Source organism: Alligator sinensis, unplaced genomic scaffold (genome assembly GCF_000455745.1).
Source record: "Alligator sinensis unplaced genomic scaffold, ASM45574v1 scaffold93_2, whole genome shotgun sequence".
Lineage (NCBI taxonomy): Eukaryota > Metazoa > Chordata > Crocodylia > Alligatoridae > Alligator > Alligator sinensis.
In genome coordinates, this window is record NW_005841854.1 from 1,983,261 (window position 1) to 2,055,349 (window position 72,089).

At 44.9% G+C, this 72,089-nt stretch overlaps 1 protein-coding gene and 1 pseudogene across 2 annotated transcripts; both read left to right on the top strand.

The window, feature by feature from the left end:
* The first annotated feature begins 14,694 nt into the window (after positions 1 to 14,694).
* GPR137B (G protein-coupled receptor 137B) lies at positions 14,695 to 50,177 on the top strand. Of its 2 annotated transcripts, XM_006016353.3 has the most exons (7): positions 14,695 to 15,188; positions 24,606 to 24,655; positions 33,396 to 33,618; positions 40,822 to 40,971; positions 42,776 to 42,904; positions 44,966 to 45,090; positions 48,987 to 50,177. In XM_006016353.3, the coding sequence occupies exons 1-7, from the start codon at positions 14,820 to 14,822 to the stop codon at positions 49,096 to 49,098; spliced, it is 1,158 nt and encodes a 385-aa protein (XP_006016415.1). In that variant the 5' UTR covers positions 14,695 to 14,819; the 3' UTR covers positions 49,099 to 50,177. The 2 variants fall into 2 exon arrangements, with proteins under 2 accessions (XP_006016415.1, XP_025069300.1); XM_025213515.1 differs by lacking the exon at positions 40,822 to 40,971.
* A 21,643-nt stretch (positions 50,178 to 71,820) lies between these two features.
* The window catches only part of LOC112551667, a 4,957-nt pseudogene continuing 4,688 nt past the window's right edge, over positions 71,821 to 72,089 (top strand).

The following is a 72,089-nucleotide window of genomic DNA, read 5'->3' on the forward strand; positions in this document are numbered from 1 at the left end:
TTAGCCAGCTTTTGGCCAAAGAGGGGGCATCACTAAGTGATTGGCCCAACTCCTGGTTCCAGGTGTGGGGTGGGGAGGAGAAGAGCCCAGCTGGGGGATTTCCCCACTTCCCCGACACCGTGGAGTCCCCAGCTGGGGGTCCAGTGCCAGGCAGAAGGGAGGGTTTCCCTCCTCCCCTTCCCCCTATGTGGGGGAGGGCCTGGTGTGGGTTGGAGGGGGAGGGGTTCCCTCACACCCCCTCCTCAGACAGCCCGGACTGAAGAGGGGGCACGACTGGGGGACTAGCTCTGGGCACAGGGAGAGGGGGAGAAACATCCCACTGGCTCGTCCCCCTTTCCCAGCAGACCCCGGCTGAGGGTCTGGTGGGTGTGGTTCCCTCCACGCCCCATCTTCAGCTGACTGGGGGCTAAACAGGAGCCGTGGCTGGGGAAATCACCCATCTCCCCACTCTCTGCACAGGCCGCTAACTAGGAGGTGATTTCTAGCCCCCCGCAGCACCTGGTATGGGCCACTGCAGAAATCTGGCTGCCTTTCACGTTTGAAAAGCGAGCATCAGTTCACTTTCTTATCGGTTCCATCTAAGCAAAGTTTACAGAAGCCTGCAAAGATTGAATCAATTCAGCCTCTGGCTTTTTGACTGTCTGTACTTAGCCTTTGGGATCACTCAAACCGATATTAGCAGGGCTTATCAACTTCAAATACTGCATGGAATTTAAATTTGGTTTACATTATTCCTACTGTTTACATGATTAAATCTGCCTATGCAGAAACCTTATAGCACTGTGGGTAAGTTACCTTTTTTGAAACTGCTACAAGTTTTAGCACAGGTATTCCATTAAACACACTTTTGAGCAGCACTTTGGAATCAACTGATATGTAGCACAAACAATTTTATTTATGCGCGCGCGCGCGCGCGCGCGCACACACACACACACACACATATATATACATATGCATATACATATACTCTTTAATGGAAAGGTTACTGAAATGGTGGTTCATGGTTTTCATTTACCAAAAACTGACTTGACTGTAAAAAAATATATCAAAAACTGAATTTTAGGCAAAGATTTTCAATACCAACCATGTTAATGTCTTTAATAATGCTTTTAATAAAAATCACTTTAAAACAATCTGCAAATATAAGACATGATAACCCAGTCAGTTTTGAATCCTTCTATTAAATGAAAATAGTTTGGAAATTTAAAATGTTGTTATTAAACTAGTTTGGGGGTTTTTTTCAATTATTTTGACCATCTAAATCCAGGAATACTGACTCCTATCAGACTGCCTTCATTTCTACAGTCTCATCTCATGTGAGTATCTGGATTCCTATATGGTCAGATTTACTGTTAGCCATAAAAATATGGTAAAACAAGCAAGCTCTGGGAACAGGCAGAAGGAACCTAAACATGAGAAAATTCAGTTATCTGCAGATATGGTTACAGCAGTTTACACCCCCTCTCTGTGGGAAGCTTTTGAAGAAGTAGCCTTGAAAATTATCTGCCCTGCTTCTGATCCATGAAAATTAGGTCTTTGGCAGAGTGCAACAAACTGACCTGCTATTATCAGGAGAGTAAGAATAATAGATTATAGCAATGGTTCTCAACCTTTTTCGGCTTGGGACTAAAAAAACCCCACTCACTATTCCTTTAGCATCATGCATTATACAACACCATTTGACTCCCAGAGGAATGTCCATACTGACTAGCCTCTGAATTGAATAATGCAGGGACGAATTGCTGTGTAAAGAGTGCAGCTTAATGCATATACACAAGGACACTGAATGGGTCTCCTCAATTCTAGTATTCGTTGATGTTTAACATCTTTACTTCCTTATTTAAAAAATATAGCTTTATGCAATGCAACACAATATTTAATTATTTTTGCTCGTCACGGACATGTATATACAAAGAGAAATGAGAAAGGCAAAGTTGTTACCATGTGCCTATAGATACTTTAACATTTTAACTTCTGGTTTGAAGGCATAAATTGGAAGTTTAAGAATTTCTATTTAAGAATTTTAAGGAATAACTTAGAAATGTTAAGATATACTTGCCACTGATTCCTTCCAAGCAAGGTTTTCATTTTCTTCCTTCCAGTTTCTGTAATTTTTTACATTTACAAATAAAATATCTGTATCTATATTTATAATTGTTGTTACTTGTCTCACCTTCAAGTTTTTTCCTCTTTCTCCTCTCCTTTTTCACTATTCCTTTCTTCTTACACTCCTTCAGTTCCCAGATCTCTTCCCTCTACTCTTGGATTACTAAAAATGTTGAATGGCTTGGAACAGGATGAAAGGAAATGGAATCCCAGTTAGGTAAAACCTCACAAATACTTCTCCCCAGTCATTCTATCATGGGAAGAGGATTCCTCAAGAAACACTCACACCCACCCACCCACAGAATACTGACAGGCCACGAATTTCAGAGATGCTTAGTGAACCTCCTGGATACTAGGCAACTTATGAGCCACCATATAAAGGTCATATATCTCTATAACAGGGGTTTTCAACCTTCTTTAACAAGTGTGCCCCTTCTGTCTCAAAGTTTCAGTTCATGTACCCCTTTATATTTTTTGTTGTTTGGGGGGGAAGATTGAGGTCCCGCAGTGAGGGAGGGAATGGGGCAGGGGCAGGCACTACTCAGCCGGAGCGGGGTGCGGGATGGAGCCACGAGTGGCTTGTCCAGGGGGCATGGGGAGCCGTGGGGGGGCCACTCCCACTGCTAGGTGCACCCCGGGAGGGCATGGGGTGTGTGCGCCCCTGGATCTATGCATGGGGGAGGGGGGCGCTGCCACCGGGGGTTGGAGTGCTGCAGTCTTCCTGATGTGAGGCTGGGCCAGGCTGTGGTTGAGGCATGTAGCAGTGGCTCTGAGAAGGGGGTGGAGAGGCTATGGAGAATTCTGGGGTGGGTGCAGCCCCCCCACATAGCCTCGCTCTTGTAGACCCCCATGGTGAGGGAGGGAGTGGGGCTGATGCTGGGGCTGGGGCTGGAGCAAGGGCAGGTGCTGTCCAGCTGGAACAGAGCATGGGATAGAGCTGGAAGTGGTTCGTCTAGAAGGCATGTGGGGTGGTGGCTTCCACTGCTGCATGCACCCTGGGAGGGCATGGTGGGTGTGTGCCCCCAGATCTGCATGCAAGACATGGGCAAGCTGGGACTGGGGCTGCGCTGGGCTGTTCCTGGTGGGGGCTGGGCTGGGCTGCATGGCTTAGTCCTGCATCCTGCCCTGGCTGGGCAGCCCCTACCCGAGCTCCACTCTCTCCCCGCACAATAAACTTACCAGCTGGACCTGACTCCTCTCCACATGGCTGCGCTGCACTCCTGGCCACCCGTGTGCTGCGCTGTGGCCATGCGCATGCATGTGGGGTTCTGCATACCCCCTACGACCCTTTTAAGTACCCCTAGGTGTATGCATACCCCCGGTTGGCAACCATTGCTCTCAGTGTCTCATTTATCAGCATTCTCATGCTTAAAAATGGCAACGAGGGCACTTGAAATAAAGCTTGTCAAATAAGTGTTACTTCAAGCACACTGCCACCATTTTTAAACCTAGGGATGTTAATACACAAGACACAGGGGGCTGCTGGAGCACAGTAATTACCAAGCTCCAGCAGACTCAATCAAGTCTGGTTCAATGCACGGTAATTACAGCACGTCAGAGAAGCCTCCCTGCTCATGTATAGGCATCCTCCATTGTCAAGTACTAGTAAAAGGTGCATTAGCTTATTTTAATGCTCATTAGCTAAAGAGCAGGCTAATGTACATTAAAGCACACATGTAGATGCACCCAGTAGTGTGCTTTATTCTGCCCAGAAATTTCCTGCCCTAACTCCTATGACTGCATGGCTTTGGCATAGGATAGTAATCAGAACAGCCCAAGTCTTTGAACTGGCTCCTTCAAAGGAAACGAGTGGCAGTAGCAGATATTACTTGTGTTTTACCTCCAGTTTCTTCAAATAATCTTGGAGCCTGATTCTCTCCTCATTTATCCCCAGGTAGTTCTATAGGCTTCATTAAAAGTGACATGTAGTCTATATAAAATTCTCTATTTAAAATACCCCTGGGCTAATCCTATCCCTGTACTGTTAACATGATGGAGCAGGAGCCCCAGGATGAAATCTTAGGTCCACAGGATTCCAGCTGGTTTAAAAATAAAACAAAGCTAAGTATGTTGTGTTTCTTGTTTGTGTGTTGTGTTTCGTGCTATGTATTATCCCCAGTTAGAACTGCTTGTAACTCTTAGCATTTATTACTAATGGCACTAAGGAAAGGAGTTGAAAACATACTCCTTTGGGTCTAAACATGCTATAGGAAGAGCACAACATAGAGATGTTTTTTAGAAAGAATAAAATGAAATCTGTCTATGAAATCTCTATGATGAGAGTGAAGAGAATCAGCATTAGTAGAGGTAGGGAATATTGCATAGACCTGTAGGTGTTATAGAGCAATGGTTGCCAACCGGGGGTACGCATACACCTAGGGGTACTTAAAAGGGTCATAGGAGGTATGCAGAACCCCACGTGCATGCGCACGGCCATAACGCAGCACACGGGTGGCCAGGTGTGCAGTGCAGCCATGCGGAGAGGAGTCGGGTCCAGCTGGTAAGTTTATTGTGTGGGGAGAGAGTGGAACTGAGGTAGGGGCTGCCCAGCCGGGGCAGGATGCAGGACTAAGCCATGCAGCCCAGCCCAGCCCCCACCAGGAACAGCCCAGCGCAGCCCCAGCCCCAGCTTGCGCATGCCTTGCATGCAGATCTGGGGACACACACCCACCATGCCCTCCCAGGGTGCATGCAGCAGTGGAAGCCACCACCCCACATGCCTTCTAGACGAACTGCTTCCAGCTCCATCCCGTGCTCTGCTCCAGCTGGGCAGCACCTGCCCTTGCTCCAGCCCCAGCCCCAGCATCAGCCCCACTCCCTCCCTCACCATGGGGGTCTACAAGAGCGAGGCTATGTGGGGGGGCTGCACCCACCCCAGAATTCTCCATAGCCTCCCCACCCCTTTCTCAGAGCCACTTCTACCTGCCCCAACCACAGCCTGGCCCAGCCTCACACCGGGAAGACTGCAACACTCCAGCCCCTGGTGGCAGCACCCACCCCCCCATGCACAGATCCAGGGGCGCACCCCCCCATGCCCTCCTGGGGTACACCTAGCAGCGGGAGTCGCCCCCCTCCCCATGCCCCCTGGACAAGCCACTCATGGCTCCATCCTGCATCCCGCTCTGGCTGAGTAGCACCTGCCCCTGCCCCATTCCCTCCCTCACTGCAGGACCTCAATCTTCCCCCCCCAAACAACAAAAAATATAAAGGGGTACATGAGCTAAAACTTTGAGATAGAAGCTCCCCGACTCCCAGAGCATGTGTAAAAGTGCCTGGAGGTACCAAATTTAATGTACATTGCCTAAAACACATTGAAGCGTATTAATGAACGTATAGATGCACCCACTGAGAAACATAACTGAAACTATGGGACCTTTTCCTGCTTCTTCTCAAGCACTGCATTGCTCTGCGTGCTGGGAAAAAGTCAGACACTTCCAAAGTGTAGCTACCCCAGAAAAAGCCCAGATTTCCTCAGTGTACTCATGTCAGAGGGAAAAGAGAAGACTCAATCTCTTCTCAAGCAGATCCCCCCTTCACCCCAAGTTGCAAATGGAAAGTAATTGATTCCTGGCTTTCTTGTCTCATTTGTTGCTCTGATTGTTATATATGGAGAGGCAAAGCAGAAAATGCCTAGTTCCTCATCTGAGGAAATAATAATCTAATTCAGAGAAATGTAATGTAGTAAAATGGTACAGCACAGGAAGTGAATAGAAATGGAGAGGGAAGGAACTTCTTCCAGTGTTCAGAGCCAGATCTGGACAGTCAACTCCTGGGCTCTGCTCCCAACTCTGAGTGGAGAGTGTGGTCTATTGCTGGCTCTTTCACACAAGGGGGCTCAGACAGCCTATTGTGGTACCTGAAACTCTTCTGATACTATTTTTTTTTAATTTACAAATAAGGAAAGGCAAATTGCTGTCTCATATTTTAGTTTGGATTCCCAGGGGGTGGAAGTTTCAAATACAAGGCATGTCTAGGTAGCAGAAGGAAGGTATAATTATAACACATACTGGCAATCATGTTCTGGTTTACTCTACTTTACATTGGTAATAATAGCAATGAAGATATTGTAGCGTGGGTTTTAATATGCTCTGGGAACTATGGCATGGTCCCTGGCGAGTTTGCGCTCTGGATCTAGCACATACTGAAGCCCACTGCTATTGTGATGATGAAGCTAACAGAAGTCCACTAGCTTATGGTATTTGCTCTGCAATCCTACTCATCTAGCAGGGAAGCAGGAAATGAATGCAATAGCCTTTGCAGTGGCTTCCTCTAGAAGCTGTTATGGTGCTAGGGAGTAAAGAAGAGGAGTAAAAGATGACACTAGGCAGCTACTCTTGAACTCTGCTGGCTCTGCTGGGACAGAAATGCACAATAGGAAACAAGATGGGAGCACAGGATATCCAAGGATATCCTACGGAGCCATCATCCTGTTTTACAGCCCTGCTGAAACCTGTTCTCCCTTATGTCCCTGCCAAGGGAAAGGGATAATCATGTCTCTTGATAGAAGCCTGAGAACTGGTTTCCTTTCCCCCATGTTACTCCACGCCTCCCTCATTACCAGGGATCCTGGTTTTCTCTGATTAGAAATTCCCCAACTTTCGGATTTAAAAATGTAACCCGAAATCCACATTTTTCTATGATTTAAAATGAAACGGCACGAATGTATAGACAGATATATAGCAGTGTTTCCTTTTAATCACGGGAAAATGTGGATTTTGGGTTACTTTTTTTAACTTGAAAATTAATCTGCAAGCACCCAGCCTGAGTTGTCCTGGAGGACACCGCAGCTGTGGAGGGAAGCACCGGGGCTCCGCGCAGCTCAGGCAGGCAGGCAGGCTCCAGGGAGAGAAAAAAAAGAAAAAAGATCAGACTCACCATTTTTTTTTCCCTTCAGTGGAGGCTGCCTGCATGGGTTGCCTGCACAGCCCCTGAGATGCATGGAGCCTGGTGCTTCCCTCCATGGCAAACTAAACCACCCTGGAGATGTTTTATTTTGCTGCATCCCAGTCATTTAACATGCATTACGCTGCTGACACTTGCAAACATCCCACCATTAAAATGCATTACACCACCATGTGCAAACAGCTGCACCATTAGAGCAGTGCAAAAGGGTATTATGCTGCTTTAAAGGACAATTTTGTGGCATGTACAAATGGCCCTAGATTCAAAAACTTTGTCCTGCAAAGACCTTGGCAAAAGAGGACATTGATGCTTGCAAATATTAAATACTACTATCATACCAGCCAGCTGAGAAATGTTGTATATTAAAAAACACCAATTCACAGGAAGCACTGGGTAAAGATCGAGCAAACATACTGTCCAGCAGTCAAATTTCATATTTTAGCACAGCTTCCAGGCCAAATTAAATATATAGCCATCCCTTTATGAGAGTGACAAGTATAGCTTTGGATAACACATACAATAAATTAAGCTAACTGGTTTAAAAAAGTTCGGGAAATTTTAGTAATGGAAAAAATTGTCTTACCAAGTCTGTTCTACGGGGGCAAAGGAAAAAAGGTGCTTATTTCAAGATTTGGTGGAAATGTTTGGAATTTGCTAAAAAATAATCTTTTTCTGCTTCCAAGCAGAAAGTTTGAGACACTTCTTTGAAAGAAAGTGCAAATGCTATGAGCTAAAAGTTAAGAAAAAATTTGGAGTAATTTCAGAGTTAAGAATTAATTTGGAGTAATGAGTAGAAGATAGTGAGCTTTGTATTATGCAGAGTTCTGTGGAGAGAGTGTAATTATTAAGCCAGTTACATATAGAGATGAAGAAACACAACAATTTAACACTGACTGAAACATAAAGGAACTGTCAGAGACTGAAGAGAAGAAAAGAACCCAAGACTCTTCTGTGAGCTTGGACTCGGGTTAAAGAAACACTGTTGATGGAAGATAGACATTTATCTTTATGTATATTTTAGGGGACTAGGTGTATTTTTAAATGTTAAATTTGTTATTTGATAGGTTGGATTCATTAATAAATAAAGTTAAAAAACATTTGCATTACATCCTGCACCATTATACCATGAAGGTTTCCAGCAGCTCTGACACAAAATTCAGGGTTTTGAAGTCTTCTTCTAATTGATTTTTTTACAGATGCCTTCCTAAGGCTGGGCCCATTCCCATTAAAATGGTTAGGTGTTTCACATGTTGTGGTGCAGTGGGAGATTGGTCTGTGGAAAATTACTGGGAGCAGAACTGGGCCCCAGGACTGGAGACAGAGGTGCTGCAGAGCCTGGCACACACTTACAGCTACCAGACAAAAATCTTAAGTCACAAACATAACAACAAAGTGCTAAATAATGTTGCGGCTTCGTGAAGATCAGCCCCTTTTATTTACTCATTTAGTAGCCTGGCATTTGTTGGTTTCCAAGATGGATATTTTCCTTGTGCTAAATAGCAGCTAAAACTCTCCACCAGCAATTTCATGCTTTAAAGCTACTTCTACTTTGGTTTAATCCAAATAGCCTGTGAGGGCTGAATCCTGTCCTCTGTATACAGGCCATATTTACTTTGAAGTCAATGGGTGCCTTTGCCTCTTAAGGATCATTGGACAGGGCCCTACATTTGTGCTGCTGTAAGCCACACAGTATGACATAAATGCAGTTAGAATAATAAATCTGGTTTATTGTGAGGGCTTTATATAGGCATGTTTTGACTGTAAAAGGCTTGTGCCAGGGCCAGCTAATGGAATCTAGTTTATAGGCACAAGAAAGCCTAGTGACCAGGGGACATTTTTTCCCTTGAGAAAGCTCTTTAGTTCCCACCAGAACTCCTGAGGATTTAATAACACAGAGGAACTAGATCCAAAAAACCACTCACAGGCCCATGATTCAGACGGGCCCAAATTTAAATCAGCAATATCTTACCAGAAGCATGTTTCAAGGCAAAGCTCACATGCTCAGAACGTTTGGAAAAGCTGATCCAAGAAAGTACAGACTACTTGGTCTAACATCTGTTCCCAGTAACTTGGTAGAATCTCTCATAAAAACTAGAATTAGTAATCAAATGGAAAATAGGATGTGTTGGAGAAGAAATGGGTGTCTTGAGGGGGGTTGGGGGAATTGGGGAGCTAGTGGGATCTGCAGGGGGTACTGGTGGGTTTAGGGGAGGTAGTGGGGTCCAAGGGTGGATTGGTGGGGTTTGGCAGGGTCAGGGGGAGAAGCAGGGCCTGTAGGGGGGCTTGGGGGGTTAGTGGAATCCACAGAGGGGGGTTGGGGGGTCAGGGTGAGGAGTTGGGGGGATTGGAGAGGCTCTCCAATCCTGCCAAACCCCCCCAGTCCCCTGATGCCACTGAACTGCTCCAGTGCCGCAGATTGCTCCCAGGGCTGGTTTTAGGGGTGTCCCAGGAGCCTAACTGAAGTAAGTCAGGGTGGGGGAGGGGTGAGTGGGCTCCACAGGGGATTGGGCAGGACTGTGGGGGGTCTTTCCCTCTCAGGACCAGGGGCCATTTTAAAACTCCCAACACTCCCTGCCCCCAGACAAACCACCTCCCCAGTGAACCAACACCTCCCCTAGTCCTGCCTACCCCTCCCCACAACCTGACTTGCTTCCATTGGGTCCTAGTACTGGTGACTGCTGGTAAAACTGGCACCAGGAGTGGATTGCAGGGTTTCAGGCTCGGGACGCGGGGGGACTGGCTGTGGGGAGGGTTGTCTGTCTGGGGTTGTGGGGAGGAGCTGGGACGGCTAAAAATAGCCTGATGCCAAGGTGTGGGGAGGGGGTAGGAAAAGTGCAGCCCAGGGGCTGGGGCCAGTGGCAGGGCTTTTGCAGCCCTGGGGCTGTGTTGGGGACTGTACAGTAGTTCAGTTAGATTGATCTTGCTGGATCTGAACTAAGATTATTTCAGAGGTACAGTTAATTTAGATTGGGTCGGCCATTTTTTGACCAATCTAACCTTCCTAGAACTTCTGTACAGTTCACACTTAGATTGACCTAACTAGGGATTTAAGTGAAAGGTCTGCATGTGAGTGAATTAAGTTAGTTGGGTGGCCATTTTTAAGGCAATCTAACCTACCTCCCAACCTTCCCAAATGTCCATGTGTACCCGGAGGGCATGACAGGGAACGGATCCTTCTCACAGGCCCTGTTTCTTATGCTCTTGTTTGAAATCATCCATTACTTGTCACTGTTGTGATAAGATACTGAGCTAGATGGACCTTTAGATGGACTTTGGTGATTCTTATGTTCATTCTGGCCCTCAGAGCAAGCTGGGAGTTAAATAGAAAACTCTATGAGTTATATAACATCTGATGGGAATTTTCTTTTAAACCAGCATTTATGATCCACTTTCTACAAATGCTCACTATATTCAGAAGGATTACATCTGGCTAGTTGATGGCTAATGTAGACAAATTAGTTTTTCTTATTCAGGTTATAGAGAGGTATGAGCTGTCACATTCATCTCCTGAAATGTTAACTCTGAAACCATAAATGCAAGATAGCAGATATATCTGTCTGAAGTGTCACTTTGTCCCATTCCTTTTCCTTATTGATGTTCACAACCTTCATATTTTTCTAGGTAGTTATCATGTTCTCCAGAATTATTGCTTAGTCAAGCCATCCATAAATTGCTGTTTCCATCTGTAGAGGTTTTAAAGACCTGGCTAAACTTGACTGGGATGATCTACTTGGACCTGGTCCTGCTTTGAGTAAGGGGTTGGACTAGATGAGCTCCTGAGGTCCCTTCCAACTCTAATGCTCTATGATTCTGTTGTTCTAACTCTCTTCCTATCTTCATCTCTCAGCTTCCTGATCACTTTGTCACTCTTCTCTGAATTTCCTCTGGTCTCTCATTATCTGCATAGAATAGAGGTGCTTATAGCTGAACAAACTGTTCCTGGGGTTGTCATCTTAGAATTGTTATTTGCTGAGAGTACTCCCCTTTGGCTCCTTGATGTAAGGTCTCACCTTTGGCTGCCCCAAATATTCCCATCCTCTATCAGCCCTTTCAGTAAACTAACATTCTCTTTCTCCGGCAAATTTTGGGCCCAGAGCTCATTGAATAAAAATGACAAAGTTAAGGAGGCTGATTGCAGTGAGCAGGATTTATGCAGACATAAAGTCAGCACATCATGTATATAATTTCACAAGAAATCATGCTGTTAGCTTTTTCCACTCTGTTTTCATAGGCCGGGGCAAAAGGCCAATATGTTTGACCATCTGTACTTTGAGGGCTAACTGAGGCAGCATTCTCAGATGACTTATTATATCACAGAACCAGTCAAAAGTAGAAATTGTGGAAGTCCTATACACTTGCTGCAGAAACAGCCTCTAGAGGGGGATAAGTTACTGAAACCTGATTTGGTTTGATGCTCAGTGTTTATTCCAGATAGCTCTAAGGAACATATAGGCAATCCAAGTAAACATAAGCTTCCAGATGGGGGTCACAAGCACAGCCATATATTTCAAGACAAATTCTGACTACCTGTGAAGTTGGTTCAGGACCTAGCAAAACTTGAAACCAAAATTACTTTACGCCCTCCTTGCAAAGCCCAATTTAAGGACTTCATGAAAGACATTTGAAAAGCATTTTCAATACTTTGGTAGCAAAAGTCATAAGCTGAAGAGCGTACTGTCAACACATGCTGAATCATTGACACTTCAGTCAGCAGACTCTTCAGTTTCCAATGACTTGAAAAAAGGAGGGCACCAGGATTGTCTGTGTCAAAGAGCTGCATTTCAGGTTGCAGAATCCAGATCTGCTATCAGATCTTTCAAGTCACAGAATATAGTGACGCCTGCACCAAACATCAGCTTGACCCTTAAGTGTACCCTAATGCTTATTTCTTTGGACACTGACCCGGGAAGCGAAAGAAAGGGAAAGGAAGGGTACAACCAAAAACCTCGAAGTACACATTCTCCGGAGAGTGGGATCCAATGAATGACAAAATGTGTGGTTGAACTGCCCATACTTAGACAATTTGCACAAGTTGTGGGTACTAAACAGCTTCCTTGATGATGCTCCAGGGACACTGAGTGAAACCCTAATTATTGTTGTATGGAAATAGCTTTCTGTTTCTACATTTTTACAGTAAATTCTGTGCCCATCGTAGATCACACATGACAGTTTGAAAGGACTCATGTTTTACTATTGTCAATTCAGGGATGTATTTACACTTATCTAGTTGGTTAAACTTTGACAGTGTCAGCTGTGAACATTTGCTATAGGTCACTGATAAAATGTGATAAAGGAATCATGTGCCACCTTTTGTTAATGGTAGCCATAAGCAGCAGTCATGAACACGTTTTCTGAGAACAGTGTAGCCTGTTGAACCCCACTGACACTGTATCCTTATTTGTAGATAGTATGTATGTTTTGAAATAGTGGCGACTTCTAGGGTGTGTATCATGTCATCTCTACTTGCAATATGCTCTTTTGTGGAGCAAGGGTAGTATCAAGGAGGAGGCTGTTGTCAGTGCCCAGCATCTATGTATGGAAAATGTTCTTAGACTAGGAGAAAAAGTCCACTGCAATAGATACTGAAATGTTTTTTTCATTATATTTTTACAACTTCTGTATACATCATAATCCTCTACCCCAGGCTCTTCACCCTTTCCCCACTAGTCTACTAAGAGTGAAACCTTGTGAAACGCTACTAGGAATTTTGAAACAACAATATTCCTTATTTCCACGAGATTTTGGATGGGGAGGGGGGTGGAATCAGGTGCTAGTTTAAAGTTAAATCCAGGGATTATTTACTCTGGGGCCATCATTTTGATTTTTCTACAGCGTTTTAAGCATGATGAGCATTGCAACAGACATCTCAAAGTTTACAAGATTCCTTTTATTTTTATTCTTCCCCATTTTCCCTGTCCTCTTCTATGCTTGGCTAGTAAAGGGGCTTATCCAGGTTGGGAACTGAGCCTCCTAAGAGGTGAGACTTTAAACTACTCAGTATATCTTCAGAAGGGCTCACATCATAAGCATACACAGGCTCTTTACTCAGACTGTTCACATCTGGATGCCTAAAGTGAGGCTACATAGGTCAGCAATCAAACACGTTAACCAGAAAGACTGATTAATCAGCCTGCCGGTTAATCAGAAATACTGAGCACCCACAAATGTCTTGCAAGGCAAGGAGAGCTAGAATTGTTCAGCACATTGAATAATGAGAGCACTTCTATTTAGGTACCTAACAATGGATTTAGGGGCACAGGTTTTTCTGACACCCACATTTGACATTTCCAGGGCAGGGCTAAGATCCCTTTCAAAATCTCTTTGAAATGCCATCCAAAGCTATATGTGAGATAGATATGTTTATTGTTAATGGTCCTGATAATTGTTCTTCCAGCCAGGCAGTCATGAGCATGTCACTTTTCCAGATATTTGTTCTGTAGGTTTCATTCATAACATATATCCTGATCTTGTCCAGTATTGGAAGCTTGGAAGCCTTCCTAGCTATTCTACAGCACGATTCTTTTACTGAGGGCATCCGCTTTGCACTGCTTACAGGAAATATGGGAATTTAAACTGGGAATCACTCCAGTTTAGCAGGGACATTCTTTTAAATCAAAGTACCATTTATTATAAAAACAAGCCCAGACCACAGAAAATATTAACTATGCTCCAGCCACATCCAGAATGGCTTTTAACATGTAAGTTACTTGGCTGTATATGATGTTACACAAGGCCTTGAGATGTCCATTAGGAACATTAATATCACAGTTCAGAAGTCTAAATCACTCAGTTTCACTTCCCAGTTCTCACTCGCTTCAGACATATGCTCACAACAGCAAAGCTACCGACAATAGAAGTTATAAATTTGTAACACTAATCCCAGGGGCATTTCTGTATGCTTACCAGTATGTGTGTCAACTGACACCACATTGATGACCAAGGTAGAAAGCAACTGAGAAAGAAAACCCACAGAGGCTTGTATACTTGGTTGCATTTTGGTTTACAGGGTTACTGTTCCTGGTAACAGGCAGAAGCTTTGTGCCAGATGGTTTTTGTCCCCCTTCACTGCCCAACTACCACAAAAGGGTGTGTGTGTGTGTGTGTGTGCGTGCGTGCGTGCGCGCGCGCATGCGTGTAGGAAGGGGAGGGGAGAGAAGGGGACAGGTTCTGGAAGAGATGACCGAAGCTTTGCTGTATTCTGTATTCTTTGCTGTAATCCTGTATTTCCTCATAAATCCTGCAGCATTCTGCATTATAGACCCAGACCTATACAGCTTACTGCAGCATTTTGAATCATTACTGCACTGTTTTCAAAAGAGTTGTTATTCTTAGGTAAATACAGTCAAATAAGTTACTCGTTTAAACAAAACTAAACAAAGGGAGGATCTGGCTTGCAGTGGGGAAAAAAATCCTTTAGATAGCAGCTTCCTATATAATACAGCAGCATTACTGAACTCATTATAGATCAAGATCAGTTTATCACCAAATCCTTTTCCAAACAAAATACTCAAGCAAGAGGTGAGTTTCTTTGTTTCCAAAGGATGGGGTTGTCCACCCACAACAGCAACCAGCAGTCTGCACAGCCATTCCCTGCCAAATGCTGACAAAGGCAGTCCTAATGAATCATTCTGAATTGTGATCATGTGCTACCAGCCGTCAGTGAGCTGCCAAAGAGGAAGTGCAGCTTGTTTTCTTTCATTTTCTTGATTCCTATGCTGCAGGAAGATGAGAGGAGGAGAAGGAGGAGGAGGAGGTGGAAGCAACAGCAGCAGCCAAACTTAATAAGTAATCCTGACAATTGCTGATCTCAAATGGAGGCCCCTGAGTGGGACCCACTGAAAAATGATACCCTTCTACCAACCCTGACGCCAGCTGTCCCTCCATACGTGAAGCTGGGCCTGACTATTGTATATACTGTTTTTTATTCACTGCTCTTTGTGTTTGTCTACGTCCAGCTCTGGCTGGTCCTCCACTACAGGCACAAGAGATTCAGTTACCAAACCGTCTTCCTATTTCTGTGCCTCTTTTGGGCCTCTCTCAGGACTGTGCTCTTTTCATTTTACTTCAAAGACTTTGTCACAGCAAATTCTTTCAGTCCCTTCATCTTCTGGCTTCTCTATTGCTTCCCAGTCTGCCTCCAGTTTTTTACACTGACACTGATGAACCTTTACTTCACTCAGGTAAGGAATGGACCTTTCTGTGCCTTGGTCAATTTTAAATCCTGCAGAATTGTAAAGCGTTGTTGTTGTTGTTGTTATTTTCAAAATAAATGGGAGAGATGTAATTTCCTAATGTATACAGGGAGGCAAAAGCAGCACATTGAAAATACTTAATTTGTAGCTTTAATTTTTGGAGGGTGAACAAGTGACAATAATTACAACAAAACCTATAGCCTGGACTGGCCCTACAAGGTCCCAGCAAAATAAAAAAAAAAAATGTGTTGGTTAGTAAAAGGTGTCATTTAACTGATGGTTGAATAAAACTGCACTGGAGACACTGGGCATACTTTAACATAGCTATTTAAAATGCAGGTCTGTTCCTCAAAGAGACAATGCAAAGTTTCCTGGGTCTCAGACCTGCTCCCTGTGGAGATTTGGAATCATGTCTTATGGATATGTTGGAAAGAGAGGAAGAGAGATTTTAGCTCTTATTCACATTGGTTCCCATATGCTAATGTAAATCTAACCAAACTGGATTTTATTTCTCTTCAGGTATAATCTCTCAAATTGTTAATGCAATCCCTATTGCAGGCCTAGATTTTTCTTATTTGTATTACAATAGAACCTGTAGACTCCAAATGGGTCTAGGCCTCTGTACTACTAGGCTCTGTGCATGGGAAGAAATCACTGTTTCAAAGGGTTTATAATTTAAACAGATAGCTGTGGAATGGGGAAAAGGGAAGTATTAAACCCCATTTAAAGATGGAGAACTGAGGATGTATGTGCACTGCACTCTGCAGTGCAATGCAGAGATACCCAGGCTAGCTGTAAACAAGTGAGCTCAGGTACTGGAAGCAGTCAAACCATAGCAACTGGTTAAATTAGCCTGTGCGGTACTCTATGAGCTTTATGCCACTTTATGCCACAGTTTGCAAATAGACTTATCCTGAGACAGAGGGAGACTGTGACTTGCCCAAGGTCATACAGGAAGTTTATGACACAGTTGTGATTAAGACTCTAGATCTGGGGTGGGCAAAATATGATCTGCGGGCTGGATCCGGCCTGCCAAGGCATTCTGCCTGGCCCATGGCGGGTGCCTTGGCTCTGCCTGGCCCAGAAGCAGTGGGCATCCTGGGCTGTGGTGCATGTGGTTGGTCCCAGTGCCCCCAGGTGCACAGTGGGGGTCAGGGAGTGGGGGCAGACTCAGCTTCCTGACAGTCCCCCCAGTGATGGCTCACTCTGCCCGGCTGCCACTCCACACCCACCACTGGAGATGCCAGATGGAGCAGGCGGGCGGGCAGGGTCTCAATGGAGACCAGCCCAGGATACCTGCAGTGAGCGTGCGCTCATCTGGGTGGATGGGACGGGGCCATGCGCTGGTGGGGAGCAGCATCCAGGAGTGGGATGGGCAGGGAGCCGGAGGTGGGGGCAGGGGTTGGGATCATGGGTCTGTTACAGTGTGGGTCCAGGGCCTGAGGCAGAGCCCCACCCGGTCCCTGCACATCCCTGCCCACAGAACTGGTGACCATTTCGGGGACATGCGGGGAGTAGATTGCAGCTCTGGCCCGGGGCCCTGGCCCTATGCTGTCACTGTCCTATGATCCTGGCCTCGCCAGCCTGTCCCACTCCCAGACGCCACTCCCTGCCCACCTTCAGCCCCATCCCATGCACCCAGCTGAACGCATCCTACCAACGGGGATCCCAGGCCAGTCTCCATGGAGACCCCACCTGCCCTCCCACTCCATCCAGCACCCCAATGCTGGGCGTGGGGCAGACAGGGCTGGGGCTGGATAGGATCAATTACCTCCTCCTCCCCATTGTGCTGTGCCAGGTCAGGTGCCCCTCCCCTCCTCTCCCCCCAGCCCACAACAGCTCACCAAAACTAGTGGCCCTCCAGCCCAAATAATTACTCACCCCTGCTCTAGGTCTTCTAAGGCTCGGTCATAGGCAGAGGAAGGCCGGGGATAATGGGGCTGAACCCCCTCCAAACGTGGCTCCACTGATCCAGTGCCACCACAGCACTGCGCCCAGTGTCCCTGCCATGCACCAGCCCCAAAACGGCCCTGCAGGACAAAGGGGTGGTCCCACACCACCATATACCACCTCCTATATCTCCAGTCCCGCAATAATGTTTTCTCCCACCACCATGTCCTAAGCCCAACCTTCCTCTGAATTTTTCCCTCAAAACTTTATCAGGAATGGGGGTTTTTTTCAGTGTGGATGGTTCTTATGGATAAGAACACAGTTTAGGTTCTACAGGCAATATGTGAAACTCCTGTTAAAAACCCTGAAATACACACAAAACATATAGGGAACCTTTCCTCTTTAAGTCTCTCTATACAACTTAGGCTCACAGGCCAGGTACAGACATTACACTTTTACTGGTATAAGTGATCAGAAACCAGTCTATACTCATAACAGAACAGAAGTTTGGCACATATAGCCTGGTTTAAGAATGGCAGAACCTAGATTTGCCCCTCATCCCCGCCCCCCACCAGAGGTCAAATGTGTGCTCTGTTTGCTACTGATCTAAACTATGCCACTTACAGAAAACCACGCAACCTCAGCCGATTCCACCTTGGACTTTTTGAATGTCTGTACCTAGCCACAGCAATCCCAGCCTGTTCCATAGCCACTGTGTAATGAGTTTGGTGATGGTCCAACATCACACAGATGCTTTTGTCATCACAATAGTTGGCACTAAATGGTAGTTTTGGGCCAAATTCTCCTTTCATACATAAATGCACAACTCCCACTGAAGTCCTCTGAAGGCAGAGTTTTATATCTTGGTGCTCTGCCGAGAAGTTAAGGATTAAATGAGCATAGAGAATGTATTACAGTATGTACTCTGTACGCAGAGTGCCAGCACTCAGGGGCTTAGCATCATGGATAAAATTGACTTCTTTCATCTAAAGGAAGACCTGAAAGGCCGAGAATTTAAACTGAATGTACTCAAATGTTCATTTCACTTGTATTTTGGTGTTACTCTCTGCTAGTACAGCTAGGTAGGGAGCGTGATCTGGTAGGGAGAGAAGATCTACGTTATGATTTGTAGATTCTATTCTTGATACCAGTTCTGCAGCTTCACCTCTGTGTATCACAACCTCTCTAGAGCATCAGCTTTGCGGCTCTGTAGAAGTGGGACAAAACACTTAGAGCATGTAAACAAAGGACTTTAGACTCGTGACTGACTGTCGCTATAGATGAGCAAATTATTATTAGTGCTGTGTGCTCCGGTGCTGATTGCTCCCTGAAAAGTTCCATTTAAAATAGCTTTAAATATTCAATCCAGCTAAAACAGAGTTAGGAAACGCAAGTGCAGCCCTCGTGAGAATATAACATAATACATGAAACAAACATATGTACACTATTAGGTATTCTTTGCTTCCAACCAGTCAGGAGGTGACTTGCCTTGTAATTCAGCCTGCTATTGAGACTATCTTTTTATGCACACCTACCTAGCCACAGCAGGCAAGCAAGAGCTTGTGTGAAAGGGGTGGGGAGAGAGAATGTGTTTTCAGTCATAACTTACAACCTCACAGACCTGTTCTGAGGTAACTTTTACCTCTTTCCTCTCAAAAGGGCAAAAATAAGCAGTTTGCAGTCTCTCTCTCACTATAAAAAAGTCAGACTAGTTCACTGATACTTAGTGAGAAAAAAGACATTATCTACCACTGGCAAAGGGACATCCTGGGTCTCAAGTCCATCTGTACTTCCCATACAGAACAGTAGTGCAAGAGCTGGGAAGCTGATAAATACACAAGCTGATAAATATATACATATTTATTTCTTAAATAAATGTATGACTTATTAAACTGCTAAATAGACACATATTCATTTTAAGCAATAGAACAGAAACAAGGCATTAGCCCCTAAGCCTGTGCAAATGCTCTCAGCTGAATGACAAAACCGATTTAACTGGCAAATGCTTAGGGCAGTTTGTGCCTTTGAACTTGACAGGAAGTTAGCAACAACTATTGACCACATACCCCTGAGCAGCAAGGACCCAAGTGTGGACCATATGTTTTGTGCAGCAAGATCAAAAAGACATACTAAACCCAAGGCAGAAGTCGTTTTCCCCAACCCTGAGAGTTATCTTTAGGAGAAAGAATAAAAAGAACCCTTATGCCCTGGGGAGGATGTTAAATCCTCAGCATACTGAGCAAAGGGTTGGCACTTGGTGCTTGAAAGCATGTCTAACAGGTCTCCCAACTATACAGTTTGCCCAGTAAAAGATGCCACACAAAATCCATGCCTCCCAAATGTTACCTGCACCATTGTGGCTACAACACACCAAGTCTAATGGAACAGTGAGAGAAGCAGTTGCAAGGAGATGGGTTTCAGACTGAGATTGTTTCTTGAGGTCCTCTGGCTTGAGCTATGCCTGCAGGTTGCGAATGTACAGACCAAACGATCTGTGCTATGCTTTTTGATTACCAAGAGATGGTACATTATAAAAGATGCTAGAGAAAACTTATGCATTCACAATTAACTCCTCTCATCAGAAAGCTTAATTGCAGGAGAGGTACATTTTTTCAATCAGGAAGGAGACAGAGATCATTTTGTTACTCAGTGTCCATGTCTATATGTTTAACTCGTAAAGATAGAAAATAATCTAACTCATTCCTTCAGGCTAAAGTTTCCTTTGCATGTAAAGTCATGAAAATAGGCCTCAAGTTAGTGTAAAAACAGACAGTAGGATTGTTATTGTAAAACAATAGCTGAACACCTGCAAATAATTATGCACTATAAGCAAAAGCCACCCCCTTCACTCATCAGATGTGATGTGCTTGTCTGCCTACAAAGGATAGCTTCAAAAGCCTGGAATTCTCTCAGTCTTACACTTGCAACTTCCCCCACTTCTCCATAAGTTTCTCTGGGCTATCAAAAATGGCAAATCAGCAAATTACATACTTCTGCTTTACTTGAACGCAGATAGTGGTTGGTTTGGAATTCAAATGCTCTGTTACACATTTCCTGCCTGGACTTTTCTCTTCTCCCACTGACTGGTGTTCAGTGGAACTATCAAGGTTGAACTGAGAAAAGTCCTGAGGTTTTTAGAGGCAGGTGTGAAGGCTTAAAAACCTCCAAAGTCTGGATTTAGAAAGGAAGGCCAGGTGCTTAAGAGGGAGTAGAGGGGCAAAGGGGAAGCCAAGAGGAGCTGGCGTGTTTCATCTTGCTTTCTTACTTTTCAGACTTTAAAGTGACTTGGGGTATGTATGGAGATTGTGTGAGGGACAGCTTAGGGCAGAGGAGGTTGGGTTAGAGGACTAGAAGGTCTTTAAGTTCTGGGAGAAGTTTGAAGGGGCAAGGCTCCCAGCCAGGGGAGGGCTGCCCAATGGACCCAGTCCCAGGTCCTAACTATGACACCCTGACAAGGAAGCTAGCTGTTCTTCACATTGCTTCTAAGGAGTTATAGCAGCCAACAAGAAGCAGGAGCAGACAACCAAAGGGCAGAGAGAAACCTAATGCAATGTTTTCTGTGCTATAACTTGGATGGAAAATGGATGGAAATATTTATTACTGTAAATGGAATTTTCTGATATAATAGTTATTGAGGCCCAGAAAGCAGGTTTGACTAAAGTATCAATATGCAGTGCTAAAACAGTTTTATCCTGTGCTTATTATTAAATTGAAGGGTGCTTTCAGTGTACTCAGTGCTCCACAGGAGTAAAAATAGAGGTGGAGAAGCATAAGGCAATCTCTGCCCATTACACCTGATGTGATGTCTACACTAGAAAAAGTAGTACTGCCCATGCACTAAATTGCTGGTATAGCAGGGCTTGGGTGCTTTTCCTGACCCCATTTCTATGATTTGATTGTAAAATTGCCCTAGCCTCGCTTGCACTACACTCAACAAATTGATAAGGTCCATAGTCTAAGCTCTTTACTAACACTGACAAGTTGCTCAATCTGTGATTAGCTGCGTCAATGAGTGTGGTGGAGCTGCTTATGGGATGTGGTGCTTCCAGTGTGAGTAAGAGTGGCAGGATCTGGCTGTCTGATTTTTGCCTGGTGATATGACACTAAGAAAGTCTACACAACACATCTCTTTATTCATTTGCAAGTGAAGACATTTTTTTGCAAAAATCTTGTTGATCTAATAAAAGATATCATCTCTGCTATGTATCCTGATTGCCCTTTATTCATAGCATTCTTGGAGATGCACCAGTGCAGTAAAGCAGTTACATGTCTGCTTATTGTAAATAGAGCCACAGTTTTGAAATTTGGGAAACAAAGCTTACTTCCCCATTCAATGGGTGCATCTGCACAAGAGGTTTACTGCACTGTTGAGTAATTAGCTGCACAGTAAACATCTTGGCATCTACACATGCACCCCTATTAGGCTTGAATAAACCAATTTACTCCACAAATACAAGTACTATCCTGCTGCAGAGTAAAGAACTCCACAGCAGCGCACATATAAATGCTGGAGGGGCTGGCTGGGGCATGAAGGTGCTTCAGTGCAGGGGCTGCCTGCCAGTTAGCTCCATGCTGGATCACCCTAGTGCCCCAGCCAACCAGCCCCTCTGCAGCATGTTGAGCCAGGGGGAGCAGCTGCGGGCTGGCAGGGGCATCCTGCCATCTGGGATTGCTCCGATCTGGCTCCATGTGCTATGCATGAATAAACTCTGGTGCTTATTGCTCCCGGGTTTATTGCTCCTGGGCACACATTTAAACGGTATGCCCAGGGGAATAAACTCTAGCGCAATAAGCTCTGGAGTTTATTCACGTACAGTAATAGCATATGTAGATGCTCCCATTGGTTTCATTTGCTCTAAAAATTCAGAAGCATAATTTTCATTGGTGCAGCTCCACCCTTTTAGTACTCTCTCATCTAAACCTGAGGCCCTGTACTTTCTCTTATAAATTCCACATCTATTTTTCCCTAAGGTAAAAAAGGCTGATCAGGGCAGTCCTGCATCCCTCTTTTTATACCAGCGCCTCATCACTCTCTCTTTCTCTCTTTCTTTCAAGAAGAAGGGTGACAGATGGCTCTCAAGCAGAGGTACAACTGGGAAGTTTTGTGCCCTGGGTGGTGGCAGTGCATGGAGCACTGCCACTGTTGGGTTGCTGGCAGTGGTGTGGCAGCTGGCAGAGCAGGGGTGACAGCTGCTATTTTTGTGTTGCCGCAAGTTGGCCCTTGGAGCTAGAGCCCTGCTTGCCGCCCCCCCACCCTCCCCCCAGTTACCTTACTGTACTCCAGCTTTTACTGCAACGCTCCTGGATTTTGTAGCAATTTAACTTGTGTTGAACTTTAAATGGTATGGTGCTTTTATGCTTTTATGCTAAGCAGTATTTTGCTCCTGGAAACAGTCATATTGAAACTAACAGCACTATTTGTGTAAGTGAACGCTACTCTGTAAGGCTTGCAAAATCTTCAGCCCACCATCAAGAATCACTTCTTTGGTATTGGCAAGGTTGTGATCCTATCTGTTCTCTAGTTGTAAACAGCATCTTCCACAATAAACAGTACAGACAGAACCTGAATTTTTAGTGCAGAAAGTATGCCCTGATATTTACTGCCCCCATGCCTGCAGTGTCCAAACTGTGAGGCTTTCTTCATACATCCCAGAGAAGCAAAAACAGCCATAATTATTTAATGTATTTCCTTTGAGCAGCAAGAAAAATGAAATCATATCAGAAATCCTGTGAAAGATGTGGCAGCAGGCTGTTTAAGATGTCTTGCTACAGCTCCAGACTTGTGCCAAAGGTTGTCCCCAGTTGACCCAGCTGAAAATGGGTACCTGGCTATAGGCATTTCAATGCGATGCTGGCTATATTACTCCCTTGGGTGGCATTGACTATAGAAGCCACTCTGCCTTAGCCACACCAGACCAAAGGACTCAGACAGACAATTTTGATTTCACTTGAAGTCCTTTGAGGACTTGTTATAGTAGGTGCCTAGAGAACAGAATATAGAGTGTTTTACTCTTTTATTAGGGATCCTGCCAGACTTTATAGTGCCCCACTTTGATCTACCTTAAAAACATTCAAAGCTGCTGCAGAGATTTTTCTAGCTTTCTCAGGTTTTAAACTGCTTTTGTTTCTGAAGCAAAGCTGCTTTTTCTGGTTCTACCTAACAAGCACCCTTCTCTACAGCTGAGGAGCTTAGTGCGTGAGTCAAGATATTTTCCATGATAAGGCAGCTGTAGCTCATGAATAGCTGAAAATAGCAAATATTATTTCAGCTACATTTAAAAAGCGTGAAAGAACAAACTTAGTGAAAAGGAACAGAAAAGATCAGTAGACAGGAAAATGGTTCTAAAAGGCACCAACCACAACGGAACATGAAGTATCACTAAAGGTTATTTTAAAAGTACAAAAATAATGTCAATTTGATTCCTATTTTTTTGAAATCTTATTGATTTTGTATTTGAAGTCTATTTCTTTTAAGTCCTTGGCAAAAAAGTTGAGTTGAAACGGATGCTTACAAACTGCACATATTTAGAAATTATTTTAACCCCTGAATTATTAATGGTGCTTCCCTACCATTTTGGATCATCATGATTTCTTTTCATTTTTATTTTTTACAGTCAGAAAACTGCTGTGTTAGCTATTCCACTCTAAAATGCCAGCGGTGACAAAATCAAGGTAGTTTTAACTCGGATACAGTTAGACAAGGTCAACACTATAACCTCATATCTAGTTACATTGTGGTTAATATCTACAGTGCCTTGTGTCCACTCAGATTGTACAACACGATAGCTACCGTGCCTTAGCCAGAGAAGACAGGATGCACTTCAGTGTAACATCATCAACCTCTTTCTCACTGAGGCTGCTCTGGCAAAGTAAAGGGGCCCTAACATGGAATGTAAACATTTATACCCCAAAATTACAGATTCCCATCCCATTACCAGGATTAGCTTTTAACACTCCTATGTCCCTCAGTGGGTTAACTGCTTTGTTTTTTCCCTCCTACCTACCTTGCCTCTCCCAGCAGTGCCCCTCTTTTTTTCTACTGTTTATAGTCTAATCATTGCTTTATTTAGAAGCTCTGCTTTCTACAGGTCCTTCATAATGACTGATGAAATAAGTGGCTACTTATGAAAGCTTATGCATCTCTGATTCAGTTAGTGCATAAAGTGTAAATCAACCAAGCCTTCTACATACATTTGAGCTATTTTACTCTAAGCCAGAGTAGTGTAAAAGGGCCTTTGGATGAATGAGAATCAGGCTCAGTGTGTCAACTAAAGCTAGGCTACGCTACGAAGTTGTGCCAGGATAACTATTTTAATTTGGAGTGTAAATATTTACTGGGCAAATATATCAATACCACTGTGTTTTGGTAGTAAAAGTGGCAACACTACTGGGTGTGACCAAACGTGCAAAAAATATTTTATGAAACCCAGTCTGTGTGAGGTATCATATTACTGGTATAGTTCTTTATTTGCATTTGCTGTACAAATAATGCCATTTTTTCTTCCATTTTTGCAGGTTATTTTTAAAGCTAAATCAAAATACTCTCCAGAACTACTTAAATACCGGTAAGAATCATGCAAACCTTTTTTTGTAGCAAATAAAATGCCCATGTATTATACGAATCATTGTATGATTAGTAAACATGTCCTTATAGTCTCCTGTCTACAAATGCTTTATTATTATTAAGGATGGTTTGGATGCCCATTGTGAAATTTAAAAATGGATATCGCTTCCCCAAATTTAACAGCTGCATTTTTACATATCTGAATATGTTAAAGTGGGGTTACAAAACATGCAGCCTAGTGGCCAGTTCTGGTCCACAGGGCCACTGTATGTGGCCTGCTGGATTACTGGTGTACCCTGGAGGAGTGGCCTGCCACAGAATGCAGGGCCTGAGGGCCCCAGTAGACATAGCAATTGGCAGCAGAAGGCTGAGCAAGGGCTAACAGGTCCACTTGCCTTCCAGCTACTTTCCCTGTCTGTGCTGCTGGGGCCCTACCTCTCCAGCTCCCAGCCCTTAGCACCATGCCTTGATGCAAAGCCAGAGCTTCTGCCACTATGTAGTGTGGGTTGGAGCTGGAGCCACCACCACCACATGCTCCAGGGTCAGAGCCAGAGCTGGAGCTGCCACCACTGTTGCTTCCTCATGCCCTGGGCTTGATCTGGCCCACAAGGAGCCCCATATCTGGCCTGGGACACAAGACGAATTTGACACGTGTGTTAAAGTATCAAGTGCAAGATGAGTTGAACAGTCTCTTGCATGTGTGTCTATTTGATGGGTTCAAGTCTTTGCTTGGAGGTTGTTGGGGACCTGTTGTGTCCAGTTGGAAAGGAGAAAGATTGTCTGTGTCTTAGGGCAGATCTGGAAACTGGCTGGAGAGCTGAGTTGATTTCTAGAGGTGGAGCTGTGCTGGTTTTGTGGTCAACCCAAGAAGTTTGGTTACTGTCTTGTCTGAAAAGGAAGGATTGCAAAGAATCATCTGAGGTTTATAAAAAGGCAATGTTAGCTGTCCAAGAAGACAGGAGAGGAATTAATTAGTTAATTAGTCTTGAAAGAGCACCCACAGGCCTCCTCAGGGAGAAGAGGCCAGTAGTCTGAGACCTGTGGTAACAGAATGCGAGAGCCACAAACATAACCTCAATGTTATGACTCAAACCAGGAAAGTGGCATAATTTGGAATATGGTTACTTAGTCTGTCCACATCCTTACCATTCAGTAGAGCATGATGTTGTACCAACAACTGAAGTGTTGCTGTTGTGGAGAGCTTGTGTCAATTTAGCTCAACAATTAGTATTCAAGAACAGGAATTTAAGAGCTGTGGGTGCCTATACACAAGCAGCAAGGCTGCTCCAAGGCACTGTAATTACAGTGTGTCAGAGCAGACTCAGTTAATCGAGTCTGCTGGGACACGATAATTACCATGCTCCAGTGGACTCCAGCGTCTCATGTATCAGCATCCCTGTGCTTAAAAATGGCAGCAGGGGCACTTTAACTAAAGCTTGTTTGATGAGCTTTAGTTAAAGCACCCCCACCACCATTTTTAAATGCAGGGCATGCTAATACACAAGATGCTCCGTGTGCTTTAATTAGAGCAGCTTTTGTAGCCACTGTAATTAAAGCACCCCCCATGCCCAGAGCAGGTGTACAAATGCCCTGTCGGGTTTCCTAGAACTGCAGTAAAATGATTGGCTGGAAGGCAAACAGAGAGACCCATACTGGGATTCTTGTCTAAATAGCGTGTGAAACAGGTGAATGTGAGAAGATGGTTGAATGATAAAAGAGAGCATCTATGGGAGACAGCAGCTGGTGTAAAAATGTAAACAGAGGTTTAAGAAATGTGTGACAGACAGAGAGATTTGCATAAAGCCTGGGGAACAGGAGAAAGCAAGTGAGAAGATGGAGCTAGGGAAGCGAAGAAACAGCTGTAGAGAGCTTAGCAATGAGAGAGCTTTGAATTTGGATCATTCACCACTACTGATAGAAACTGCAATGTTTTCTATTACAGAGTGCTTGAAGAGAAATTAATTTAAACAAAGAGCACTTGTGGTATATGAACAGTGTAAATGGAACCAGTGCATCTGCACCCAGCATGTGGTTCTTTGAGAGCTTCCATTCTGCATGGCATGGTAGCTGTCTGAAAGTTTCTCACGCACATACTGTCACTTCATGTATGTGGTACATCTTTTCTTCTTATATTCAAAGCACATAGAACTCATAGGCCTGCTGTACCCAGAGATCTTGTACTTGCAAAACTGTGTTGGCTATAGATGTGACTTTTTTTTCTGATAAACTGGCACAACTCTTAGTGTGGATGCAGATATATTGGTATAAATCCTTGTACCCATGTAACTTATTCCCCTTCCCATAAACTGATCATTCTACTGGTATAACTACATTATAGTAGTATAACTATGTCTACACGGGAGGGGCTATAGTAGTTAGCTGAATTATATTTTTCCTTATTTTTGAATATGTAGGGCGCATCCACACATGCAGGCATGCGTGATTGCAGCAACTCAAATAGCAGTGGCACAAATTTGTGCCAGAGATTTGTGCCCCAGGACACATACCTGAACATGCAATTTGGTGAGGAGCAAATTGTACCACTTGGAGCAAATTGACCATGCATACCTTGCTGGGCTTATTTGACTCCAGCAATCTTTCCTGCCCAGAGCAGGGGGGCTGGACCCGATGAGTTTCCAGTCCTAAACTTCTGTGAATCTGTGGGTGAATGTGTGACACTGCCCATCTCCTCCCAGACCTTCCGCCAGGGGGAGCTAGAGGCTGGGGTCAGGACCTGTGCTGGCCCCAGTAGTATAACAAGCTGCCTTGAAGAGCAGCTCAGGGCTACTTGCCTTCAGGAGCTTCTGACGCCTGGCCAGTTGGTATCTGGGGCACTACCCCTTGTGCCAGCTGGACTGCTGAAGCAGCCCTAACCTAAAGTGGCCCCTGCAGCCTCTACCCATTGCAGCAGTCTGGCAGTGGGGGCTGCTGCCTGGCTGTGACCTGTTGCCACCTGTGACAGCATCTGCCCCCTTGGACCTGTGGCCCCATGGCTGCATGCCTGCCAGACCCAGAAGGGAACCACACGACCACCTGGGCTCTGGTACAGGCACTGCAGCAGAGCCACCTGCCCCTCTGGTCGAGCTGCCAATGAGCTGTGGCTGCACAGTTGGCCTTCAAGTGCCCCACTCTGCCATCTGGGCAGCTATCACCCAGAAGTTGCGCTCCTTGCGGTAGCCCACTTCAAACTGTGAAAGCATGTCCTTCTGGCCCCAAATGCCTAGGAGGTCAGTCATCTCATCTGCCCTCCAGCTGGGTCCCTGGTGCTAGGTCCCTGGGCAGGCTTCTCTGCCTGGGTCCTGTCACTTGCCTCACAATCAGGGATCCTGGTGTTCCCTGTTTTAAAATGGCAAATTCTATGATAAAAATACAAATTCTCTCATTAAAATACCCCAAATCTGCATTCTTCCGCAATTAAAATGTAACACCACTATATATAGAGAGATCAGTTCAGCAATATTTTATTGACATATTTACAAGTTTAAAGCAATTCAGTGCCACTATCATCACAATAAAATAAATTCTAAATATCTATAGACTTTGGCATTTGCTGTTGGTTTTTCTATCACAGAAAAATCAGAGCTGCCTCTGCCCCCCTGGCTCACCATGATGTGGGATGCTGAGCAGCTCTGGGATGCCAGTGCCCTGCCCCTGCTCTTGCCCCTCACTCCCAACCCATAGCCCCACCAGTGCCCCTCACTCCTGACCCACAGCTCCTGCCTGCCTCCACTAGCTCCCTCCCGGCTGCAGCTCCGTCCCAACACCAGGATGAGTCCAGCTGGAGCTGTGCCACTTGCTGCCTTGTGGCCCTGGGCATGTGCCAGCCCTTGCTGTTTTGCTCCCCATGCCTGTGCCCAAGCCCCAGCAATCCCCATGCCATTCCTGGGAAACCCGTGACTGAGTTCAGGGACCAGGCTGGGCAAGCCCCTTCCCTTCCAGGCTGGCTTCTTTCTGCACAGGCTGCTCTAGGGGAGCAGGGGGCTCTAAGCCCGGCACTGGCGGCCTCTCCTATCTGGAGCTCTCCCCCACCCTGACCCCCATTTCTCTCCCTCTCTCACACACACCTCTGCTGCCACCTCCACCCCTCCCCCTGCCCATCACACCCCCAAGTGCTTCCTGGGACCAGGAGCCCCCACAGGTCAGGGCCCCATGTACCAGCACCAGTGTGGGCATGGTGTGGCAGTTACCCCTGCAGCCACAGCTCCTGCCAGCAGGTCCTGTCCTGTCTGGCAGCTGGGCACACAGAATGTGAGATGTGTGGGGGGGTGTCGAGTTTGGGGGGGAAGCGGTATAGGCGTGGGTGTCAGGTTTGTGGGGGTGGTGGGATTGTGCAGGGGTTTAGGGTGGTGTGGGGTTAGTGGGTGGATCATGGGGGAGTTTGAGGGTGTGGGGGGACTGTGTGGGGATAGGGGAGACTACTCAAGAGGGAATGGGTCTTCTGCCTGCCCTTGCACAGCCCACAGCCCCCACTGCAGCAGCAGCAGCAGCAACCGCTGGAGTGCTCATGCCTGTTCCTGGCAGAGACCCCCAGTGGTGTGGGCACACCTCAGACTGGTGGCTGTACATGGGGTCACCTTGGCCCAGGCTACACAACCTCGGACAGAACCGGGCCGGCTCCTGCTGTCACCTGCAGCTTGTGGCACTGCAGGCAGAAGCCGCATCCCCTCGGGCCCAGCCGGGTCCTACCTCCATGTGCCACGCATGCTGTCGGGCCAGGCTGGCACCATGTGCAGCTGCTGGTCTGAGGCGGCCCCATGCCTCTGGGGGTCTTTGCCAGGAGTGGGCATGAGTGCCCCGATGGCTGCTGCTGCTGGAGCAGCAGGGGAAGGGGGCAGGCAAAGAGATGCTTTGGCCAGGTGCTAGAGCATCTCTTTGGAGGACCCATCCTCCAGTTGCCTCCTAGAGTGTGCCCTTTGCCACTTTTTCCCAGTGTGGGCGTTTTTTTTTTTTTGATACCAGGATTTCCTGGTAATAAAATTAGTGCCCACACTGCAAATATGTAGTGCAGGGAAATTTTTCATTCCTAGTGTGCCTCTTGTGGCATCTCAAGCTGCTTTGAGATGCCACAACAGGCACTTGCTCGCTTGTCTGGATGTGGCCATAATATTTTATAAAGCTACAAGTAACCCAGATGTGATATACAATAGATAACAACTATGTAAATGGGCAATGGTAAGAGTGAGGAGTGACCCTGGGTTTACACAGATCAAGAACTTACCGTTTCAAGATATTGAAAAAATCAATTATTCCTTCCCTTCAGAGATCATAAATCTAAAGAAAACATTCCTTGATGCACTAATAGAATTACTCACCATAGCAAATGGATTCACTGGTAGGTCTGTGCCAGGCTAGGCTGATAATGGAACAGCCAAACCAAGCTTAGGATTTTATTTTAATCATGGTGCTTGGGCCAACCTCAATTCACTATGAGCTAAGACTGAGTTGCAAGGAAGCCTCAGCTAATTTATGGTTTCTGGTGGAAGCCTCACATGAAATTTGATAGGTTGCCATGATTTCCCCTTTAAAGCAGGGAAACCATGGTGGTTTTGCCAAATTTTGCTCCAAAGCTCCAACCAAAAGTTAACGGATGTATCCCTTAATGGAAACAGAAGCAGCAGAAAACATCTGCACATACCTCTTGAAGCATAGCCACAGCAAATCTTGCATAGGTCTTTCCACATGCTATCCAAGCACAGCCTTCAGGAAGAGGGATACAGACAGTAGTACACAAGGAGTGGATTCTAGGTCACAGGGTACTTCAATTCAATTGCTGAATAATTCAGAAACGGTCCTGCAGTTGTGCATGTGAATGGAAGACAGTCATAGTCATGTTGCTTATGGAATTTCTGCTTTATCTTGCAATCTGAATGTAGGATTAGCCATGGGAATCAGGGGTTGGACTGGACTTGTGTGCAGCAGTAGGATGTGGTAACACCTCTATGCTGTCTTCTTACTGTCCAGAGAACAAGTTTTCATTTTTAAAATGGCAAATCTGTAGCTGTTATGGTTGCTGGGACTGCTCCACAAACATAAACTAAAGGTAAGGACTACCTGTCTCCAGTGGCAGAACCTGAAACAATAGCTGTGAGCTGTGAGGCCCACCCCATACATTTATATGTGTAATTCAGATGGCCAGTGACAAACTGCTAAAACAATTAACTATTTCTTTGCTTAAATTAAGAAAGGAGAGGGAAGATCATATTATAAATTGCTTCACAATCTACTTAATATGACTACTCATCTTGGTACCAGGAGCATATTGACTGGGGAATATAAGTGATGTGTAAGTGCTGACATTGAGGCAGGGCACAGCTTCATGTCGCCACCGCAGTTGGGGGACACGAGTCCATGCTGCCAAGCCCACTGATGCGGGCATTGGGTCTGGCTGTTGGGGCAGAAATCATGCCGCCACCACGACCCCCACTGCTGCTGGGTCCTGGCTCTGGCCAGGCTGCAGCCCTGTGCCCCAAGCCCCACTATTGGTGCAGAAATCTGAGGGGCCATGTGCCTTTCCATATCCACCCACCTCCATTCCCAGTGTTTGGGAATACGCTAACACTTTCTTTCTGTCCCTCATTGAGAAGGAGATTTAACAGAGCCCAGTACAACATCTGAGCCACTTCGGGGAGCTAAGATCAAGGTATCAAGCAGGATCTACAAGTCTCACTACAGCATGAGACCTGTGCTGAATGAGTTGGTCTTAGAGACCTGGGACTGCATGATCATGATACCATAAATGGATTCTCAAGTGGGCAGAGCTTAAAAGACAATCCATACCTCTCTCTTCCAACCTGAGCCCTGATGAGAGTGCTTTTCTAAGCTGAGATAGGAGAGCAGAATACTGCATGTTATGGGTCATGAAGTGAGCAGTGGGAAGGGAGGAAAAGAGAGAGAAATATTCATTAAAGCCTCTTGGGAAATTAGCAAACTATAAGAGACAATATTACACTAGGACAAGGAGCCTAATTCTTCGCAGCTATCAGTCAGTCTATGGGAAAGGTAGAAGCTGCCAGACCATGATGCCCTTTGACATGATAGCAGGGGCGTGAAGCAGCTGCTTCAGAACATCTTACCCTTCTGCCACAGCTGAAAATGTCCTCTCCTTACAGAGTTACAGTGAGCACTATCTTCCTTCTGAGAGATAATTTCCATCATCTTTGAGGAAGAGATAGTCACTGTTTGATGTAACCAGAAAGACTAGGGTTGAATCATACACATAAAGCATATGCACAAAGGATTTTTTTTCTTCAGTTCCCACTGTCCCATATTAAAAGGGTTACACCAGAGATTAGGGGGCAAGCACCCTTTCTTTTCCAGTTACCAGCAAAGGGAGGCCTCATTGCTCTTGAAAATGAGCTAACAGCACTCTCAATTTACAGTATGAGTCATAAAATATAGACTTGGGGTAAAGGCTGGTAATATTTTTCACTGCTGTGTAGACTGGTAAACATTTTTTTTTAAGGTGAACTTTGATTTCCCAAAAGATAACCTGGATGTTTATTACAACCCAAATCCAAATTCAGACTTCCAACAGACCGGGAGGGTCATGGCTCCATGCCCTTTCCCCATTGACTTTGTTTTGTAAACATTATCAGATGGGGCTTCAATCAGCTGTGATGATGAAACAACCAAACAATAAGGCTGGGTCTTATTGCTTATTTATGGAGCCAGATCTTGGCCTTGGCTCTACTGTTGCACATGGGAACAAAGTAGCATAAGGAGCCATTTAACTCCTCAGCATATGGTACCTATACAACAGGTAACGCTACAGGAGGCAGGACAAAGACAGGGTGGAGCTCAGCTACTAGTAAGCTACAATCCCTTCTCCCACACAGATGGGGCAGAGAGGGCAGTTGAGTCACATTTCTGTCTCTCCTCTGCTGTTGAGGCAGCACAAGTACGTACTGCCATCTACCTAGTGCACGCCTGCAAGGTGCCAATCCAGGAACGAGTTTTTATGTCTCAAATTCTGAACATTCCCTCCAAGAACTTGTAAGTGACTAAGTTCTTTGGGGAAGAGAAAAAGGAGGTGGAAACGAAGTGTCAAGTGATTTTCAGAATATAATGAGTGCTGCCTAACTGGATATAAAATACGTGTGACAAACTAGTAGCCAGGGGTAATCCTCATGGCAGTGACTAGGTACAAGGCCTAGAACTGTTTGCATTATTCAGAGCTGGCTGTTGATCAGAGGGGTTGGGGGCCAGTTTGCTGTGCAGAGCACAGGCAACTACATGTTTGTTTTAAATGGGTTTAGAAGGCACACATGCACTACATTTGTCACATGCTTTTCTCATGAGTGTGTTAAGACTCTCAGTCTTCCATGTCACTCCTTACAAATAATGCACAGGGGGTTCTTTCCTGTCATAGGGTTAAGAAAGTTGTGAACTGAGCCATAATCATCCTCCAGGTAGGGTGGCCATCATAGAGGACAGTCCGGTTGTCCTCTATCCTCTATTGATACGAAACCAGAGGCCTTTATGTCCTCTTTTGAAGAGACAAATAGAGGACATAAAGGTGTTGGGTTTCGTATCAATAGAGGACAGAGTAGCAGAAAACTGGAATGTCCTCTATGATGGCCACCCTACCTCCAGGCCATATAGAGCATTTATGCAGCTGGTCTCTGTCACCTGTGACAGACTTGACGGAGAGACTGCGTCTTCCTTTGTTCTGCACGCGGCTTCAGATGCATTGCTGACACTTGCTAAATGATATTTCTCAAACCCTGTTCTCCTCTCCACAGGTTACCTCTCTATCTGGTTTCTCTCTTCATCAGTCTCCTCTTCCTCTTGGTGAATCTAACGTGCGCTGTGCTGGTGAGAACAGAGAATTCGGAGAGGAAAGTCATCGTCTCGGTCCGTGTGGCAATTAACGACACATTGTTTGTGTTGTGTGCCATCTCACTCTCTGTCTGTTTGTATAAGATTTCCAAGATGTCTTTAGCCAACATTTATTTGGAATCCAAGGTAAAGTAGACTTCCAAGTTCATTTCAAGACTACTTTTAGCTAAAATAAACAATTTAGTGGAAAACGCTTCAGGTTTAGAAGTCTTTGGATTCCCCAGAAGCCAGCAACTTCTGCTTCAGTCTTTTATTCCATGCAGTTACCAATGTGCCTTCTGCTCTGTATTAATACTAAAAGACTCCCTAGCACTTTGCCATAAGAGCAGGAGTTTGAAGGAGCTGACATTGGTGGACTTTATCCCAGATGTTTGTCAGCTGATTCCTGCCTCCACTTCAGAAAAAGATATATTTCAGTACTGCTATATGTAGCTAGTTTGGCTTTTGGGGCCTTCATCCAAACAAATTATTATTTTAAGTCTTTAAGGTAATGGCATATGTGTAAAAATAAATAGTAATGTATGAATGTCATTTCATAAATGAGCATGCCTCTCTGTTGGTAACTGAGAATGGGTCTTAACTACATAAACTTTATGAACAGAACCCAGAAGAAACAGAGATTCTCTTTCAATATTCTGCAGTATATACATGTATATATTTTAAATACTTCAGTATGTTAACAATTTGGAAATATGTTAAAGTAGAAAATGTCCTAGCTGATGTAACTCCAAAGACAGCAGGTATTTTACACAAAAGTCAATGTAGGGTTTTGTGCCTTATTTATAAATAATGAAAGAATGTGTTTCCCAAGATTTTTGAGCTTTCTGCTTTGCATTAAATGTAAGTCTTAAATTGACTGAAGTATAATAAAATGACTAGTAAAATGACATCCTTCTCACCATGAGAAGACTGTAACATTTGAAAACTCAATTATTGACAAAAAAATCCTAGAAGAAAAGTATTCCCTTTATTTCTCTATTTTTCCATTTAATGAAATCCAGCCACACTGCATCAGCTGAAAGCTAGTTACTGATTGGTAGACTTAAAAATGCAGCTTTGATTTTACTCCCTGGCCTCCCCCCACCCTCCTACCCCAACTCCGTCATTTGGTGATCAAAAGGCATTATTTTTATTAGTAATTGAGTTTATGTATTTCACATAAATGGCAAAACTAAAAGATTCTGTAATGAAGTATTGTTTACCACGTGGGGGCTCTGGTAGAATCTTCTATTCCATCTCTTCCTCCTGATGCTATGCTGATCTATTTTACTTCAGACCACTATGAGCAGAGAACGGCTCCCCTGAAATTAATAAGACAGAACATGCACACTTGGGGCCTTGTTTCATGGGACACTTACTATGTGTTAAATCCATGCAGTATTCACATTAGAACATTTTCTGACCAGTTGATGGTAATTTTTACAATGGTGCTGGGACAAACAATCAGCTGATTGTCAGTCCTGCCCCCCAGAGCCCCCGGGGCTGCAGGCACCCAGCTTTCAACTTAATCCTGAAGGAACCTGACAAGTAAAAGATCCAGGATCCTTCCTTCTGACATGTGTGGCTTTCTTCATCCCACCTGGAGACTTGGCATAACAAAGGGGTCCCTGGATGATGTTACGGCTGGGTGAGGATCACAGATTGCTCCCATTATTTTTGTGGACCAGTCTGGCAATAGCTGAACACACTTTACTTATTGCAATCTGGAGATACTCCTCATGTGAAAAGTCATAACTTGGATATTATGTGAGTGCACTTTGCACCTGTTTTACTGCTTGAACACATGGTTTCTCATATTGTAAGTGTATTTAACACCTGCCAGGTGTAGTGTGAGACATGGCTCTTGTTTATGCTTTGAATGTAGAGCTAGTAATGAACTAGTACTTATTTTCTTATTGAACTCCAATGGGAGTTTTGCTAATGTTGCAATGAAAATTGGGAAATCTGCCCATAAGGCAGAAAACCCATGCATAGGACAGAGTCCGACTCTATGGAGGGTCTTTGCAGGAAAGAAGCTGAGCATACATGACTAGAAGCCCTGTCACTGTCAGGGGGATGAGGGGGACGGGGTATCTCTTCATTATTTTGATGCAGACATGTAAAGAGCTACTGCAAATTGTAATAGTCTGTGTGGGATAAAGAAATCCTCCTACCTTATTTCTCCCTTCCCCATCCTGTATCTTTCTAGCCTCTGTCCTATCTGGTAGGTTGGAACGTGGCCAAGAGGATTTGGTCCACAGGGAACAAAGGACATTTTTATTTGTTCAGCTAGAAGTTATCAAAGACACATCATATTTAAATATCGTGTTGCACCAGCCCTTTGCCTCCCCCCATGTCAAAAGAAATTTAAAAAAAAGACTGTAGCAGTGTGGGGAAACCCACATGGAAAATACCAGACACCTTCTGCTTCTTGAAAGCAGAGAACTGAGTAAGGATACGCTCACAGCAGCTCCCGTCAGCAGCCTTCCTCTCCATTTCCATGACAACATAGTAGATTTGCCAACATGGAGCAAGAAGGGAGAAGTGTCTAATATAACTGTTTCCTCTGTATAGCATTTCCCATCTGCTAGTAAGACCACAGTTTTCACTGCTACGTATTGTGTTTCTGGTTTCAGTTCCCTTATATGCCCAAGCTCAGAAAACTACAAACATAGGTCAGGCCGGCCAACATATTAAGCTCCTGTTCAAAGTGGCATTTCTAGTACTATCTTCAGTATTTTAAATCAGGCTGTTCAATCAGGTAGAACTATACTATTGTACCCATACCTCCAGGAAGCATTGATTGATGAGCTTAACACATCATCTGAGACAAAGTCTTTAGTCATCTGGTTATTTTTTTAAACATGTTTATGGAATACCCTAGCTGAGAGGCTGTGCCAGGATGCCTGTCAATCAAAAGAAATGATTGTTGAAGGGGGATGACGCCTATATATTCTCTCAAGAACAGTTTTTCTTCCTCTGTTAATGGTTAGGTTTATATGCAATGTATTGAATGTGTTCAGCTTCTAAAACATTAATGAAAAAAGAAAGAATCAGCTAAGGTTTGCCTTTCCCCTCTCCAACACAGCTCACAGCCAGTTCTTGTCCTCACGGTTACTCATGGCTTTCTCATAGCTTACACAAAAGAGAAAGGTGAGCTGGGAATGGCAGGTGAGAACTAAAGTGTCTAGCAAGTGCTGAAGTAACCCAAGCACCCAAATCAGGCAGGCCAGACGCTGAGGAGACTATTGCTCCAGGTGCCTGGAACAACTGCAAAGTGGAGCACACCTGAAGAAAAATCCACAGTCAGACCACAATTTCCACCCTTCTTGAAGGAGGGAGAAAGGATCTCTATCCCGTGGATATGACAGTAAGCACCATAATATCAGTACAGTTAAATAACTGCATGCAACATCTCATGGTAACGCAGCCTGCCATAGCAATAGTTGTCTTCACTTTTTGTACAGCCTTCCCTGGAAAGGCTCCTTTCTGACAACTGGGTTATGAAGAGGTTAAAGCCCCTGCCCAATGTTTTGCAACTAGTCAGTGGCAAATTTGAGGGGAAGTGAAGTCAGAAAAGTCCCAGGACCATGGATCAGCAACATTTTTGGGGAGAGTGCTAAAAACACCTGCAACCTTGACTTGGAAGATGTTGGCGTGCCAGAGTTGGATGACAGGGAAGCCATGAGGGGCTCAATCCTTGTTGTGGCAGTGCAGCCCTGGCCCCTTCCCCACACTCTGCCCCAAGGAGCATGTGCCAAGCAAAATGCCTTTGTGTGCTGCATTTTGGCACTTGTGCTGGGCTGTTGCCCACCTCTGCCCTTGGCTATTTCGTGCTGCCTGCCCATGTAAAGAGAAAATAATAGAGCTGGTGTATAGTTGGTCTCAGCTATTAAAAGTCTCACGTTCCTTTACATTTCCTGGTAACTATAAGGGAGAAATGGCCTTCATACAGAAAAAAAAACCATGTAGAGAAAGGTTTTGTATTTTGTGGGACTGTTCTGGAGCATGACAGCATGGTAAAATAAGACAATAATTAAATAACTGTCTCCATGTTGTTCCATGCCTTTGATCTTACTACCAGTGCCCCCTAGAGAACTTGGAGTTAATGCTTTTTGTCCAAGGAGGCTCTCTCGTTTCCCCTACCCAGGGGCAGATCCAGAAGGGGTGCAGTGGCATGGCTGCACCCCCACTTGCAGATTGGTATGTGCTGCTGGAGCCTCTCACCTCTCCCCCCACCCTATCCCGCCCCCATCTCCTCCAGGCTCAGAGGCATGTCCCTTCCCCTTCCCTTCTTCCTTTCTCTACTGTCCTGGGGGTAGGGGACTCTTCAGAGCTGCTCCTGCCTACTTCAGCTGAGCTGTGCGGGGACTGAGCTCGCTTAGGGCAGTGACTGGGGCTGCAACTGCAGCTTCCCACGCCTGCTCCTGGGGAGACCAGGCAGTGTGGGGAAACCCAGTCCCTCTCATTGCTGCTGCTGTTGATCCCAGATAAGTCCAGTCCCCATACAGCCTGGCAGGAGCAGGCAGGAGTAGCTCTGAAGCATCCCACTGCTGGGATAGCAGGAAAAACAGCAGCAACTGGAGGAGGGAGGCATAAGAGGAAGGGAGGGAACATGCCTTTGAGCGCAGACAGGAAGGGAGTTTGCTTAGCCTCTCTGAGAACTTTAAAAAGTCCCCAGAGGCTCCTTCAGGGTGGTTCCCCTCCTCTCCCAACATGTGGGTTGGGAGGTGGAGGCTGGGAAGTGGGGCACAGCCATCCCTGTCATATGAGTGGCTGGTCCCAACCGCCCCCCACTTGCCAAATTCTGGATCTGCCCCTGCACCTACCACTGTAAGAGGTCCCATGATGAGAACAGCAGCTTCCCAGTACTCATGCTTTGGACCCATTTATAGTACTATACATTTCTGCTAAAGGAAAGAGGATGGTAGGGGGTGTCCCATGGGATGGAAATGAAGCATTTCACTTTCCCTAAGGGGCTGAATTATATTGCTGCTACTGATCCACACCACTCTGGTCCTAATTCTGTTTTCTTCATTTGCCACCAGGCCAACCATCAACTTTTGAGCCTTTTCCTTTGCATAGTGTCCTAGTGTGAATGTTTGCTTGATTTTCAGGGCTAGGGACAGACATTCAAAAAAGCCTGAGTCTGAATTGAATCAATCTTTGCAGGTTAGTGTAACCTGCCTAGATTGAATAAGTTTGCAACTGCACAGACATTCTCTCTGGACTGAACAATTGCAGGCTCATGCCTTCAGTGGCTCAGGCTAGAAGCCGGGGGGTGCTGGAGCAGCCCTCCCTCCCCTTCGACAGTGCTGAGCTGAGGGGAGGGAGGGGGTGTGGCCAGGTCCCAGCAGGATGCTTTGATTAAGGAGGGGTGTAAACCTTGACCCTGGCCTACACAGTCCCAGGCTTTTCCCTGCTTACTTCTCAATGGGTGGAATTGTTGTCAGCTGTCAGCCCCCAGCCCTTGGTGAAGGGGAAAGTGTGTGCAGTGTGCACACCCCATGAGGCAATGCGGGGGTGCAGTGCATGCATCTGTTGATGATACTGACCTTTTCAATCTACCTTTCCCTGCTTCTTCATACTGTCTGCAAACCTGACAGGTAAGGGAGCCAGCGGGGGGCTGATAACACAGCATTTATCAGCCCATCAACAAATCTTGCCTTTCCCATTAGTTCAAGCTCTTCTTAAGCAGCTTTTTCCAAGGAAGGAACGGAGGAACATTACCAGCTGACCTGTTGATTAGCTCCAAAAAGCCTGTCTCAGTGAAATTGGAGACACACATACACAGACACCTCTCAGCATTAGCTAGCATACCACATGCCTAGGGTCCATGGGGCTGGGGTCTGTGCTATGAGAGATTGGAGGGAGGAAGGGAGAGGGGAATCCCTGCTTGAGCAGCAAGCAGCAAAGGGAGGGGGGAGCCAGGCAGACCCTTCTGTGCCTGCAGTCTCTGCCAGAGCTCTAACTAGGGAGCAGAGGGGCATGGCCAGCCCTGTTCTCTGGAGCAGAGAGCACAGCACAGCTCAGGGCTGCAAAGCATCTGGGATGCTGGGGGACTCTAGTTTAACTTAAACCAGGAAAGGGTCTGGGACAGAAATTGCATAAACTGGTTTGACCCAAATCAGTTAAGTCTGATACTACATTCAGCCAGGATTATCTTAAATCAGTTTCAGCCATTTTGAAATGGGTGTATGTGCACTGAATTTATGTTCTGTTACAGGTTTAAACCAGTTTCTGATCACTTAAACCAGTTTATGTATAATGTCTGTCCCTAGCCCAGAAGAACACTGGAAAATTCTCCAAACCTTAGTCCTGCCTCATAGGCTCATTAATCACATCCTGTCTCAAATTAAGAACAAAAAGGTTGCATAGGGCCTCATAGGCCCTCAGGTCCAGTTCCCTGCATTCACAGGCAGTAAATTTTGTCCAAATCCTAAAAATTGTCCTCTTACACACCATGGCCATGACACACCTCATGGAAACAAAACTGAAAACATTTTACAGTATTCTACAACTATAAAGCATGAGAGACAAGGGCGCTCCACTGCCAGCCACAGTAGTGGCAGAGACATTACTAGGTTCACATCTGCTTAGATGACCCCAGGAAGAGGACTAGGCTTTGCACTGGAGAGGAAAGCAAAACTAATTCTTATTTATACAGGCATTGAGTCTGTCTCTGTGCTGAGTTTCTGAGGGTTCAGCACACAGTAGTTAGGTTACTTTCTCATTCCTGTAAGTGGGTCATGCCATCTCCTTTCTCTGAGTATTTCGAAGCCTCTCCAGATTCACAAAAACATTCCATGACCTAATTCCAACCTCCTGATGCCAAATCTACTTACTGCCCCCATGCTCACCCTACTCTTCCAGTCCTCTCTCCCACTTTACCCACCTCCCTGAGGCTGTATTGTTGACCCTGAACTAGAACGATCTGCAGGGCAGGATGTGCTGCACTTATAAAATGTGCTTGATCCAAATCTGTTACTAGGTATTCTGTACTTAATAATCAGTTCAATATCTGATACAGGATGTTCTCCCTATGATGTAGTCTTCCTGGCTATATAAGGATGGACTGGGTGATCTAGCAAATAGGTTTTCTTTCCTATCGCTAATCCTGAGGATGCTATTCCAAGTATTTAAAGATTAGCACTTTCTGCAGCTGTAGACAGAGTAACTGACCCTTCCCTCTAGTGTGTGGAAGTACCTCCCTCACATGGTAAGCCACTTACATTAAAAATTGCAGATTAAACCCCACAAAAGGCAGAGACTCCCAAAGACCATACAGACTGATCATCTTGCCAATATCAGACACACCAATATTAAAACATGTTTCACTCTCTCTTCTAGGGTTCATCTGTATGTCAAGTGACAAGTATAGGAGTGACCGTTATACTGCTTTATACCTCGCGAGCCTGTTACAACCTATTCATCTTATCTTTTTCTCAAACCAAGAAAGTCAATTCTTTTGATTATGATTGGTACAATGTATCAGATCAGGCAAGTATGAAGATTACAGCTAAGAAGGAAATGTTGCATGCTGCATACTGATTAACTACTGATAAGAAGCACTGTTGCACAATTAGTAATGCAAAAAAATCCTTTCAATTCATTTTTAAAATTCAGTGCTAAGTTGGTCTGTCCCAGAAACAGGAACCACAATCCTTAGTCATAAAACTATAGAGAAAAAATAATTTATTTATAGGAGAAAAAGCAGTCAAAAAAACACCAATCCACCTGCTTCCCCCACCTCCCCCTCCCAGCTCAGGCTGGGCAAACCCCAGGCATCAGCCCCCTTCCACTCCCTCATTCTCCTTCCTTCCTCAGAGAGCACCAGAGGTGGGGTGGGATGGGACTGGGATGGGCCTAACAGAAGTTACCTAAGGGGTTCCGCTTTGGAGCACCTTCATTTGAACCCTCATTGGCTGACAGTTAATTTGTCGTGCAATCAGCCTCTTTCAAAGCACTCTGTAGCCATGCACTTCTGTCACGACCCAGCTATAGAGTGCTTTCAGGGGACCGATTGCACGATAAATGTCACTTCTGTCAGTGTCCATTGTTTACATCACTTAAAGGTGAAGAGGATAACATTGAGGTTCCAGTGGATCTTTATCTATAGGGGTTGGCCTAAAAGTGAGGGCAACACAGTTCAGTGGATAGCCCTATATCCAAGCTGCTTTCCTGGTTCTTATGCTTCTCCTCAGCTGCCACAAGGACAGGAAGGCACTCACCTGCATAAAGGCCTATTGTTTCTGCCTGCCAGAGGCCTGGACCATTGCAGTACATGCTGCCTGCTATTGAAGCCCACTTGCAAGAGTGCATTACCTCCTCTGATGGTATCAGAATAGCCTGTGCCTTTAACTCTGGTGGTCCTTGCATTAGTTCCCAATGTGTCAGCCAAGAGGGCAGCCATCATGCTACCATAATACACTTGTAAAGCCTCTGGTGTTTTAGGAACTCAGAACTTATTAATAACCAGGCTAAATATTTAAAAATGACTAGTTGTATTGGGTATATTACCTCTTGGATGACCAGTTACAGCTGTCTTAAAGAGATCTGAGGTGGGGCACCCAAAAATCAGTCACTTCTGAAAGTTTAGGTCATCCTGTGTATTATGGTCCTGTCCAGGGAACCCAGATGAAGTCAATCCCTGCTTTTCTGAGGCGCTGTACAAGGACACAGTCCCATCTCAAGGACTGTATTGAATAGCAGCAGGAAGACTGGGAAGGAATTCAAAGATAACACAACAATTGCTTAGACTAACAGTGTGCATGGTTTGGTAATGTCAGATCTTTTAAATTTAAAAGCTGAAGAGTCAGCTGTGCCCCCAGAAGCTGTGCACTGCTTGGGCCCTACACTCCTCATCAATTACGAGAAATGACAAAGCTAGCTTCTCATTTTCTAATGCAGCTGTGTCACTTTCTCAGCAGTCTCAAAGCTTGGCAGGCAGGCACTGTGCTCAGGTCTTGGGTGGGGAGGGGCAAGAGGGGAAAGTCTTGGCGACAGCCTTGGGTGTGGAGGGGAGAGAGGGGAAATCAAGGAAGATAATCACGAAAAGGAAAAACAAAAAAGAGAGGCAAGTGAAAACTCTTCAACAAAATGCAGAGTTTGTTTCTTTCCAAATGGGTTATAATAATTAAGTACTGATAGCCAGGCTAAGTTGCTGCTTTTCTTTTTTAGGAAAAGCTAACTGTTTATATACAGTTCACTGTTAGCAAGCTCTGTCTTGTCATGGGTTCTAACAGTTTGTAACCTAACTTACATTCTCATTTCTAACCACAAGTCCTCTCTGGCTTTTCAACAGGCAGATCTCAAGTGTCAGCTGGGAGATGCTGGGTATGTCGTATTTGGAGTGATCCTTTTTGTCTGGGAGCTCCTGCCTACTTCTTTAGTTGTGTATTTTTTCCGTGTTCGAAATCCTACAAGAGACCTTGTGAGTAAAACCAGTTTGCATCTTTTGTAGGTACAGCTTTCAGAGTGCAATTTTATAGTTAACTTTTACTGCTCCCCATTTTTATTTCTCGTTTTCTAACTCTTCTCACTAAAAATAAAACAAACGTTCTTGAACGTCTAGCCTTACCACTTCCTCTTAAACAAGTCTTTGCCTTATGGGAGATTAGATAGCAAAGGAGTGTGGACACAGATTACAGACCCTTCCATTTCTGCAGCGTTAATGCAAATCCCGCTCAGTGGCATATATGAAATGGGTTTGATGATCTCAGCCTAATTCCCCTTGAAAAAGTTAACAAGTCTCAAAAAGCCACTACTACGCTTGGTGCTAGTTGACATCTTTGACTGCATATTAAGCAACATGTAAATGTCCATAAAATGATATGGTTGAGGATTATAAGAATACCTTGGACTTAAATAAGGAGAGTGCCTTAAATATTTTTTGCTGCCTGAAGGTCCCTCCATGTTGATCTGGGATATGTCAATATGTAGGTAAATAATTTTCACTACCGTTAGCTGGTATAGTTCCCATCCTATAAAAAAGAAGGGTTTAATCTCCAAGACTACTAAATTTTTTTTTTTTAATTAACAATCCTAACAGGTTAATTAAATCCCTTTTATCAGGCTATAAACTTCAGAGACAATGATACAACCAAGCTGAACAAAGTAGTAAGTCTCTATGCACTTTAACTTTAGAAGGATTTTTCACCCAGTCACTGGCTTTCTCCTAGAAAATTGTCCTGGCCCTGTTCCTTAGAGTTAGCTGTGTTAGATCTCGATAATCCTGGACTTTGTGCTGCAAAGCAATTAGCATTGCACAAAAAATGCACTGATTAGTAGGTGGACCCAGTGATGCTGTTCTTTTAATGTTAAAATATTAATTGAAGCTTATTTTATTTATTGGTAAAGGGAAAGATATTTTTGTTTCAATCCTACATTTAGGATTATATGAAACAGATTCACAAAAGCCCCCTGGTTCAGATACGAGGGAACACATGTCCTTCATACATGGCGATATAGGGTCTGACCTGTGATCCCACTACTCATAGGAAGTCACGCTGAAGTTAAACATTACACAAGATGGACTATACACTCTTAATAAAGATCAGAAGAACACCATAGCAGCCAACACATTAGCTACCCTTTTAAAGGCTTGTCTAAATAATGCTGGTCCTACCACTTGAGAAGTTTGCTAAGGGTGGAGCTAGGATGAGCTAGTTAATTCTTATTTGGACAAGCCTGTGGCTTCAGCTTATTTTGTTTTGCAGTTCAACATTTAACTAGATACCACAGTTTTGTTTTGGGTAGGAAAAAAAACCAGACCGTGCTGATGGATGTACTCTTGAGCAGAAAACCAAAAAAAGCAAGTGTGTTAAAACAGGCAGGCTCATTAAAGCTAAACCTATAAATTCTCAGTATCAAAGTCAACAAAAGTCTTATTCCCAGATTCTTCAGCAGAGCAACAATATGAGCTTTCATGCATGTTTGTCACAAGAGGGGGAGATATAGTTAGCTGTGTTAGTCTGAAGAAGGAGTCCAAGGATTCCCATAGGATTGTATTCTAATATATAACTACATATTGCAGTTGCTTACCTTCTAGAAAGAGAGATTACAAGCTAGATGATTATCTGCTAAGGGTGAAGTTAAAACCAAATGTGTCTGTTAGTTCAGAAGATCTAGAAAACAACTCAGATTTAGTGAAATACCAACTTGTTGTTCTGCTTTTCAGATTTAACAAAGGTTTTAATTAAGTAGAAATATCCTAGGGAGATTTGTTATGTTTTGCTTCTCCCAACATGTTTCTCTCCAAAATGGAACACTAGAAAATGGTGGTTTTGTGCAGTGTCAGACATTGTTCAAAAATAAAAGCTATGTGTTCAGTTTTGTCAGGGCACAACTCTTGATTTGCCATCTACATTGTTAATTGCCAATGGAGAGTAAGTACAGTACTTTCCCCAACATTCAAAGGACTACCAACAAGCAAATGTCCAGGAACTAAGTGATGGGGCTACTGCTGTTACTAACTAAGGGTTTCTTCCCCCAGACAAACCCTGGAATGGTCCCAAGCCATGGATTCAGCCCAAGATCCTACTTCTTTGACAACCCTCGTAGATATGACAGTGATGATGATTTGGCCTGGCACATTTCACCACAAGGCGTACAGAGCAGGTGAGGAGAAGAGTGAACAGTTCAATTTTTGCTATGGATATGGCTAGAGAAGAAAGGGATTGTTATCTGTCAGGCTATTGTAAAACATTATACTCATTTTGTTGTAACGCTCTCAACCAACTCACAATACTATCCTGAGGTCTTTGGAAAGGAGAAGGTACTGCCAGGGAACAACTCAGGTGAGTATGTGCACATAGGGCTACAGTAAAAGAGCGCCAAAATGGCTGTATAGAAACACTGCGAGAACAGAATGAAGTTATTTTTAAGTTCTTAAAAACCATTAGATTGTAAAGGAGCATGCCAGCCTCCTAGAAGGCAGGACCTAAATCTCTCCTTTCAGTTTTGAGCTTGACCATTTAAGGACAGAAAATATAGAACTTGCACTTCATGTGCCATTAAGGATTTAAGCCTGAGAGCAAGATACATTGGGATAGGAAGCAACAAATAAACAAAGGTAAATCACTATTTGTTGTGGTGGGATGAAATGTGAAAGGGGGGCTTTGAGTACTGACTGTTCTGGTAGGATGGAGCCTTGAGGAGTAAAGTGCCAGGGTAAGTGGTGCTTGAGAGTTTATTAAATCAGACCCAGGAAGATAGACTGTATTGTGATACTTCAGCTCCCCACCAAATTGACTACATGAGGCAGGGGAAAGAAACAGGAGCACCTAAACTCTGGAGAGAAAAATAACTTCCTCATGGCCAGCTTTGTGTACTATGTCTGCAATTGAAGCAGATCATCACATACTAACCAAGGATGCCACCTCAGACAAAACAAAGTCAAATTCAATAACTTTCCCACTTGGATCACTTGTACCTTATTTTAACCAGTCTGCAAAGCATTTTTGTCACAAAGAAAAAGGCTACTCCCCACAGTAACAGAAGATCATAAATAATCTTGCCCAAGTAGATTGCTGGTTGGCTTTAGTGCTGTTTGGGAATCTAGCCCTGAATATTTGGGACTAAATTTACCAGAGGGACAGTGAGGCTTAAACTGATTCAGTTGCTTTCACTAGATTCAAAAACACGTATAACCGGAATGGAGGAGAAGAGAGAGCCTAAACCACTTAAGTGGCATTAGCTTTACCATGGTTTTGAAAAGTTGCACAGGTCTGATTTCCTAAATGTTTGAATCATATTTGAATCAAAGCTCAAACCCCTTGAGCTATTTAGCTTACGGCAGTTGTTTTCCCTGGGTTCAGAGGTTTTAAGAAAAATGATCAGAAGATTGTGATCAGATTCACATGAAAAGTTAGACACCACTACTCTTGTTGTAAATGTAGATGAAGAGATAAAAGAGGGTTTCCCACGTATAATTTATCACACAAGAAGACTCATTCATTAAAACCTGGAGTTCATTTGCAGATATAGCTATAATTAGAAGCAGTGGGTCTAATTCCTAGGGGACGTAAATTGATGTAGGGCCGTCTAGTCAGTCATCGATTTCTGTATGGAGTTATGATTGTTTCACCCATTGCTAAAGACAGCAGGCCATATTTTTATAGGTGTAAACCAAGAGCTCAGCCTATTCAGTATCAAGATACAATTCAGAGGTTGTGTCCACATGTTCATTCATGCGCCATAATTACGGTGCATTAAGTTTAGTAGCTGTAATAACAGGTACTAACTTGATGCGCCATAATCAGCACTACTGACCATTAGTGAAGATGAATGCTTTTTGTGTGACGTTTAATGTGCATTGGATTAAAGCTACTGTGGCACATTAGCACGGTTTTGGTCAGCTGTGCTAATGAAAGTAGAATTAATTCAATGTGAAATAAGCATCTCATGCAGATGCGACCAGAGAGACGCATCTTGTATTGCTGGCAAAATACAGGTTCTTGTTCATTTGATATTCACTAATAAGTAGTCCCTTACCAATAAATAAATAAATAAAATCTGAGGAACAAGAACAAATTTTAAATGAAGGCTCAGTTGGTAACCAGTTCTCCCCATCAGTCCAGATCCAGTACTTGTAACTCATTTTTTCCAGGTAACACATGGTTGAATAGTATGAATACAGCAGTTTTTTCCTTACTGCAACCATTGACTTGCTAATCCTGTCTGTCCACAGTTATCACACTCTAGATTACAGCAGCTGTATGTTAGCTTGACACATGCTGACTTGTAGTATAGCAGACTTGAAGATCAGACACACAGTATAGTCTAAGAGGCCCTACTTCAAAAAAGTGGGAAGAAGAAGAAGAAGAGTCAGCCATATTGGTCATAGAGATACGGAATGCTAGCCAGAGAAAAAGGCAAACGCCTAAAACTGCCTACAGCTTGGCAGCCTGGGAGAGTTACCAACCAAGCATGAACTACCCTGGGCATTGATACAAGGTATATTTAGTACCAACAGTGCTATCTGGTTCCAAATTAAAGTGGGATAGGATTTCAGACAGGAAAAGAATACTAATTTTCTAGGATATAGCAATTATTGTCTAGTAGAGGCACACTGATAAAGATAGAATTGGCCATTACCGATGGCCAGTTATTAACCAGCCATATCAGCTGATACCTATCCGACAGCCAATATGCAGCCTGGCAGCTTAGAGAGCAGTGTCTGACCAATAAGTCTAGGGAGGGGAACTGACATGGGGGAGAGAAGTGGGGGCAGAAAGAGGCCCCCATGGTGAGGGAGGGAGTTGGGTTGGGTTGGGGCAGGGGCCAGAGTGGGGCATGGGATGGAGCCATGGGCGACTTGTGGGGGGGTGGAAGGGGACATGGCGGGGGAGTCAGTTCCCTGCTGCTGTGCGCACCCCCATGTGCCTCCCAGATTTGTATGTAGGGTAAGGGTGGGCTGCCCACTGTCGGTTTGAGGCTGGGGGCTGCACCAGCCTCTTTCTGGTAGGGGGGGCTAGGCCAGGGCTGCACTAGGGGTGGGTGAGGTGGGGTGGGTGGCAGCGCTGCGAGGGGAGGACTATGTGGTGGGCTACAGCCATGCCAAAATTTGCCATAACGCTCCTACAGCCCCCCTTCCCAGTGCCTCTGCCTCCTGCATTGCCCTCACCCACCCCAAGCACAGCCCTGGCTCAGCCCCCTTGCCAGAAAGAGGGAGGCACAGGCCCTGGCCCCTAACCCGCAGCAGCCAGCCCATCTTTGCCATGCACACAAATCCGGGGGCACGTATCCCCCTTGCCTCCCCCAGGGGTGCACACAGAGGCAGGGAGCTGCCCCTCCTCCCTGGACTAGCCACCCGTGGCTCTGTCCCATGCCTCACCTCACCCCGGCTGTGCAACACCTGCCCATCCCCACTCCCTCCCTCACTGTGGGGGCCTCAATCTGCCCGCCAATGCACCTTCCTTACCCCTCTCCCCTCCCCCCATAGACTTACTGGCCGGATGTTGGTCTCCAAGCTGTCAGATTGTGTTCATGGCCACATGCATGCTGTGTCTGGTCATGCAAATGGCATATACTGGTGACGTTATTGGCCACATCGGCCAAGAAAAGCCAATTGCCAATTGAGTCAATTTTCCTTTTATCAGTGCCGATATGATATGGACCATTATATTGGTGCACCTCTATTGTCTAGCAATAAGATACCAATGATCCAAAACTCCAGTTTGGGCAAGGAGACCTGTAAGGTGGGGTGGAGTGGAGGGGAGGGGAGTAGTGGGCAACTTTGGTTGCTAATTAACTGGACAGGATTTGAACTGGTGGCCTCTCAAATTCATGGCTATTCCCTTAGCCCATGAGGCAGATTTAAAAAATGAATGAATAGCTAAATGAGTTGTAAATAATAGCTAAATGTTTGTTGTAGAGTGAAGTAACATCCTCTAGCTAAAGTATCTCTACAATTTGTGTAAAATGAAATTATATTCCATCCCCGACATTTAATTATTTGACAAGCTGAGAGAATTAAACCATCAGTCATTGATTCTTCTGTTTTGTTTTTTTAGCTTCTCTCCAGAAGCCTATGATTGGGGACATCAGAGCAATAGCTTCATGGCTTACGTAGGGTCACTGCAGCAAGATTCAACATTGGACACAGATCGACCAAGCCCTTTGTAGCTTCAGTCAACTACAGCATTCTAGGATATTCCACATGAAAAAACCCAAAAACATGAAGCATAGCAATTGTTCTTCAACTGTGGGTTTTTAGAACACTGTTCCTGGACATGACTGCCACAGGCTTTCCATAGTTCAAGAAGTAGACAGGTAGTGGTTTAGCTTTGTGAAACCACATTTTAGTTAATACCTTGCTTTAAGTCCTGCTAGTTTTGACTCTGATCCCACAAAGGTTTCCAAATGTGCTTAACTTGATGTATGTGAAGAGCTCCATTGCAGGACAAGAGCCTTAGTGGGCATAATTTAATCATTTTCTGTAATTTAAAAAGATAGACTTTTGTGCAACTTAAATGATGCCAGAGTATACACATTCTTTTCTGAGCAATTTTACACAGTGTATATGAAGTTCTTTGTAAGTATATTTCACTTTATCAAACATGCTGTACAATACATACAGGAGAGATGCCTAAACTGCATGAGACAATTGACATTCAACCTTAATCACACAACCTTAGAGCCCTGAAAGTGTCACTCCCAGTTTAAATGACAATAGTTTTCAAGTTACTACATTGTTGTATCAACATTTTGCTCTTCAATTCACAACATTTAGTACTGGAATATGTGGCAAGTAAAATGTTCACAAGGCTGACAGAAGCTGTTACACTGATGATTGTGGTCGGGTAGATTGTCTTCCTCTGAAGAGATACGTTTTGGTTCACATTTCCTCAGCACCTGCTGGAATAATCCTGAAATAGGAAGGACTGCTTCTGCAAAAGTGGCAGCAAACTCAGCTGAAAGCTCCCATTGGTCAGACCCTGCTGTCTGACAGATGTAGCACTTTAGACAAACTAAAATGTATAAGTACCCTTGAAACAATAAATTACATTCTTATTGTCTCCAGTGAATAGCCAGCCTGGCTACTTTTTAATTTAATTTTTTTAAAGGTATCTCATCTAAAAAATGATCCGTATCAGTCTACTACCTACACAGATGTGGATTTGTAACTCTCCTTCAGCTTCCGGCATAGGGAGTAAGAAAGGAATTAAGATAAGCCTACTTCAAATAAAAAATAGTAAAACTGTTACCAGTCTCAGACTATCATATGGCAAAGAACACAAAAGGGATCTTGCTTGTAGAACGCGTTTTGAGTTGTCAGAAGGTTTTGTAGAAAACGACAGCTGCCAGAGAAGTGAAAGGCTCAACATGCAGAGGTCATTGCTACAGGCTAGAAGACCACTTATAAAAAGTAATTAGTGCCTTAGGGTAACTGCAGTTCATCTAAGGTTCTGTACTTACTGTGCTTACATTCAAGTTTGGAGTGTTGTTGCCAGTCCCCACCTGCTAGGGACATACCTGTGTGCTTCCTCCCAAGAGGTGGCAGAAAGGAAAGAGCAGGGCCAATGCTCTCTGTGTCCCTTAGACTTTTCAGAGTGCAAGAAGTAGGAGAGTCAGTGACAACAGGGATGGAAAGATGGGTGGGAAGGAGGGTGGTGCAGGACACATGCTGACAATGCATCTCAAAAGCGACTTTGAGTAAGTAACCATTATTTATTCTATGCATCCTTATCTGTGTCTTTCACTCGCAGTGGCTGCAAAGCAGCAACTAGTTGTAAAGAAGCTGGGTGCTTGCAGTGTGCCTGAGTGGAGACTAAAGCAGCTGTGCAGAAACAGGCATCCATTCTATATGCTCCTAGCAGCAAAGAGTGGCTTGCAAATAAATGCAAACCAATTCCCAGACAACTACGATTACATTTCAAAGAGGGGAACATGCCCAAAAGTCACAGAATCTAAGGTACTATGGAGCAAGCTGCAATCTGACCAGAATGTTATTCTTTAGCTAGCTGACAATATAGCTTAACAAAATCTGAGATCTGTTCTGCCTTCAAAAAGGCAAACCATAACCCTGGACAGAACCCAGATGACTTCTTTTACCCAAGTAGAATGAAAAGGCTCCAGCTACATTTAAAGTGTGGTGTCCCACCTTCTCTTGGCTGCAGTGTGGCTTAGGGAAGAGCACAAATGAGTCTTGAGGAGCAAGTCTGGATGGGCCCAAGGTAAGCATAGCCTTGTTTCTGCAAAAGAGAAAAGGCCTGCTTTGATTGCTTGCAGTTCACCATGTTATAGTAAATGCAATGGTTCAGGGAATGAGAGAGGGGCAAGGTTTGTTTAGCAACTTTTCTTTTATTGGATCCTCTCCCAACTATACAGCTTTCCAAATGAACCTTGCTTCTCAAGTACTTCCTAATTTCTTGAGAGCTGATTGCCACCAAGATTTTCATGTTCATTGACAGTGTAAGACACACAGTCCTAAAATGAAGTGGGTGGGAATCTATCAGCTCAGTCAGGATCACTCACAAATCACAAGAGCAAGGGAAGTTTCAGGCCTAGGAGCCATATTTACAATGAGGTTGTGTGTTGTTGAGCTGTTATGAGAACGCTGTGACTTTTATTAGGGAGCAGCAAACCGAGACATCCACCAGGTGAACTTTCATGGAATTAACCTAAATTTATGTCCTTCTGCTAGTATAAGGAATGTAGTCTAACAACAGTGAGGATTCTCAATCATGGCAGAGAAATAATGGTGCTTTGGCAAGCCTTTTTCCCTGTGATGGCAGAAGTCTCTCTTGTAGGATCTTTCCTATTTTGAATATAAACCCTCCAGATTTCTCTGGAACAAATACTCTCAGTGTTAGCTAATGAGCCAAGCTGGGAAACAGAGAGGCTGCATCTGTATAGATGATCTATAGGGACCTACTTACTTAGCACTTTTGTGGAAACTGTGAAATCTGGAATTGTCCACAAAATCCAAAATAAAAATTAAATGCTGGCACCCCAGTGGGAGCCAGTGATCCTCACTGCAAGTGGGGTGGGGTGGCATGAAGATGCCCCCTCATCCTTCCTTCCCCCACTGGGGTCTCTCCACCAATCAGCGCAGGGGGGCAGAGAACCATAAAAAGCAGCCACCAGTTAAGATGGTGGTTGCCCTTTCATCCGTCCTTCTTCTTAGGGCCTCTCCACCAATCAGCACTGAGGGGGGGGGGGGGGGGGGGGCGGCCCCCCAACCCCCGAGGGCGGGGGGGGGGGGGGGGGGGGGGGGGCTCTCCACCAACCAGTGCCAAGGGGCAGGGCTGCTGTGAAATGCCCACATAGCAAGAAAGAGGCTGTGCAGTGGGATCACACTGTGCATCACATCCACACTTACAGGATTCCAGATTTCTCCTTTGTATCAATAAACACAATAACATGTTCCTCAATATGACATTTCCTTCAATTTTTATATATCCCAAAAATAGCAGTAATTTGTTCTCTGTGGGAGATCTCGGGGGATATAATTGAACATGATGGAAAAATATTTAGCTCTTAATGTTGGAAATTATTTCTGACGTGACATAAAAACCCATTAGCTGAATGAGCTCATTTTGTCTAGTTGATGAAGTATGTAAGAGACATTCTAATTTTTGTATTTCAATATATGATCTGCCCAAGTTAGACTGTAATAGCTAACCAGCTCCAGTGTGTTCAGGAGAAAACCACTGTGCGGTTTCCCAGTCTTGTCCATAAACCCTCTTAAGGCTAGATTGTTTTTAACACAGAAGAGAAGGATGTCAGCAATCACTTGGAGAATGCCTCAACATTTTCACTTGTCTGTCCTGATTAATCTTTGTGTATCATCATGATCTATCAAGCCCCCTCCTTTTTGTCTTTTATTGAAGTCCTTCCATGTTGTATGGCTTGTCCTGTGTTACACTGAGTTTTTGTTTTCAGGTATTCTAGGATGCAAGTGCTCCCTCTCACAAAATCCTCTCAAAACTAATAAGAGCCTCCATCTTAAAAAGAGTTAGGTTCCCCTCCAACATGACTAATTGGAAAGCTGCTCCAGAACCTCATTGCTGATACTTAGGAATCGTCTAATTTCTAGCCTAAATTCATTAAAGGATGGTTCATACCTGCTTGTTTCTGTAACACTGTCATTAATAGGGTTGGAAGGCATTTGAAGGGTCATCTAGTCCAACTTCTTGTACAAATGCAGAATGCACTATTCTAAATGATTCTTGTCAAGCTTATATAGCTGGTTCTTGAAAAACCTCCAATTTTTCCTTATTGGTTAGAACAAGAGCCAAAGGATACAACTAGAGAGTTATCATCAATTTCTTGAAACAAAAAGTTGTCCTCAACACATATTAAGCATTTACTGAACAGTTTAGGCTTTTCTTATTATTCTTCCAGCAATATCAGGTAAATTACAATCCCTTCTATCACTTCATTAGTTTGGCTATTTTTGTTATCTCCTTAAAAATACCTCATTCGGCTTCTTTCTGATTTGGTGGTCTATAGTAGACCCTGCCCCATTTTATCATAATTGATTTTTTTTCCCTTTTTATCTTCACCTAGATACATAGGCGACACATAGGGAGTACATGGGGGCGCACACTGCAGCCACCTGCAGAAGGTCCCCACTTGGCCTGCTCTTGCCACAACCACCTGCATTGCTGCCTGCAGGCAGTCACTGTGCCCCCCACACCTCAGGAGGCACGTGTCGCCTATGCCTAGATACACTTCATTCTGCTTCTGGGAATGAGCATACATATTCTGGACAAACAGAGCAGCACTACCTCTTTTTTGCTCCCCGAATCCTGCTTCCAGAACAATGTCTATTTCCCTTAAATGAAATAGTTTTTGCTAGTTCTCCTTCCCCATTATTCCTGTACACTCATCCTGCAATAGACTAGTACCTCTAGGTCTTTCTGCCCTTCAGTCACTTCTGCCCAATGAACTCCTAGCTTATCCCATAATTTATGGTTATTAGTTTTCAAGTGTGTAACCTTGCACTATTACTGAAATTCATCCTATTTCTACTACTGCAGTTCACAAGGTTATCCAGTTCTTTCTAGGATAGACCAATCCTCCTCCATACCAACAATGCCTTACAACTGTGTCTTATTAGCAAATTTAATCAGTGCATTCCTACTTTTTGTGCCAATGTCATTAAAGAAAATATTAAATAATCCAAAACCTGATACTGGTGAAACTCTTCAAAAAATCTTCCCCACATCTGAAACTCCCTCTTTCTCTACAAACTGTTGCCATCTTCCTTTTATACAGTTCTTTAGCCAGATTTAATTTTTCTACTCATCTCCATTTTCTCCATCTTACATTGTCATAACTTTTTCCATGTGGGACTGTATCAAAGGTTGTGCTGAAGTCCAGAGAGATAAGATCTTTCATTTTCTTTGCCTTGAAATCAGTTAACTTGGTTTGGTTAGGAATCTACTTTTGGTAAAATCCATTATCCCATTTTCCATTTAGACCCATGTCTTTATTTTTTCCTTTAGAAAATTAATCTGTTTTAAGGGCTTCAGCAGTTGCCTGAAAGAATAGCTAGGGATAGAAGAGGTCATACTTCAGCTTTAGATAAGCTTTTGTCAGTCTCTGATGACATTCTTATAAGCAAGTTGAGGAAATTGTTTGATGTCAACCAGTATCAAGTGGAGTGGCCCAGCAGTTGGTCCTGGAGCTGGTTTTGTTCAATAACTTCATCAATGACCTGGGAGATGGCATAGAGTGCACCCTCAGCAAGACAGTGAATTATACCAAGCTGGGGGGAGTAGTAGATATATTGGAGGGTAGGGCTAGGATTCAGAGAGACCTCAACAAATTGGAGGATTGGGCCAAAAGAAATCTCATGAGGTTCAGCAAGGACAAGTGCAAAGTCCTGCATTTAGGACAATAATCCCATGCACCAGTACAGGCTGGGAACCAACTGACTATGCAGCAGCTCTGCCGGAAAGGATCTGGGGCTACATTGGATAGTAAGCTGAATAGAAGCGAACAGTATGCCCTTGTTACAAAGATTGCTAATGGCATACTGGGCTGCACTAGTAGGATCATTGCCAGCAGATCAAAGGAAGTGATTCTTCCCTTCTATTCAGTACTGGTAAGGCCACATCTAGAGTACTGTGTCCAGTTTTGGGCCCCCTGCTACAGAAAGGATGTGGACAAATTAGAGAGAGTCCAGTGGAGGGCAACAAAAATGGTTTTGGGGCTGGAGCAACCATGACTTCTAAGGAGAGACTGAGGGAACTGGGCTTATTTAATCTGAAGAAGAGAAGACTGAGGGGAGATTTAATAGCAGCGTTCAACTATCTGAAGGGGGGTTCCGAAGGGGAAGGATCTAGATTGTTATCAGGGGAGGCAGATGACAAAGGAGCAACAGTCACAAGTTGCAGCAAGAGCAGTTCAGGTTAGATATTAGGAAAAACTGTCTCACGAGGAGGGTAGTACAGCACTGGAACAGGTTACTCAGAGAAGCTGTGAAATCTCCATCTTTGGAGGTTTCTATAGACCTGGCTAGATAAAGATTTGGCTGGGGTAATCTAGTTGAGGATGAGCCTGCTTTGAGCAAGGGGTTATATTAGGAGTGCAGAGAGAAGTGCCAATTTTCACCCAATCTGGCCATGGAAAGCAATCTGTAGCTGTGACCAAACAAAAGTGTATGGCTGCAAACAGCTTCAAAAATACTCAATCGATCAAAAATCTGATCCCTCATTGCATGGGGGATCAGAAGAAGACATTTAAAAAAGATCATCTTCTATAACTTTTTTCTGCACTACTTCCCAGCCTGTCTGTTTTCAGAATGGGAGTGGGGAAAGGGAGCAGAGAGAGTTCAGTGATTTGGTCCAATTCACCCACCTCATCCTCCAGTACTGGCTGGGGAACCCGTAGACAGAGCTCCCTCTGCTCCCTTTCCACTCTCTCCCATTCTGAAACAGGGACAGGCTGGGAAGGAGGAGGGACAGTTGCCAGGGGAAACCAGCTGCAGGCTGCAGCCAGTAGCTAAACTCCCCTCCCCGCAGAACCAACACTGAACTTCTGTTTGGTCCAGGGGATTGTTGTAACTTAGAACGTTTCCTGCAACGTGTTCTCAGTTACAGCAGGGAACTGCCCTCCTGAGGTTCCATCTAACCCTAATTTTCTATGATTCTAGAAAACACTGTCTACATGAATCTACTATAAAAGATGGGTGCCGCTGAATCCCCAGACATGCGTTTGGTTGAATGATTATGCTAAAAGAGTAGCCATCAGTTTTGGGGTAGAAGAGGTATTAAGTTGGGCCTCCCTGGGGACTGTCTTAGGCCCAGTTCTGTTCAATATCTTCATTACGGGGGACAGAATTGGGTATAATTGTAGCAAGTGCTCATCCCAATGCCCCCGATGGCCACTCAGTTCTTGTCAACCGAGCTTCTCTTGGGGTTCTCTCCCTGTTACTCTTCTGCCACGCCTTGATGTTATCAAATTTCTGATGAAAGGGAGGCTGCCCAGGAATTCTGAAGCCTGCTTGTACTCTTATGACCATCAGTACTCATCATGGTCATTGCCTTAACAGCTAGTTTTGTGGGCTCCATCCTCCCCAGTATCCACTCCCATGCCTCTCAGGTGATCTGCTGATATATGCCCTTCATGGGCTATGGGCTCCCAGGCTGATGCTGTGCCCTCTGAACTCTGGAGCAGTCCTCCCTGGACACTGGACTATCCTGGTCCTCCCCAGGCACCAGACTCTCTTGCTATGCCCTACTCCACCCTGGGCACCGTGGTCTCCCCCAGGCACTGGACCATCTCCCAAGTACCTAGTCCTTTTTGGGCTCAAGCTCACTCTCTGTGGGCCTCAAGCCTATCCCTTCCAAAGCATGCCCTGGCCCCACACTCCACCCATCAATGGGCTCAGGCTCTGCCTCTGGGCCCCAGGCCTTCTATCCTTCTCGCCCCTTGTATCTTCTCTCTTGCTGGGCCAGTTGGGACTTCCATGCCTCCCCTTCGGTCCCTTCCTCAACCATCAGGTTGTATACCAGCAGCCCTCTTGGGCCATGCTTCTGTCCCCCGGCCTCTCTCTTCCAAGGCCTGGCCACTTCTGGGGCTCAGTGCTGCTTGCCCCAGCTCAGAGAAGATCTCAGGAGCCCTGTGGCAGCCCTGTTGCCAGGAGACCCTCTCCCAGTGGCACTCAGGGGGAGACTCCCTGCCACCCTGCCACACCTGCAGGCTACTTCTCCAGCAGCCTCCTCTTTTAATGTGACAAGTGCACCAAGCGCTCTGTTACAATAATGCACTTAATAGAACTGGCAGATCATATTATTCTGGGTGGAGCAGTAAATGCTTCAGGGGACTAGTATAACAGCTGTAAAAAAACCTTGATAAATTAGGAAAAAGGTCTGAAATAAATAGGATGAAAATCAGTAAGGACAAGTACAAAAGTACCACACTTAGGAAGGAACAATCGAATGCAGAAATATGAAATTGGGAATGACCAGCTAGTCTGCCATACTGTAGAAAAGGACCTAGAGGTTATAAAAGTTCAGAAGCTCAATCAACAATATAGTATTGTTGCCAAAAAAAGGGTAATCCCAGATAATAGCATACTGGGATGTATTAACAAGAGTGTTACAAGCATGTCACAGGAAACTATTTTTCCACTCTGTTCTGCACTTGTAAGGCCTCACCAAGAATGCCAAGTCTAGTTTTGGTTACCAAACTTTAAGAACAGTACAGACAAATTTGAAAAAGTCTCAAGAAAACAAAACAACAACAAAAAAGTTCAAGAAAGTAGGGCTTGAGGAAAAATTGTATTATTAATCTATAAAGGAGATTTTTTTAAATACAGAAGGATGACAGTTAATTGGTTTGTGCCCACAGATAACAGGTCAAGTAGCAATAGGTTAAATGGCAACAAAGGAGACTGAACTCAGATGCTGGAAAGAACTTTCTAATGAAAAAGATGATTAAATACTGGAACCAGTTACTGAGAAAGGCTGTGGGATCTGCAATTGGAAGTTTTTAGTGTAGTTACTTTAGACGAATGTGTCTGGGATGGTTTAGAGAGGAATAATCCTAGTCAGGGGAACGGGCTGGAAGAGATGATCTTTTCCTGTCCCTCCTAGCCCAATTTTTAATATGACTGGAAGATTTTTAAAACAGCCACAGCTTTTGCCAAATGCCAGCACTTCAAGTGGCAAAGGCAAATGGAAAGTCTCAGGTGCCCTCTCTAAGGCTAGAGTATATTTACATGCATCCCATATTTGCGCATCTCACAGCCATTCCAGTGCTACGAGAAAGTTCCAAAGCAGCACTTGGTAAGCCTCAACACCTGGATCTCAGTAGAAGGAAGAGCTACTAATTTCCTAAGTATCCACTTCAATCAGCTCTGAAGCACTTCTTTCCAAGAAAAAAACCTTAATAGGCTCAAATTTCCTGACTGAGAAGACACAGCAGGATTTTAGAATGGAATCAAGGTCCTTCAGCATAGACTTCCCTTCAGCCACTTTACAGATTAACTGGGTCATGAGCTTTTGTAGGCATCAACCTATTCATCAGATACTTAGCATCTGATGAAGTAAGTTGTTGCCTATGAGAGCTTATGTCTCTCTGAACCAGTTATTCTAAGGTGCCTCCATGCCCTAACTTCTGCCTGAATAGTGAAGTGGGAAAATCTATATCAGGGTCAACAACCTACAGCCCTTGGGCCTGGGGAGCCTGGGATCTAGCCCACAGAGCTCAGGCTTCAGCAGCATTTGGTGGCATCTGCTGCCTGGGGCTCTGGCAGAAGGGGAGCTCTGCCCATTGTCACACCAAGTGGCAGAGGCTGCAGTGAAGGGAGCTGTGCCATAGCTGAGCAGTTAAGGGAAGCAGTGAAGGCAGCCAGGTCCTAATATCTTCTCTCCTCTGACCCCAGCTTGGTCATTCTGCTCCCCACCACTGGGAAACATTTCTGATCACCGATATATACAGCTCCCTACCTCCCTGTCTATCTTCTCTGTCCCTTCCACATGTCATCTTGCGTGAGACTTAACAAAAGGTAAGAGGTACCTTATGTGCTCAGAGCAACGAGTTTCCAGGTAATACAGAGGAATGGGTTTTTAGTCATATTGGACATTTATAGATGTGCTCTGGGAGGCAGGGAGGGGGCATTTTAATTAGCGCAGCTCCAAAAGCCACAGTAATTGAAATCGCCTAGTGTCACGTGTATCAGCATCCCCATGTTGAAAAATGGCAGCAGGGCACTTTGGACTTTAAGTTAAAGTGCCCAGATGCCATTTTTTAGCATGGGGATGCTGATACATGTGGTGCTGGAATCTGCTGGAGTGCAGTAATTTCCACGCTCAAGCAGACTCAATTAAGCAGACTCGATTAACCAAGTCTGCTCCAACATGCTATAATTACAGCACATCGGAGCAGCCTCCCTGCATGTGTATAGGAGCCCAGTACTTTCTACTTGCCAAAAATAGAGGATGGTTCTGAATTCAGGACTGGAGAGATTTAATGTATTTCTCTATTCAAGGTCGTGGTAACAACCATTGCCTTAATAATCTCATTAGCAGATCCACAATACTAGCTTGCTGCAGCACACAAAACAATTAAGAAATCTCTATCTTGTTTAGGATAGTCGGCATGCCCAAGGACCTTCACCAAGTGTCTCACTGTGGTAGCAGTATATTTAATGGTATATTTTCTCCTTACCTTCAGGACTGGCTCTTATTTGGGGGTGTTTGCTTCAAGTCAGAGACCACAACATTGCATTCTCCAACTTTTCACCACCTTGGGACTCAGAATAATCTAGCAAAAGTCATCCTTACCTTATAGACATGCTCCTACACTCACTATAACCATCATATTTACTTCAGCTCAGGTTTCATGAAATCCTGCCATGACTTCAAATTGTTTTCAAAACCATTCTTGGACAACTTTAAGAATAGGCCTATAGTTTTTAGGCTAGCTAAACTGCTCACTTATCTTTCAGCATGCCACAATCATCTTCATTGAACACAAGGGTGGTTGGCATCTATATACTTCCCATAAAAATACTACATCAACATGTCAGTTCAGATTCTTCAATAACTCCCTGAGGAGACTGATCTGGACATAATGGGTGCCTGTAGATGTGCAGGGAGGCTGGTCTGACACGCTGTAATTACAGTGCATTGGAGCAGACTCTCTTGAATCTGCTAGAGCGTGGTAGTTAGCAGAACTAACAGAATCCTCCATGTCTCGTTCAACAAGCTTTAGTTAAAGTGCCCCCACCATCATTTTGAAGTGTGGGGATTCATATACACAAGATGCTGCAGGAGCTTGAATTAGGGCAGCATTCGAAGTACTTCAGTTAAGCGGCCTTCCTTAGGTTGCATTGGTTAAGTGGCCTTCCTTAGATTGCATTGCAAATGGGAACGGAGGTACAGAGATGTACAAACATTAACTTCTCCAGTGCTCTATTCACATCTCTAAACTAAAATACTGCAGCACAGAAGGTCAGGGGGGTTACAATGGCAGAAACTGCAGATTGTTAGGGGAGAAGAAGGAAGTGGATTAGCGTGGTGGATAAGTCACAGGGAGAAGGAGTCTTGGTTTGTTGTTAATTTCTTGTGTGGAAGGAGAGGGAGCAAAATAAAAAGCGGTGTGTGCAACAGAAAGGACCAAGGCTGAGTTCAAGACAAAGTAGGAAAAGGACTAACATTTTGAGGGGCATAATTAGTCTTAATTTCAGTACCTGGAAACTGAGGACACTTTTACATGTACTCCAGAGGTGGGGGGTGGGTACCACTTTAATTAGAGCGGCTTCAAGAGCCGCTGTAATTAAACTGTTGCCGTGTCTCATGTATCAGTGTCCCCATATTTAAAAATGGTGGCGGGGGTGCTTGAACTGAAGCTTGTTCAATGAACTTAGTTCAAGCGCCCCCAACACAGTTTTTAAACATGGGGATGCTGATACACGAGACACAGGAGGCTACTGAAACATGGTAATTACTACTCTCCAACAGACTCCGTTAATCGAGTCTGCTAGAACGTGCTGTAATTACAGCATTGTGGAGCAGCCTCCCCACTCATGTATTGGTGCACTGCAGGATAAAAAACTGCCATGGCTATAGGTCATAAAAAAACCCCTATTTTGGAATATATTCAAGAAATTCCTGTGCCGAGTAAGAGAGGAACATATGTCAAATGTAAAAAGTGCAACAAAGAAATGCAAGGCCTAGTAGCCCAAATGAACTAACATTATGAAAAATGCTTTTTAGAAGGCAATGAACTTGAAGACTGTGATGTGGACATGTCTAAGCCATCTGGATCAATTGGTTAGTAAACTTACTAGTTTTTAATCATTCTTATGGATTGCCTACCATGTATTGCAATGCTAGTAAATGATAAATTTAAGACAATAATGTTAGTTATTTTGGGTGGATTATGAATTTCAAAATGTTTGTGTTCAAAATCTAATGGATGCCAGGTTGTGGGAGGATTTGTGAAATATACATTTTTAATATTCCCCCTGCATTCCTGAAATGAGTTTTGTTGCTCAGTGGGAGCATCTACATGTGCATTTTAATGCACAGTAGCCTATTTTACTGTGCAGTAGAGGTGCATAAAAACCGATGCTATTAAGCTAAAGTACAGTAAAATAGGTACATTAAGCATCACCAAAAGAGCATGCACTTGCACTACTGTGCATTAGGGCAGCCTAATGCACATTAATTAGGACCTCACTTTGGAGAGCATTTTTACACATGCTCCCAAAGCATCACTGAGCACTTTTAATTAGCCAGACGTGCTAATTAAAGGTGGTTGTGTGTCACATGCATCAGCGGTGCAGCACCTCCCTGTGCTGAGAAAATGGCAGTGAGGCTTTTTGAACTAGAGCACATGGAACATGTTTTATTTTAAAGCGCACTCCTGCCATTTTCTCAGCACGGAGACATGCTGTGCCGCTGATACATGTGACACGTGAGGCTGCCAGAGCACGTCAATTGCAGACTTGATTAATTGAGTCTGCTCCGATGTGCTGGATTTCCAGAATGTCGGCGCAGGCTCCCTGCATGCGTGCAAGTGCCCCAGGAGGTACTAAGTTTAATATGCATTAGAAAAAGTGCATTAATGCAGGTATAGACACACCCAGTGTAAGCAAGGGTACAAGCGCTAGATAAAGATATCTTGTGCAGATTAAAACATTTTAATAGGAACTTAATGCATTTTTAAATAAACAATTTAATGTTTTTTCAAGTTGATTTATACTGATTTATAATTTATTGAATATTTTCCCTATAGAACTGGGTTTGAAAAAAAAAATCGATCGTTTAAACACTGGTTTAAAAAAAAAAATGCTGTAGGAGGGATATTTCATTTACAGTTTCTCTCTCTCTCTTTTAAGTAATATACATTCAGTAATACTAAGTGTGAGTGACTTCTTAAACCATTGTTTCGGGGTCTTAGACATAAGGAATTGTGAACATACACCATCTGTAGTGTCTTCAGAATCATCGGTTAGTATTACTAGCAGTACTGCAACTAAACATTACCTGTATCCAAAAAGAGACTTTCTTTATCAAGTAAAACTATGGATGAGTTCCTATGGATGAGGAGCAGCAAAGTCCAGCAGAACAACACAGATGGAAAGACTGCTCGATTCATTTATGCAACAACTATTGCCGTTCATCTTGTTCAGAACAACATTTCACTGACATCATTTAACCATTAGGACCAGGCTACATGCCACCCAAAAGAACAGATATTGCTGCAAAGCTTCTGGATATAGTGTATGAGAAGGAAATTGAACTGCATGTAAAATGCATTGAGGGGAAAAGTGCTAAATTTAAGTCTTGGCGGATGGAGCAATAGGCGCAACAATCCAGCAACGTGCTTGTATGACAATAGAAGACAGGATTGTTTGTGTCTCAGAAATAAATGATACATCAGGATATGCCCATACTGCAGAGTATTTCTAAAATGCTAGCCAGAAAAGCTGACTGTCAGGAAAAAAATCAAATACCATGTGTGTAGCCTTGTCACAGATAAACAGGGATTTGGGTTTTCTGTTTTGTGCAGAAAAACATGGATTTTTTCCCTTTTAAAGGAGAAAAATCACAGACTTGCCCCCTGTGAAGTGGGAAACTGCTAATGGGATGCAAGCCATGGGTAGAGGGAGGCGGGGGGAGGGGTAGAATCAAGCCACTGGGGGCCACTGCCCAGCTGCAAAGCCATGGCTTCCCCTCACCCCCACCAGTGGGGGCTGGGACTGAGGAACTCTCTTGTGCCCTGATCCCGATCCCACCACCACAGGAAGGGGGTGGAGAAGAGAGGCGCTGGGCCTCCCACAGGGGTCAGGCGGGGATGTCCCATGACAGCACCAAGACTCGCAGCCATGTGATGAGTCTTCCTCTCCCTCTCCCCTGCAGCAGCAGGGCCCAGGCAAGGCAATGGGCTTCCTATACCTCCTGCCAAGCTTGTGCTACTGCAGTCTGGACCCAGCAGGCTCCTCTGTGCTGCTGGGCTGGGCCCTCCTCAGCTCACCTCAGGGGTAGTGAGGGTCTGGGCCCAGCAAGGCAGCCTCTGCTGGGCACGTTTTATCCTTGCCCTCCCACCCGTGGAACTTGGGCTGTTCAGGGCCTGGCCCAGCCCCGAGGCAGGGCCCAGCACACAGCTGGCTTGACCCAAGGAGGCACTATGGCAGCTGGAGCAGGCAGCTCTGGGTCTGAGGGGGTGCTGCTGGCCCCTCATGCAGTGAGCGTGGCCCCAGGAAGCTCCCGAGGGGCAGTGGTGTAGGGATTAGGGTGCAGCAAGCGTGGGCAGGGGATGCCTCACTTTGGTGGCCATGGCACGGCTGGTGGGGGGCTGCCAGTAGCGGTGGCAGCACTGAGTTTTCCCACCCCTCCCTGCCCTCCTATGCCAGGTCCCACCTGCTGGGCCACAGAGGCAGCTCCTGCCCAATGCCGGTTCAGCCCTGTGCTGCACTCCTGGCACAGAAATCTTGGGGTGGGGGAGGGACACGTGCCTCCCCGTGCTCCCCGATGCATCACCAATGGCATCGCCTATGCCCAGGCACCCACTGGTCCTCCCTCCCTCCCCTGCCACACACATCCCCTTCCCAACACACTAGGTGGTCTAGGGAGTAAGTTGCAGGCCCCTCCAGCAGGGCTCGGGGGCAGGGCACTGGTCTATCAGAGCTGCTCAGTGCCACAAAGTAGCAGCGGTGACAGCGGCAGCTGAACCCGTGTCCTGGTGAATGAAGGGGGTAGAGGGAAGTCTGATTTTCCATGATAAAAAACAAACAAACAAACAAAAGTCAAAACACCAAAATACGTAGGTATTTATATATTTTATTATAATGATTGAGGCACTGGTAGGCTTCCAAAATGCTTTAAAACTGTAAATATATCAATTAAACATTGCATTCATCTGATACACACACATACACATATAGTGCTGTTTCATTTTGATCGTGGAAGAACACAGATTCTAAGTGGGGTTTATTCAGAGATTTTTGGATTAATTAACAGAGAAAACCAGGATCCTTGCAGAAAATGCTGCAAATGAAGCAAAGATGAGAAGAACCTTAGGAGAAGAAAATGAAGCAAACCTGAAATGTATAATATATTGGGGCAGTCATCATTTGATGCATCTTTTAGCCAGGTTAAAGTATTCCAGGATTAAATGCAAATGTTGTTGAATTGAGAAATACTTCCGCAACAACCAGCTTCAGTGAAGAGAGCTGGGGATCCAAGCTAATTCTTGCTCAAGAAGTACAGTGGAATTCAGCAGTTGACTACTCCAAGTATTTATTAAGAACTGGCTTATTCTGATGACCACCTATGAAGAAAACTGTGACAGTGATGGAAGTACGGTAGCTTGAGTAGTCAATATGGGTACCTATACATTAGCAGGGAGGCTGCTCTGATGCGCTGTAATTACAGCACATCAGAGCAGACTCAATTAATTGAGTCCACTGGAGCATGATAATTACTGCGCTCCAGCAGCCTCCAATGTCTCATGTATCAGCACCCCTGCACTTCAAAGTGGCAGTGGGGTGCTTTATCTAAAGCTCATTCAATAACCTTTAGATAAAGTAGCCCCACCACCAGGCGCTTTAATTAGAGCAGCTCCCAGAGCATGTGTATAAGTACCCCACTGGACCAAGAGAGAAACAAGAAAGATATGCTGAATACATTAAAATCTGTTTTCATAATTTTGGACAAACTACAGAAAGTTTGCTGCTGTATTGAGGAAGCTGCTGAAATTTGGAAAGAAACATTAGAACAAAAAATACCCAACAGCAAAGTTAAATTGCAGGCAGTAAAGAAGCAGATGGATCAAGCACTTACTCCACCTCATTTTCTTGCCAAAATTCTTAACAAAGTACCAGAGTAGATGCCTAACTGCCAAAGAGAAAAATGCTTCTAGGAACGGATATCTACATCCGGTAGCCAATCATGCTAACCATAATAAATTTTAGGGCTAGAGGTGAACTTAAAGTAAAGCTGTAATAAGGAGCGAAGGCTGATTTCAGCATGAAAACCAAAACTGCTCTCAAACACAATGTAAATCCAGACAGAAATAGTGGTGGTGAAAGGAGGTGGAAACATTATTAATATGATTATTATTATTATTATCGTCTGAAAATAAGGGCACCCTGAGGGGATGATTTAGCTTATGCTTTCATTTACTTTACAGTTTTGTTTAAATCAGCTGGTCATAGCACCTACAAAGATGCTCATTATATAGACTGTATAACTGCAGGCCCAGTGATTTCTACCCAGCCTGCAAAACCTGGATATCCTGTAGGAATATTATGCAAGGCAGATTGATTTAAATCAAGTCTATTTAAATCAACAATTTAAAGCGTGATTTAAATCAGCAAGCCAAAAGCCCCATTTAACTCAATGATTTTGATCAACTTTCCCATTGTATATTTGGGGGGGGGGGTGTTAAGGAAAAGCGTATTTTCATTGATATAACAATTAAAATGTTGATTTTACAACTAAATACAGATTTTACGACTAAACACTTTTCACAGTAGATTTAATATGATTCCTAGGTACACAAACTCTGTGTGCACGTGGTTGCTTGTTGTGGAATCAGAAAAATATATGCCTTAAACTTTGACTATTTTAGTTATAAGATGACATAACCGCTTTGTGGAGAATTGCTGGCTCTGTATAATAGAACAGATAAGAGAAAGTGTTTGTTCTTTGTAACTCCTCTGCAACTGCTTCGCTCACCGCGGCCTTAAAGATAGCAAAAAGTATGTACAACTCTGATTTGCAGGTACAAGAAGGAGGTTTGTAAACTAACCTCGCCTCCCCCATTAGTTCCCATCCTGATTACAGCAAAGAAATAATGAAGTAATGTTATAGCCGCTTTTCATGCTAATTTCACTATATGATCACGTGAGTTGTAAGCAACTGTTAAAAAGTATATAAGCCTCCTGATTTTGCTCTTGGGGGGGGGACCCCTTCCAAGTGCTTGGGAGATCCATGTCACTTTGGAGTCCCCCCTACAGCTGTAGTTTCTTTTAAATAAAAGCTTCTGCTGACCTGACCCAAAAGTACTCTGCGTGTGTTTCCACGACATTGTGTACACACATGCACACACACGTACATGTGTAGTGCAGGGAAAGTGTCTTTTGATTTGTTGCTTAAATAGGAAGGAATTGGGTCATTTAGCTCATATAATGTTTAGCATGTTAATATGTTATGCTTAACATGCTTTATGTATGTATAAAGCATATGTTAAGCACAACATATTAACATGCTAAACTTTATATGGGCTAAATGATCCAATTCCTTCCTATTAATAAGAAGTAAATCAAAAGACATTTTCCCTGCACCACCATCTCAACTGCTATCTAATTTCTCTGACATTTACCAGTGGAGGTCTTGAAAACATTTTGGATGTAACATAGATGGGCTGCAGCTTCAACTGAGTAATGACTAAGAAATGGCAGCAGAGGTTATTGCAGTAGAATAATTATGTTCTTCATTAGCAGGGATCCTGGTTTTCCCTGATAAAAAGAAACCCATTCTCTGATAAAAAAATCACAACTTCTTTGATAAACTCCCCCAAATCTGTAATTAAAATGAAAGCCCCTCCCCTCCAGCCCCTGTGGCCCTACTGGTACCCCTCACCCCCCACCCACAGCACCCTGCCCACCAGCCCTGCTGGAGGTGGGCCCCAGCTGCCAGGTCTATAGGGCCAGGGACCTGGGTCCACAGCCCCCTGCCTCTGGCAAGAGGCAGCTCCCCCCCGCCCGCTGCTGATCGCCTACCGTAACTTGCACTCCCAGAGGGGCAGAGGGGACCTGTGCCCCTCAGATCAGCCCAGTGGGTGTGACCCAGTGCTGCAAAGAACAGCAGGGCCATGCAGGAAAGCCGCTTGCTGCTGCAAACTCCGTGCTGCCCTGGTGATGTGTCCTCTGCACATGCATGGCTGCAGCAGGAGCAGTAGCATGGGGTTGTGTGCAGGGGATATGCTGCCAGGGCAGCACAGAGCTTGCAACAGCAAGCAGCTTTCATGCATGGCCCCACTGTTCTTTGCAGCGCTGGGTCATGCCTGCTGGGCTGAGGAGGCCCTGGGGGAAGGCAGCGTTGCAGGAGCCCAAGCCCACAGCAGGCAGCCTGCACCCATGCCCTGTGCACAGATCTGGGGGGCATGGGTCCCCCCCGCCTCCTGGGAGTGCATGCAACAGCAGGGAGCTGGTTCCCCCTCACCCCCCAGACAAGCGTCCTGTAGCCCAATCCCACCAGGGCCCTGCAGCTGCACATTGAGGCCCCAGCCCCTACCCAACTCCTTCGCTCCCTCCCTCCCTATGGGGGCCTCAATAACCACCTTAACTCATCCATGCGTTTTCAAAGATGATGGCCAATGGCTCTGCAATCACATCAGCTAACTCCCTCAGGACCCTTGGGTGCATCCCATCGAGCCCCATGGACTTGTACACGTCCCGCTTTTCTAAGTAGCCCTGGCCTAACCTGTTCTTTCAGCTCAGAGGGCTGCTCACCTCCTCCCCAAACTGTGCTGCCCGGCAGGAATTTAATTAGGGTCTTGACAAATCCCTACTACTATGGCCTGAAGCAGATGAGTAGAAGGAACACTAACAGAGAAGCAGACTTGGAAGCAGTCCCAGATCATGATCTATGTACATCTCAGTCACAGGCAGTAAAAAAAACCCAAAAAACCCTCAAGGATCAGTTGAGCTACTTGACACTTTGTTTTGCCTAGGGAGGGGCAACCGGGGCAAAAAGGCTAAATACAGACACTGAAAAAGCCTGAGGTGGAATCAATCAAACCTTTGTGGGTTTCTCTAAGCTGCAAAGAATAGATGGGGAAGGAACAAAACGAACTTGCTTCCAACCGGGATGCGGGAAGGAGGAAGGGAACAGGGTTGCCTGCTTTAGCAGGCTGGGGGTGCTCCTGTGTACCACCTAGGACGCCAGGCACTGCCAGAGGCACCAGAGCCCAGCCAATAGGCAGGCTATGCCCGATTGCCTACTGGCCACATGCCCCAACCCCCTGCTATCAGCTGCAGAGGAGTAGAGCCAGCAGAGACTCTTTCCAGCCCTGCCTCCCCCAGCCAGCCAATCAGCAGTGGGAGAAACCAGCCCCCCCCAGCAATTGTGGCTAAACAGGGCCCTCCACTTTCCCCCACCCCTAACCACTGGCAGGGAGCAGGGGAAAGCAGTCAATGCGGGATCGGAGAAAGCAGTGTATCCTGGGATGCCAGGGGACTATGACATAATTTGAGTCAGGAGAGGATCTGGCATAGAAGTTTGATAGACTGGTCTAACCTAAGCGGATTAAAATCTGATACTGCATCCATCTAGGTCTAGTTTAAACTGGTTCAGCCATTTTGAAACTAGTGTATGTGCACCAAACTTCTTTTCTGTAACAAGTTTAGACTGGTTTTAAGTCACCATGGAGCCAGGTTTTCTGCTCACTGTGGAAAAATGTGGATTTTCTCCTTTAATGGAGAAAAATGTAGATTTTCTACTTTAAAGGCGAAAATCCAGTTCCAGCCTGCAAGGGGCTGCTAGGGGCCAGGGGAAGCAGAAGGAGGGCAAATCACAGGCAGGGGTGCCACATGCACGTGCAAGCACACACATGCACATGGCAGCCAGGCCACATGCAAAGGAGCTCCCAAAGCTCTCTCCAGGTAAGTTGATGAGGGGGGAGGGCAGATTAAAAGCTCCACAGCAAGGGAGGGAGCAGGGCTGGGCTGGGGATGCTGCCCAACCAGGCCATGCATGTGGTCCAGGACTGGCACGGGATTGTGGGGCCTGCCTGGGGGAGCAGGATGGAGCCACAAGCAGCTCCTCCAAGGGCCTGTGGGGGTACTGGCTCCCTGTGCTGCACACAGCCCTGGGGAGGGAGGCTTGGGCACATGACCCCAGATTCTTGCACAGGATGTGGGGCAGATGCAGGCTTACTGCAGCAGGCAGCCCATTCCCCACCCCTCCCCAAACAGGCTCCACTCTGGCTGGCCACCCATGGTGGGGAGGGGGGGGAACTGGGCTCTGTGCTCTGCTCCAGCCACAACAGCTGCTTTTTCCTGCGGGCAGCAGCTGGGGCTCTGGCACTGCTGGAGGGTACAGAGGGCTGCGTGCCCTGGCCACATAGCCCTGGTAGGTAGGGGCTGTGGGTGGGGAGTGAGGGGCATCAGCAGATCAGCTGAGCATCACAAAGCAGCAGGGGGCAAAGCTGCAGCTGGACCCACATCCTGGTGAGTACACGAGGTAGGAGAAGCACTGTTTTTCTGATTTAAAAAAACAAAAATATCAAACACCAAAAAGAAGAAAAAAAGGTATTTAGAATTTATTATGACCAAGTCACAGGTAGGCTTCCAAATGACTTATACACACACACGTCAATCTAGGAAAAATGCTGATTTGGGGGTTTTTAATAATAGATTTTAGATTTTTTTTTAAAAACAGAGAATTTGTGATTTTTAAACAGAGAAAACCAGGATCCCTGTCAATCACATATACTGGTTTATGTATAATTTCTGTTCCTAGCCAAAGGAAACAGGGGGAAGTTCACTTACATTTGGGGACAGAAAGATGCCAAGTCTCAAGCACATGGGGCTAACGTATACCAAGACCACTACAACATGTGAGCACATGTGCACAAGAATTAGTACTTGGGAAAAAAAAAAAAAAGGCATTCCCTTAACTGAAAAGCATATAAAATGACACAATATGCTCCAAGAGATTATTTAAGCCTAATATATCACTTCAGCAATTATTTTTTCTTTTATTAAGTGTAAGGGCTAAACTTTAATCTCTTTACTGAGTCAGTCTTCCACAGGGAATCTTTCCTAAGAGTTTGAACTCGAGTACTTTTGAGAAGTTCCCATGTTTCTGGCCAATTATTGATGTAATCTTTTTATGTAATCTTTTTTATGGTATATATAGCTTTTGCAAACTATATCTAACTGAACACTTAAAGCAACTTGCTGGTGCTGGGAAGGGTGTGGTATGTGTGTATTGAGAGATGCTTGCAAAGCACAGCGTGTGGGATGCGGAAGATTCCTAGAATGCCTCCCTGGCACTAGCAGGAAAATGTCTCTCTGACACCTGCAAGATAGCAAGAAGTTCAGAAAAAGGTCTCTTTATAATGCTAAAAATCACACCCTCTGGGCAGAGCAAAGTATGTTAATGAAACATACATGTATGCAAATGAAATAAATGGCTAAAACATAGGTATAGAGACATGCTCAGTAGAGAATGTCTTATGTCAGTGGTTTGTAACCAATCACCGAGCGATACACTTGCGAACATATGTATAAAAGGTACCCAAAGGTAGTAACCGGTGTGCTTGCTTTGCAAACGATTGCCAAGCACCCCTCTCTGCGCAGACTTGAAACAATAAAGATTAAGTTGAATCCTCCACCCCTGTGTGTTCATTAGCAAAAGCACACCGGGCACGAACTCACACCGTCCGTTGGGGACAACAATTTGGCGACCCAGATGGGACCCCATTGACCGCCTTGCCCGGTCCACCTCCTCGGCTCCGGCAACGGCTGCGGACGGCGCGAGGGCCAGGCGCCACCGGCCTTTTTCGTCGGAGGTCTGACCGTCTCCTGGTTGTTTGACGGAGCCGTGGAGGGGTACAACGGCGCAACGCTCGGAGGAACAACTTAATCCGACGGGACGAGGGAGGTCTCAATGGACTGGTGAGTGTCTCTTTTGATTTACGGATAGGTTGGGTAAGAGACGCGGCTTTAAAAGTTCCAACTGCATAGACGCCCTAGGAGAGTGAGATCGGGTGGCAGTCCCGTGAACTCCCTTTAATCAGTTTGGTTCTGAGGCCGAGCGGCGGTCGCCGTCCATTGTTTACTAAATGGGGAGTAACCAGTCCAAGATTCCGCCCTGCAGTCCCCTGGGATGCATTTTGAAAAATTGGTCAAAGTTTGGAGGAGACCCAATGACGAAAGAGAGGATGATTCGATATTGCAATAAATGGTGGCCACAGTACAAACTCGAGGATGGTGTAATCTGGCCAGAGAATGGGTCTTTAGACTATAACACTGTTTTACAATTGCAATTGTTTTGTCGGCACCAAGGGAAATGGGATGAAATGCTTTATGTAGATACGTATATGTCTTTGTATGGAGATAGGACTACTCAGAGGTCCTGTGGGATATCTTGGGGGAGTGGGATGATGGCTTTGTGAAAAATTGAGGCCGCGGGTCCGGCGGAGCCAGAGGAGGATATGCAGCTGCTGGTTGTTCCCACGGCTCCCTCGCTACCTTCTGTGCCCCATGCGTCGCCAGAGGGGGCTTCCACGGCACCCGCAATTGCCAGTCGTGGGCTCTCGACCAGCTCACCTAGCTCGTCATTTACCACTACCCCCAGTAGCCCTGGGGTGCCGTCCCCGGGTTCGGCGGATGTAGGCAGAAGCGATTTGGCAGTAGAAGGGGCTATGGGCAGTGAGACACTCAGTCTAATAGCGGAACACTTAAGATCGGCCAAACTAGTAATTCAGGCTCCTTTGCGTCAGGCAGTGGGCCCTGAGGTTAGGCCCGTTTTTGTACACGTGCCGTTCAGCACAGCTGACCTGATCAACTGGAAACAGTCGACAGGCCCATACCGCCAGAACCCCGAGGCAATGGTGCAGCTGTTTACCACCATTTTTCTTACCCACCAGCCAAATTGGCAGGACATTCAGGCTTTACTAGCAGCCCTTCTAAC

Excerpts from the sequence above, each read along its gene's own strand:
- GPR137B (XM_006016353.3), top strand. The coding sequence starts at position 14,820 with ATGGAGGCCCCTGAGTGGGACCCACTGAAAAATGATACCCTTCTACCA. Across the intron at positions 24,656-33,395 it reads CCAGAACTACTTAAATACCG|GTTACCTCTCTATCTGGTTT; the intron begins GTAAGAATCATG and ends TCCTCTCCACAG. Across the intron at positions 42,905-44,965 it reads GAAATCCTACAAGAGACCTT|ACAAACCCTGGAATGGTCCC; the intron begins GTGAGTAAAACC and ends TTCTTCCCCCAG.